The 72,089-nt window shown below is 41.7% G+C and overlaps 1 protein-coding gene across 4 annotated transcripts; it reads right to left on the reverse strand.

Annotated features, from left to right (window-relative positions):
- Nucleotides 1-368: 368 nt before the first annotated feature.
- GREB1L (GREB1 like retinoic acid receptor coactivator) lies at nt 369-54,371 on the reverse strand. 4 transcript variants are annotated; one of them, XM_072152097.1, is made up of 34 exons: nt 54,198-54,371; nt 29,937-30,009; nt 24,400-24,559; nt 24,045-24,248; nt 23,232-23,408; nt 22,875-23,051; nt 22,386-22,496; nt 22,164-22,298; nt 21,942-22,061; nt 21,724-21,843; nt 21,183-21,305; nt 20,849-21,034; nt 20,144-20,470; nt 19,444-19,572; nt 18,306-18,440; nt 17,674-17,871; nt 17,384-17,564; nt 15,921-16,113; nt 15,544-15,677; nt 15,103-15,442; nt 14,884-14,999; nt 13,209-13,453; nt 11,769-12,328; nt 11,555-11,657; nt 10,688-10,846; nt 8,477-8,613; nt 7,585-7,746; nt 7,159-7,366; nt 6,909-7,077; nt 6,367-6,597; nt 6,124-6,265; nt 5,662-5,862; nt 3,656-3,794; nt 369-3,257 (listed from the first exon to the last, which is right to left on the reverse strand). In XM_072152097.1, exons 3-34 carry the CDS (start codon nt 24,554-24,556, stop codon nt 3,094-3,096), a joined length of 5,883 nt encoding a protein of 1,960 aa, XP_072008198.1. In that variant the 5' UTR covers nt 24,557-24,559; nt 29,937-30,009; nt 54,198-54,371; the 3' UTR covers nt 369-3,093. The 4 variants fall into 4 exon arrangements, with proteins under 4 accessions (XP_072008198.1, XP_072008197.1, XP_072008195.1 ...); XM_072152096.1 differs by having other exon boundaries at nt 6,367-6,594; nt 21,942-22,079; XM_072152094.1 differs by having other exon boundaries at nt 21,942-22,079; nt 54,198-54,370.
- Between the last annotated feature and the right edge of the window lie 17,718 nt (nt 54,372-72,089).

Below are 72,089 nucleotides of genomic sequence, written 5' to 3' on the forward strand. Positions count from 1 at the left end.
TGCACTGTATTTTTGGAATGGAAGAACATCTACCACCAGAATGAAAGACTGTTTGCAAATGAGCCTGAGGTGCTCCAAGTTCCATTAACACGTATGAAGCCTGGAGCCCCTCAGGCTCATTTTCATACAGACCTTCATCCTAGTGGAAGATGCCCTTTAAGTTTTGTTTGGGGAATCAATGCTCCCTGCATGATTTTGTGACCGTTTCTGCTTCCACAGAAAGCCAAAATACCAAAATGACTACTTTGCAGACCAAGCATGAGAACGTAGAGCTTTAGTGGCTTCTAGGATTGAGGTTGTTCAGAGCAGTAAAATTAAAGAACCACCTTACATTATACAATTCTAAGAAATCACATGCAGATGACCCGTGTCCTGTAAACAACTTTAATGCCATCAAAAACAGTTTAATTAAATGTTAAAATTAAAAATCTGAACACGTTAAAAAAGCATGAGGTAGACCGACTAGTGAAGCCAAATTCACCAAGTTTTTGGTTGAAAAACTATGCAGCTTTTTAAGCAGCAAATTATAAAACTAACTGTATAAGCTAAAGCAAATGACACATGATCATGACACAACAGATCGCAAACTTACATTCATTACGGATATTTTTTTAGGCAATTTTGGCGTAATCTCTGACACAATTACACAGAAACATTCATTAAAATATGTTCATGTTCTTTGGTGGCAGCAAAACAGCATTTTGGGGTGAAGGCCATGAACACAATGCAATGTAATCTGCAGAACACATGACTTTCCAAACCCGAAAATTAAATTTAGTGCAAATCAAAAATTACAGTAGGTTTAAAAGGAAATCATATGACTCTGCAGCAATGGCCGGCAATAAAGATGGCATCATACAGAATATCTGTAGGTGGTGTGCCAGCTACATTTATTTAAAGTGGTTGGATGTAAAATGGTTTAACTTTTTAGCTTTGTATCCAATCCCAGTTATGGCATAAAAAATATAGGTGGCAAATCCAATGTATAAACCCAACGTCAGAACATTAAAATAATAAAGCCACCACAGTCTGTCACAATACAAATATATAGAGTAAAAAGTCTATTCAAAATGTCATCTATCTAGTGCTAAATCTTGAAAAATCTCAGCACTTAATTCTTTTATCAAACTAAATCACTCAGTGACCTCCCTTTGTTCTTGAACAGTCCAGGAAAACAAGAATAAAAAGGTGTAAAACATCCAAAGGTTGGATCACTGTGCAGAGTAAAACAAAAGTACGGTAACTTGTAAAATAGACATTTATAAAATGTGCAGAAAAAAAAAAAAAAAAAAAAGAATTTTAGTGTATGATACAAGATTGCAAACTTTTTTTTCTAATATATTAAATATTTTTGTTCTAATTTGTAAACAATTCCTTTTATATGTTAACACTATTTTTTCATACACTAAATGGCTATAGGTTTCACAAAGATTGGTAAGGGCAAAACATATTCAATCAATACAGATTCAAGAATCCATATGTGAACATAGTTCTGCCTGTGCTGATAATTAAAGATGAACATCAAATAGACGAAGCAGAGTTGAATAATAGATAATATAAAACCTACTTTGAGTCCGATTGAACCAAATTGAGTTTGTTCTCGCAAACCCGCTGTATTAACCAGCCTGAAACCCAGGCAACAAAACTTAATTCGCCAGGTCAGTTCAGCTCAGCTGCACAGCATTCAGGCCGGTCATTCCAACAAAAACACGTGTGCATGTCATGTGCATTAGAGGAAATCTACCATTTGTTTTTATGCATTGTGAACCAAACATACCTTCAGAATGCTGTAGCTACACTGATGCAGAAACATATCTTGTTTAATCCCCAAACTGAGTGTTTTTGCTCACAAAACTACTGTAAAATTCAGAATCTTGGGAAAGCTGCATGCGGACTGTCTGGCGTACATAAACACATTTAACGGAGCTTCCTGAACTGTCCAGACAGGACTAATCAACCTGAGCTGGATGACTCATACACAGCAGCCGGGTGACGGTGCAGCGATTTATTACTTCTGCCTGTCAGATACAACACAGTGATGACATATACCCTGCTTATGCTGCACAAGACAAAGCTGAAGCAGTGCATAATTAGGGAAAAAAAGAGGAATGTGGCGGGGCAGCAAGAGGAGAGACAGCGCCTCATTATCATAAGTTCAGAATAGTTTTTTCAGCAAAACCACTCAGTCAAGGCATTGAACAAGATATGTTTCTGCATCAGTGTAGCTACAGCATTCTCAAGGTATGTTTGGGTCATAATGCATAAAAGCAAATGGTAGCTTTCCTTTAACAATTCATATAAATGCACCCAATATGCCAACCTGATGTGCCAGCCTACACGCATCTCTAGCAGTTTAATATAGTAGAACAGGATTTTATGATGTCTATTATATAGTGTTTGTTTTTGATAGTGATGCATATTTATGGCACTTTGTAGATATCAAACCATGAAGTGGCAGATGATGGGGAAGCAGGACAGGTAGTCTAGAAGACAAATAAAATGTCATGCTTATTATCAAGGACAATCCATGACTGGAAGGCCTTTGCAGTTTTTAACGGGCCAATTCACTTATGGATAAGGAGATACGTATTAAACAAAGCTTTGCTATATGTAATGTGATGCCTTGATATTATGGAGAAAAAATTACCATGTAGAGCGCAATATAAAAGAGGCTTCATACTGGGTTCTTCGTAAAAGGCAACCAAATTCAAAAGGTAAACTGCGGACTATGAGTAGCGATAACCTGACAAACATTGTTCTCATAATAAAAATATCAACACTGACACGGGAAGAGATTGTGCCGCTATCCACCTTTTGGTAATAATGAACCCCTGAGAAGTCTGCAAGAGATCCATTGATCCAGCACATTCAAGAGAGTCCACAATATAATATTAAAGAAGATCTTCAAAGCCAGTTGGGGAAACAGCTCTGTAGACTTCATTGGTCCATAAATATTGGTAACAAGAGAACAGCCTCATCTTGACAAGACAGGTCCAAGTACCGTATTTCTACACAATCCCCAAATTATTTGCACATATTCCATTTCAATTGAGTTCATCTCTGCACATGATAAAAAGCTCTTTATCTTGAAGCTCAAATGTGACGCCCAGTCAGGAAATAAAGTGGTTTATCATCAATACTGTTAGCAGTCTGAAACTCATCCCGCAGTCTGAACTGCCATTCATCTTCAAGCTCCAGTCGTACAATTGTCTGCCTGAGGGAGCTCCTGTCTTGGCAAATGACGCAAAGAGTGGCACCTTCAAAAGTAATGTAGAAACAATAAATTCTTATTATGCTGGAAATATTCAGGGCAAAGCACTAGAACAGGGGCGTAACTACAGGGGTAGCAGCTTCTATGGGGCCCACAGTGTCCAGGGTATTGGGTGTGGATATGCGGTATGTGTGTGTGGTGTGTATAAGTTGTAAGTCTGTATATGGTATTGTTTGTATGTGTCATGTGTGTATGCTGTATGTATGTATTTATGTATATGGTGTGTACATACTGTGTCATAACTCACATGTGTAAGTATATAAATATGCATATTTTAAGTGGGAACCCATTCAGATGTCTGCGTTGGGGCCCTGCCTCTCCTAGTTACGCTTCTGCACTAGAATAAATATCCAATATATAGCCTAATAAAATGTGATCACATACCTTTGAGAAACTTGAACTTCCTAAGCATTGCTGCACACACAAAGGAGTCACACAAATAGAGGAGGAGACCACTGAACTCTACTCCCTCAGTATTCACGTTCACAGAGTGTGGTCTGGAGCTCACATAACACAGTGATACCTGCAATGTAATTCAGAAAAATATTACACACTAAGGCCTCACGCACACCATTTGATCGGTGTGGGTCTGACTGCTGGGACCCCCACCGATCTGAAGATTGGTGGTCCTGTTCTCACTATTTGATGGAGCAGCAGGTCATGAATGCATCCTGATGCTCCCTTCAAGTATGGTGGTGTCAAAAATGGCTGAAGATAGCACTCGGCTATCTCCGACACTCCCAGTCAAAGTCTATATGCGAGTTCTGGAAATAGAGTGCTGTGATCTGCAATTTCCGACACTAATGAATGGAGAGGCAAGGCACATGCTAGACCAGATTACCCCTTTCTCCATATTGCTGGGGGTTTATTATGATTGGTATGAGTATTATGATTGGTATGAGATTGGTATGAGTCCCATGATCCTATAATTCCTTTCCTGCGAATAGTGGATAACATGCTGGCTTGGTATAACCTCTTTAACCGGTTAAGGACCGGGGCCCTTTCCTGTTTTTTCATGTCCATTTTTCACTCCCCACCTTCAAAAATCTATAACTTTTTTATTTTTACACGTAAAGAGCTGTGTGACGGCTTGTTTTCTGCGTAACAAATTGCACTTCATAATGATGGTATTAAATATTCCATGCCATGTACTCGGAAGCGGGAAAAAAAATTCCAAATGCAATGAAAATGGTGAAAAAACGCATTTGCGCCATTTTCTTGTGGGCTTGGATATTACGTCTTTCACTGAGCGCCCCAAATGACATGTCTACTTTATTCTTTGGGTCGGTACGATTAAGGGGATACCAAATTTGTATAGGTTTTATAATGTTTTCATACATTTACAAAAATTAAAACCTCCTGTACAAAAATAATTTTTTTGATTTTGCCAACTTCTGGAGCTAATAACTTTTTTATACTATGGTGTACGGAGCTGTGGGTGGTGTCATTTTTTGCAAAATTTTATAATATGTTCAATGATATCATTTTTAGGACTGTACGACCTTTTGATCACTTTTTATAGATTTTTTTTAGATTTTTCAAAATGGCAAAAAAGTGCCATTTTCGACTTTGGGCGCTATTTTCCGTTACGGGGTTAAACGCATTGAAAAACCGTTATCATATTTTGATAGATCGGGCATTTTCGGACGCGACGATAGCTGATGTGTTTATGATTTTTACTGTTTATTTATATTTATGTCAGTTCTAGGGAAAGGGGGGTGATTTGAAATTTTAGGTTTTTTATTATAATTTTTTTTTTTTAAACTTTTTTTTATACTATTTTTCAGACACCCTAGGGTACTTTAACCCTAGGTTGTCTGATCGATCCTATCATATACTGCCATACTACAGTATGGCAGTATATGGGGATTTTCTTCCTCATTCATTACAATGTGCTATTAAAACGAAATAGCCTCGGGTCTTCGGAAGACCCGAGGCTACCATGGAGACGGATCGCCACCCCCCGATGACGTCACGGGGAGCGGCGATCCCAGGTATCCCAGGTATCCCGCTATCTGTTTGATGCTGCCGGCAGCCCATGCTGTGAAAACACCCGCGATCGGTGCTAGCACCAATCGCAGATGTTACCGGTAAGCCTTTGCTGCAATATGCAGCAAAGACTTACCGGCTATGGAGAGGGCTCAGCCCGGGAGCCCTCTCCATGCAGTGGGCGCGAACCGGTTAAAGGCAAGAAATTCAATTGAAAAAGTTGGTGAAACTAAACCACATCCCATTTCCAGATTAGTCTATCCCTTTCTTCAAAGCCTCACCCTTTCAGAGGAATTAGGGAAAAATCTGGCCAAAAAATACATGCACCAAAAAGCATCAAACTTCCCCAAGTTGTAACCACAGTTGTGTGCCACCTAGGTTGCCACCACTGCTTTTCTTACCTCAGGTCCTAGATTTAGGTAGCAGTCTACGGCCAGTAATGGGTTCCTTGGATTATTAAGGGCCTTTGGGAACAGCTTGTGAGAACTGTGCTGAAGAAACTTCTCAAGAAGAAACTGAGCAGGAGCAGCCAAGAGCATCTGCTCGCTATCTGGGGCACACACATACTGCATAGGAGAGATGGGCGCTGCGCTTTCCGTGATCTAGACACAACAGGAATACCAGCAATAAATAACAAGAACAAACAGCACAAGAAAAATGTTCAAAGAACTCCACTTTAATGTGCTGTAATAAATATAGCAATGTAATAATGCTGTATGAGGAAAAGCGGAGTATATACTACTGCTGACAGCTCTACTAAGAGTTTATGAAAACAATCATCCATCGATACGACCAATGATCATGCAACAATATCACAGAAGCAGATGATATCTCTTACAGATTATCTCTAGAACCGTTCATACCATAATTTTAGGCTTTACAATGAAGTCCTTGTGCCCTCCCACTTGAATGTGCTTTTTCATGAGGCTGAAGTTGTTGAAGCGACAGATCAGCAGTCCTCCGCTATTGGCACGAAGGTTAAAGTCTATATCCTCACAAAAGTATCTAAAACAAATAGGCAAATATTGTGAGAAATGGTGAAAAGTATACGACCACTAGTTCCATTCGTTCCATCAACACCAACTTGCACCATGTTTTCTACTAACCTGTTGAGGTCATATTGCACGTTCTGGGTAAGGTCTACGTTGAGGAATATAAAATCATGAATATGGCACCTGGCGAAGTGACATTTGGGAGCTGTGGAATTTAACTTGCTGTTCCACTTCTGAATCCCAAGCACTGCATAGCTGGTTATTTTGGGTGTCGCTTCCATGTGCTGTATAACATATTTCAGGGACACATTCCTTGTACTATAGTTTGCCTCTACGGGTTGACTGCTGGTTACAAAAACAGAGAAAAATTCAAAAATATTACAAATCACATGCATTGAATATCAACGTGCCGAAATTGTGTTTTCTATGTGTGTTTACATCCCCAATATACAATAGAAGTAAATTAGGATGAAAAATTATAGTAAGAAACTGCAGTATTACACATACATTAAAAGCAAACTCATCACTTCCACATCCATGTGCAGTAGACTTTGCAAATACAAAAAGAAAGCCTTAATAAATAAAATAAAAGTGTGTTCTCTAATACAAATGTCTATGGACTAGTACAATGTATCTGCAAGCTTATAGCCACTTACCTTGACTGCTCTGGAACTTTGCTATGGACGTTCCATAAAACGCAGGAGTCATCCATTATCACAATGAAAGGCCACACGCACTGACGTTTTACCCCCAGTTCTTCCATACGATTTCTCTCCAGCTCCAGGTTATGGTAAGACAGTTCTTTGATAAGGAATCTGGAAGCTCCTACATTATAAGAGAGTTTGATATTAAAAATGCATGCCTGGAGTCAATACATAAATGTGATAACTGACCACAAGTACTTACCGGCTCCTGCGTTGTTAAACATGCTGGGAAGAACTAGCATGATGTGGTTGGACCAGTACTTTCTGTACAAAGGCATTTCATATTCCTTTACTACCATAATATGTAAATGATCGATGCCTTCCATTGCATGATAAAGGTTTAATAGACCATGCTCATGACGTCCACTGGAGGGGGTGAAAATCGGACTCTTTACCCCATTCAGGCTTTGCTAGTGAAATGAATAGACAGAGTATTCTTATTTGGAATTCATTTACCTTTATCCGACTAAACATACATAAATAACAATAATAATCTTTACTTATACAGCGCCATTAAATTCCGTAGTGCTTTACAAACCATAGGGGACATATACAAATAAAACACTACATTACAGAGTACAAACCGTCATATGGAACAATAGGATTCACACAAAGATAACGCACTTACTGCATCAGACACCAGGGGGAGCTTCATGCTCTCCAGATGCTTGCCCTGTTTGCTGAATACAAAATGATGCTCTTTAGATTTCGGAATAATAAAGTGAAGCTGAACCTCCTCCCCAAGCATTGAAGATGAGAAAGTGAAGGCATGTATGGTAGATTCAGGAGTCTACAATGGAAGAAGATACAGAGGATTAATTATATCACAACTAAATTAAAAAATGAAGAACCATTTGACTTGAACTAACTGCTCCAAAAGCCCCCCAAAAGGCGGAGCCCAAATATAAAAAATATTAATATATAATATTAATATACACTAATAAATATTTTATAAAATATTAGCCAAGATCAACTTTTTCAGATTGGTGGATTTATGAGGAAATTCTCATTACCAACTGATGATGCTCAGAGCATAAAGACAGGAATGTTACCATTTCAGATTTTTCTACGGGAGGCTTCCCAAATAATCACGATGAGAATATGTGGTAATATGTATGTCTCTTACTTTCTAGATAAGATCCATACAGATTTATCAATAGGTAATGACGAAAACCGGGCTCTTATCTGTCTGCCATAAGGAAGAGGGAGGGGGATGGGGATGCTTTTGCCGTTTTGGTCTTTGCGTAACTGAGTAGGTTTGTACAAAGTGTTAAAAAACCACAAAAAAAAAATGTTCTGATCCAAAAAAAAACTTTGAAAGGCAGATTTTACCATACCTTTATGAACGTTAGTAGCAGCAGAACTGTGAAAAATGCACATATGGATGCTGCTGGAACGTGCTTGAAAACTACAGTAGCAACAGAAATATTAAAACTGCTTAACTTGCATAGTTCAATCTTTAAAAGCCATTAGTGGAAGGGTTTGCAGAAGAACATCATGACATTTAGGCTTCTCTGTACCTGAGAGGTGGAGCTGATATCCATGTACTGATGACATTGCTCGCAGTGATGGAAAGTGTTGTACGATGCATATTTAGTGAGCATCATAGAAACAGTTTCACGCTTTCTGGGATCATCAGGACGCATTCCCAAAGAGTCTGTGCAGATAGACATACATAGTAATAAGCTACGTAACACAGATCTATACAATAGTGCTAAGAGATTTAAACAAAAAAAAAAAGACAATTAATGATTTTAATCAAAATTTTGATATAGCCTTGTCTCTCAAGGCTTGTTCCCTCATATCTTTGTAGAACACCTCTGCCGGGTTCTGTATGTACCATTCATTAATAATAAGAATAATTCATTATTTATATAGCGCACACAGATTACACTGTGCTACACAGAGCTTGCCAAATCAGTTCTGTCTCCAATGGGGCTCACAATCTAATCAACCTACCAGGATTTTTTGGAGTGTGGGAGGAAACCCATGCAAACACTGAGAGAACATACAAACTCTTTGCAGATTAATTTTTGTTGCCTTCTCTTTTTATATACCGTATTTTCCTGGTGATAAGGCGCACCGGACTATAAGGCGCATTACAAATAAAGGAATAATTCCATATATAAGGGGCACCGGACTATAAGCCGCAGGGTTAGGAGGAGGTCCGGGGGCGTGGTTTGACCAGCGACCAGAGACTCTCGAGCGGTCTCCTCAGGGAGATGGGGAAGGGGGTCCGTTCAGGTGGAGGAGGGCAGCGGACCCTACTTACATAGGTCCCCGCTACCGGAGACAGCAGATCTCCAGCGGGAACTGCAGACCAGAAGTTGGTTCGCGCTATGGCGCCTGTTGTTCGTGCCGCGTGGTCTGCAGTTCCCGCTGGAGATGTGCTGTCTCCGGTAGCGGGGACCTATGTAAGTAGGGTCCGCTGCCCTCCTTTAGTCACTGCCCTCCTCCATACAGAAGGCGCACCGGACTATAAGGCGCACTTTGGATTTCTAAGGAAATTTTAGGTTTTTATGTGCGCCTTATAGTCCGGAAAATATGGTACATGTATTACCGGTCACTCCCGGTGGATTCATGTGGTGCCAGAATAGGATAGCACTCAGCTGTCCATGCAATCCAAGTCTGAGAAAGGATACATTTTACTTTGGATGGAATCTTATTCACATCTGTAAATAAAATTATTAGTCACTGACTCTAACCTCAGTTGGATGCTTGCTGCATCAAATATATTTTTATGCCCCCTTCCATATACACCCATCTATCCCATTTTCCTTTATGGTGCCTTTCACTTGTTTGTCCCCTACTTATTTCTCTATGCCCCTCAACGAATCTATTTAGCCCTCTATCTCTAAACAAAAACAGGAGCTAAAGGGATGAGATCCTAGCTGGATATTAGCTGTGTCTATCACCCGCCGACAGCTGGGGGAATTTTGGTATTCCAATATTCCCCCAGCAATATATAGTTTTTAGAGTGATGACCTCATAGGAGCCAATTTCCACATTCTCATGTTACTGGAGGGAAATGAGCTAAAGGGTGGGCTACCAGCTCCATGGTTAGCTTTGCTCCCGTTCGGTTGTTGACCGCACCCCCTCCCACCATCAATTTAGCAATCCCAATTAAGAAATCTGAAAAACTGTTTAATTAATCAAATTACTTTGATTAACTGCCTGCAAAATCTGTACAAACATTAAAAGCTTGAAAGTTATTTACAACAAAAAGAAGACAACACTAGAACATTGTGAACAGTGTACAATGGAGATTGCTTATCTATTTTATTCAACCTGCAAAATCAAAGTTTTCAGAATGAGCAAGCTATATTCTGCACAAGAGTCCTCAGCCCGTGTCACCATGCTCTGCATTTAAAAGGCTTACTAAACGCAGTCACCATATAACAGAGCAGTGATTTATAGCAGAGCTGAAAATAGGAGCAGACCTGTTTATTAAAAGATAAAAATCTAATTCAATTCTGAAGGCCAGCCAGAAGGAATCCATTGCTGAGCTCACCGCTCCTTACATGGCCTTCACAAAAATGGCCTGAAATTTTAGGGGTTTTCATAAAAATGTGCATAGCTTTGTCCTATGATAAGAAGAAGCTACAACTGAAGAGAATTATTACATTACAAAATTGTTCTATGTGGTGCCATATTTTTCCTTATGTTTACCCAATTATTGAAATGAATTGATCAAAATCTGGAGATTTTCCTGTAATATTTGTATTACGCACCTTGTTTAGCTGGCAAATTCCGCTCAGTGTAAAGGGGGCTGATATGCCGATATTTTGGATCGTGCACATTGATGTCAAAGGGCACTTTACTGAAGACTTCAATGTCAGGCCAAAGCTCCTTTTCTGTTCTGAGTTCCTGGTGTTCCTCCTTTTCAACATCTGTAAAATAAAAATTTTTTTTTACATTTTCTATTTTTCGAATCGTGATAATGCAAAATGTGGGCACACTCTATATCCTATGGATAAAAAAAAAAAAAAAAAAAACAGCACTCCTCCCAAAAAAAAAAAATGCAATGCGCAATAATAGCTTTAGTTAAGCTTTATTGGTGCTTCCATTGGTGCCATTTTACAACCATGACACCAAAAAAGTTGTGGTACTTAGTTGGCATTAGATATCTAAGGTGTCTCATGTTATTTTTAGTTCATTGTGGTACCAATTGGACAGTCTAGGAAAATATGAGATTTCTCTTGTGTCTAGTTTCCACACAAATGAGGTCTTTGTAGCTTGTGATTGTAATGGTAAACCTGGATCCATGGATTACCATTGAGATTTTAATCCACTTTATATTAGAAATTTTAATTTAATTTATTTTATTACCATACCCCTGTGCTACATTTCTGTAGCCTGCTTGTTTAGGGAATCACAGCCTGGCAATTCTTATGGATTTACCACTGCTGGGATGCCAATTATACAAACACCCTAGGGGCCCAGCATTTCCTAGTTACACATCTTGAGGCATCGGTTAAGGGGACAGAACAGCAGAAAGCGAGTATTAGACACCAACACGGATTTTTCATTTATTTAAAAGAAAATCAATTCAAGCTCAAATAGGAAAACAAACACCTTTTTATGATGTTTCCCCCTACCTGTATTAATTTCCTCTTCATCATAAACATCTACCTCCAGAAGTCGAATCAACATGCGGTACAGAATCCTAAGGAACTGTAAGTAGGCACCAGTCTTGCCAATCTATTAACAAAAAACATTAACTTAATGGCATCTTAACAAACTGGTATACAAGCCTGTTAGCTCATTTTGGATGTTACCATAGGTATCTTAAAGCAACAGAAAAGTAGTCACCTGTGGGGGTCCAGTCAAGAGAAGACGACGTGGATGAACAGTCCCCGTTCCTGTAGGCTCGTCTGAGTTCACATAATCAGCATGGTGCTGCCTAGCTATTGTCCACTGCCTGTAATAAAGGGACTGTTCTTCACTGCTCAAATCTTTGGAAATGATAGGTCTTAATGACCTTGACCAGCTTACATCTGCATGGGGCAACAGGGAGATTGTAGAGGGAGACTGTCCACTTTTATACGAAACAAAAAGGTTATATGAAGCCCTTGAAAGAACCACAATTCGGGGCAAAGCCATGTTCAATGTCCTATTTTTGTGTCCAGAATGGTGACTCCATTGGTAAGCTTGTGAGGACGTGGAGGAGGAGGAGAGTTTTGAAGTTGTGCTACTGGCCATTTGTGTCCCATGAGAATCACATTCTGGCTTGAAATCACTGGCTGTGGAATTAGGGTAAGTGCCTTCGTCTACTGAGCTGTTCGATATATTGTGGAAGTCAAGGTTTCCCGGTTGTCGATGAATTTCTTCAGCTGCACTAGAGGAGCTGACTCCATTCTCTGCGATTGAACCTACATCAAATAAATTTAAAAAAACTATGATGTAATAGACATGTCATTAAGTATTGACAATGGGATTAAAGAACACCCCAGTTGTAATTTTTTTTTTTTTTAATTCTTTTAGGAAGAATAACCATAATTAGGGCTCATTCAAATGGGCGTTTTTGCAGATCGCATACTGACCCATTGATTTCTATGGGTCTGTTCACATTCACTAATGCAACATGCACTAATTTTCTCTCACATGCAGACCAGAGACCTCCATTTAAGACAAATGGACCCGCAAAAAAAAAAAAAAAAATTTTCTCAAATGTCTCAAGGCAACAAGCTTTGCTGGGCAAAAAAAAAACATTAGAAATCCATCTGTGTTTTTAGTGGATGTGAAAAAAAAAAAAAAAAAAATGATGACATACGGAAGCGGACATCACACGTCCACTTTTTTGTGGACACGCAACTGATATGACCGTTGGAATAAGCTCTTGCTTGTGGAGGATATAGAGCACATTAAAGTACCAGCAAAGATGTTTTCCTGTATTCAAGAGTAATATTCTACAATGAAAATCTATTTTAGAATTGTACATTCTGTAGAAAATGGGCAGCATGTCAATTTCTAATAACAAGATTTTACCCTTTAATATACAAAAAAAAAAAAAAAAGGAGACCTGCACAAAATCTTCAGCCTTTGCATAAAATTTGAAACAGCCATTTTGGGTGATTCATCTGCAGCAGATTTTCTAAACATTTGTCATCCATCTTATCAGCAGGCAAAGCATGTCCAAAAATGTATTTTACCATAGTTTAATAGAAAGAAGATGGACATTTAAAACAAAAAATAGTTTGATAATAGAATAAAAACACACTACAATGGCCATTTATTAAAAAAATATCTAACCTGAAGTTCCGGTGACTTCACTGCCATTACTCTGAGGTCTGTCTAGATCTATAAACAGCTCATCGGAGTCATTCTCAATGGAGCTGATTTTATCAGCATCTTTATCGCTTAAATCTAGTACAGTTGTAGGCTCTCGGATAACGTCTCTTGATACATAGCAACAGGCCAGGCCAACTTCCTGCTCCAATGCCGTTCGGGTCAAAAAACTGGAGTCAATCAGCCGGAGATCAAGGTATTTCAGGGATCTGAAGCACATAATAAAGAGCACCATTATTACATATAATAAATAAATAAACAATAATAACATTGCTGAGTAATAACAGTCAAGAGCTTACAGTCTACAAGGATGAAGGGGTACAATGAACCAGCCATTCTATAAAGGCAGTGATGGCGAACCTATGGCACGGGTGTCACAGGCCATCACCCAGCACAAAGTTCACCATTCAGGACTCAAGAGCTCCTCCTGCAGTCACAGGCAGCCCACGTTCGGCGTTATTTTAAAGTGACTTAAAGTGCAGGAGGAGCAAGGAGGTGTGGACAGAGCTGGATTATGATAGTAGACCCTTCTTCGGATCTGTGATTCATCCTGTTAAGGAGACCTTCGAGGGAAACTACAATAATAATCCAAATTTCTCCTTTCTCAGGACGCCAATACATTTGAAACCTGAGAGTTACTTTAGTTACTGTAAATTGGCATTTGGCACTTTGTGAAAATTATGTGGCTTTTGGTTGTAGTTTCGGCACTCAGTCTCTAAAACTAAATGAACCAGTCAACAGAGATTTCCAAGGTTACGAAACAACAGATTCTTAAAATGTTTTTGGAGGACTGCAAATTATTGTATATAAGGCGTAAAGGAGAGTTTGGAGTCCAGCACAACCCCAAGACAGTGGTCCTTCTGCCTCAGAGTTATGGCAATACCACGTCAGTGTTTGGTTGATTAGTAGATGGTGGCTCTGGCCTCTTCGTAGATGCAGGCCCAACCTCTGCCAGGTCTGACCTGCTTAGATTAGGTCTGACTGCTAAACCAGTTTTCATGTTCATGTTCTCGCCCCCACCCGCCCAAAGTGACGCGCAGGGCAGAAAACTCTGTGGAGGAGAAGGAAAAATTTGCATGGCAAAGAGGCCATAGTCAATCTTCCCCAAGAAATTCAGTTTTAGATTAAAGAAAGGAAATCTACCATGAAAATCGAGCATGATAAACCAAGGTAGATTTCCTTCAAGTTTCAGGTAGCGAGAGGATATGATTTTAGAGAAAATAACTGCTGCTCTGCAAAGAGTGACGTTACATGTAGAAGTATATCGTTGGGTATCATCAGCGCAGAGATGGTACAGAAAACCAAATCGGCTAATAGTTTTTGGAAAGGGGCAGTATAGAAGGAAAAGAGAGCAATGCAGAGAAAGGGACAAAGCGCGTTCAGAAAGATAGGAAGAAAACCGAGAGCACAGTGTTCTTCAATGCAACAGAGTAAAGAATCCTGATGAGGAGTTCATGGTACATAGTATCAAACCCTGCCAAGAGCTTCAGAAGAACGAGGAGAGAATAGTCACTCTGGGATTTAGCAGTAAGGAGATCATTGGAGACTTAAGAAAAAGAGGTTTCAGTGGAAAGCATAATGTGAAAGCCAGCATTGGATGGGTCTTTCTCTTTAACTGATAACTTCAGAAATCACCTACCTTGGGAAAGTTTCTCCAAGGGGATCCTTGCCAGTGAGAAATAAAATACAAGGTAGACCTTCCAGATCCTTATACGTTCTAGGAACCCAGTCGTCTTGATCACACCCCCTCCATACCTTACAACAAAACATTGATAATGTCAGCAAGTGCAGAATGAGTATGTGTTGATGCCAGACCCCCAGTAAAGACAGAACTAAGGGAAGTGAAAAGTGTTCTCACCTTTAATCTAGTGATAAAGTGCTTAGCAACACAGAGTTCAGAAGTAGGGTTACCAAGCAGTACTTCAAAACGATACTGTAGGCCTAGCTTATCTCTCACTTCCTGTAGTCTTTCCTTTGCTAACATGGCCAGCTGTACTGAAGGAACTCGGATAAGGAGCATATTCCCTCGCCCACTTTTGTCCTTCCCGGAAGAGCTGAGGAGGTCATCCACGATGCTCAACGTCTCGGGTGTAGTGTGATCTCTGAGGGAGGCCATGGTAGTCAGAGCCATGAGAGCTTCAGAATACTGCTGGATGAGGAGGTAGCATCGGATCACCATGCTGTGTAACCTTGGATACCTACGATAAGCAATTATTTAGTTGGTTGTCTTAGGAATTCAGATAATGAACCAGTATATTTCCTATGTAGAGGACACATTTATATCAAACTACTGCATCACCTTTCCAAAAGGGTGTTCACCATTTTCTCGAAAGTCTCATCACATCTCAGAAGTGGACTTGTTATGCCCCACTGAAGAGATTTACTGTATTCATTGATGCCAAAGTAAATTTTTTCTTCGTTGGCTGCATCCTCCTAGAATACACAATGCATATGACCATTAGACTAAACTGCGCCGATCAGGGATTTGGTAGTTTAATTTCTTTTATTAGTTACAAGTTTGCAAGAAAGTATTCAAAGTACCCCACATGAGCAAGGCGGTAACTTGTTCATAGGGGTCAAGTATGGGTTCGGATATTAAAATGGTCTTATGTAAATATATTGAGTATTACAAATATATTAAAGCTCGAAAAGAATAGAATACAACAAATTCCTTACCTCCAAGTCTGGCTGAATCCAGTGCACCTCATTGCTGGAGCCAATTTTAGACTGCTGTGTCTGTAAGGCGTAAGGGAAGGCACTAACTTGCAGCACAATGAGATTCAGAGCTTCCTGCACTTCACAACTATTAATAATTCGGTCAGAAAGCCCTTGGCTTGGATCTCCATGAGGCAAAGTCCCTGACAACGCACTGGAGAGAAATGCATTATATTAAATAATTGAAACTACATCTGCAAAAGTACCCCACATCTTTTATATTACAGCTCTGCCTTTACAGGGAACATGATCTACACAGTATTTACTCTGGGGATGTGATAAAGCCCTGACAAATAATACACTTTTCTATTTGGTCAAGAATAAAAAAAACATTTTATATCAAGAAAGACTTAAAGAGAACCAGTCATGCAAAATAACCCCCTAAACTAAATATATTTTCATAAACTGCAATTAGAGAGCATTGCCTCTATCCCTTCATTGTCCCTCTACATGCCTGTAAACCTAAGCAATGAGGTCCTAAAGCTGTATGCAAATGACCTGTGAAATGTCCAATGAAGCATTAGCATATTCAAGCTGTCCACCTTATTCATGAGTGGGAGGCACAGCCACACCCCCAGTGCTTGACTGACAGCCTGTATAATGATGTGAGGCTGTATAATGATGTGCTTCCTGGTGCTGGTGTCCTGGTGCTGGTGTCCACGCCCCCTGCAGCCTGTGTGTGCATGTGTGTGTGTTTAGGAGAGATACAGCAGCTCCAGACAGCCATGTTACAGCAGAACATGTCAGAGTCATGTGTAGCTGATGTCTGTGTCTCTCACCTGTATATTAGGAGGATGCAGCATGTCAGGAGATGCAGCACACACACTAGCAATGCTTTACTATACATTACACACAGACATGAGCAGGGGGAGGAGAGGGGAGGGGTAACATCACTGCCTCTGACCATGTGACCAGCCTCATTTACATGATAAAAAAATAGATGATTTTACAATGAATAATGTATGAAATAACTAGATAAAGGCTGGGATGGGATCCTTGTGAGCTGCTCCAACAGGTAGTAGTGACAGGACAAGTGACACAGACCTGATGACAGGTGTCCTTTAAGTATTAGGGAGTAATCTCAATAAGGCAACCTTGTTGTGGAGGGAGCACTCTCTATTTTTAAGTGTGCTCAAAGAGCCCAACATTTAAGTAGTAAATATAGAAGTATTGTAATTTGAAAGAAATCAAATATTCATATGCTAATTTTTTCATCCCCATCTTATTGTCTTTATTGGTGGTGACAATTCTAAACTGGGTTTAGCAAATAATCTTGCTGACAAAATGTATTGATGGCTAAACAGTTTTCACCAAACAAAATGATTGGCTATTATAAAAAGGGTCTCCAATCTGTTCCGATTTAGTTGAACTGCTAAATATTTAATATTTATTTATACACCACATTTTGGACCCAGTAAAATTACCTTGTTAGATCTACATGGCTATTGTCATGTATAAGAACGAACAATGTGTAAGGATTTTGTTTCACTTTTCTCATAAAAGCATCAAATTTGGATTGGACATCACCATCCAGTCGAAGGACATATCTGTCAGCGCGCTGATTTGCACATGCAGACTCTTCTAGGCCTAAATCGGTTAAAACTCCTGTAAAATGGCAAATAAGAAATATAGATAAAATATGTGTATGGATATGTTCACAAGTCACAAAACGTTCCCATAACTTAATCCATTATGTTTAAAAACAAAAAGTTACCTGAAAGTTTGATTCTGTGCAAGGTTTGATGTACTAGAACTTCAGAACGTGGGACAATAATCAGGAAATCCACTTTGCTGAAACGGCCCAGATCAAGACATTGACTTCCACTGTCTGCAATGGCACACACCTGGGACAGAAGCTTCCGGGCAACCATCAGCTGAGACTGGCATATCTGGAAGCTGTCTGTACTGCAGCCTGTAACATTAAGACATATGCAGTTTTACCTGCTATTGGAAGACATCACTATGAATAATGTATTGTTTATTGGACTTTATGGAGCAGAAGTACCAAGGGGGGCGTACTGACACAAAAAGACATAGAAAATGACTTGCAGACATTTCACATACAAAAATAAGGCTAATAATTAGTGTATTAGTCCAACTGAAGGATCTTCAATAACTTACAGAATGGAATCAAGTTCATGTATGATTATATTATATTATGCCAGCAAATAACATCAGACCAAGTTTTATAGGTCATCAATTTTAGAACAATTATAGACAGCCCTTTTAGAGATTTACAGAGACTCCTCTGGTCCTCTAGTACACATAAGTAATATGCTTAGTCTGACTTAAATTTACCAAGACAAACAAAAAGGAGTGTTTTTTTTTTAAAATTTAAAAGACTACCTCTGCCATGTGTGGGAATCATGCTGGTTGCTTCCAGGGATGAGACACATTCTTTGACATCTCCATTAAAAGGAATAACAACATTATCTCCCCTCTTCCTCTGAATATTCTCCAGTAGTTTGTCCAAATCATCACCTAGTATTTTATAAAAATAAATAAATAAAAAAAGCTATTTAAGGGGACAAGATGTATACGAAACCATAAACTAATTACAAACCTTGACATACCATTGTAGTATTAGAAGTGTATAGTATACCGTATATACTCGAGTATAAGCCGAGGCCCCTAATTTTACCACAAAAAAACTGGTAAAGTATAAGCCGAGGGCGGGTATATAGCCGGCCAGCACCTGCCACCCGCCCAGTTATAGAGCCGCCCCCCCCCCCCCACTGTCCCCCGTTATGGAGCCGCCCCCCCCCCCCCCACTGTCCCCCGTTATGGAGCCGGCCCCCCCCCCACTGTCCCCCGTTATGGAGCCGGCCCCCTCCCTGTCCCCCGTTATGGAGCCGGCCCCCTCCCTGTCCCCCGTTATGGAGCCGGCCCCCTCCCTGTCCCCCGTTATGGAGCCGGCCCCCTCCCTGTCCGCCGTTATGGAGCCGGCCCCCTCCCTGTCCCCCGTTATGGAGCCGGCCCCCTCCCTGTCCCCCGTTATGGAGCCGGCCCCCCGCACAGTTAATTAAAAAAAATTAAAATCGAAACTCAACTTTTCCGCGCCACTGCAGGTCTTCTTTGTGATCCGTCAGTCAGTGGCTGCTCAGTGCAGTGCACAGCTCTGACATCACAGTGTGTGAAGTCAGTGCCTGTGACATCGCACAGACCTACCGCTGACCAACGGATCAGAAGACCTGCAAGGCGCCGGAAAGGTGGGTTTTGATTTTTTTTTTACTCTAGTATACTCTGCTTATACTCGAGTATATACGGTAAGAATATACGGTAAGTGAATAATTATACACAAGCTGACATAACACATTACAAGTCATGAAGATAATGATCAGAATATGAGCTCCTGTCCTAGGTGACACATGTGATACAGTATTTTTTTAAAGAACGCTTTGTAAAGAAATATCATTTCTTGGACTATCATCTTGATACGGAGCTTCAGCTACAGAAAAAAAAAATCTACAAAAATAGTACTTACCCATAGATGTGTTTTTAAAGTGTGAGGCCAAAAAGCTGACCTTGCCCGTTATTAGCTCATAGCTTATCTCCTTCAAGAATTCGCTTGTCGTCAGCATACTCTCAGCAAGAACCCGGGACTGGTACTTTCCTGTAAAAGTACATTTAAAGTAAATTATAAAGCACTATAAATAATCCTCCACATTCTGCAAACTGGATCAGAGCCAGCTGACCTGGCGACTGTCAATGATATTACAACGTGGACAAACATAAGAGAACACTGAACCAGTACAATCATTTCTATTGTAAGTCATGGTGCCATGACATGTAAACACAAAAGATAGGTCATGTACTAAACAAACCTCTGGCTGCAAAGATCTTCTGCTACATCACATGTGACAATCTGATGATTATACCATAGTAACAGAAAAGACCTTCAAAACTAAAAAAAAACTGCAGTGATTCAATACTGTGCATGATAGTATTGAGTAAAACATAATAAAAATGAATACAAAGAATACCAAAATTACAACTTATGTTAGCAAACTCAGTTGCCCATCGTTTTATTGATCGTTGTAGGACAACGATCAGGATTGTCATACAGACGAATGATCAGCCATGTTATGCATCAGCAAGGGGGGGGGGATGGTGTTGCATAGAATGTGCTAATCTGTTTAAAAAAAAATAGTTGAAGTACTTTTTAAGATCAAGCGACAACTTACCAAGAGCAATGACACAAAATTCATTTCCTCGCACCTTTGAGCAACAGATCACTACTACATAGTCAGGGAGTTTCTGGTGAGGTTTCATATCACTTAGAGATCGGAGGGTCTCGGAGATTCCTTCTGCCAGTGAATTCTGTGTAACAAGAACGTGAACTAAATCTTGTGAAACGCTAGCGGACAAGCGAGCCAGCCATGGAAGCTGAGCCTGTGACACAGCCATTCCAGGAGCATTCATCTGCATGGAGCGATCTTTATAGGTAAATTCCTGCAATGCTTTCAGCACAATTTGTTCAAAAACTTCACGAATCGGTATCTGATCTGGACCTAAGAAGGATAAGAGAAAAAAACTATTCAAACAGAGGCCAGATTTACAGAGCTAAGGAAAATCAACACTTAAATCAGCTCTGTACAAGAAAACAAACAGCATACGTGTGCTCAGATGGAGAAGACTATGATAAAATTATCTGATCTTCAAGGTTACTACACAATGAGGATCCTTTCCCAAGAGAAAGGTAAGTTTTCAAACGGTATTACACAAGTTTACTGCATTTACTGAATGCTGTATAGAGCAAGTAATCAGCATTTTTTTTTTTACCAAACGTTATAAGCTTTGACATTTCATAAATGTGGAAGCATCATACAGCCTGCGATAATAAATCCCGCTCACATACAAAAGGAAACAAGAGAAGCAATGAATCTTACCAAGTCTCACAAGGTACTGGATAGTCAGAAGAATCATATTTTCCACACTGAGGAACTGACTGCTGGACACTCCCATCTGATCCAACTCTTTCTTCTCCAATTCCTGTAACTTGTAGCAATTCACCAACAATGGACTTACAACAATGTCTCCAACATTTCCATAGAAGTATGGCAATGCACCATAACCTGTTACAGAAATAGCAGTGCATGTAATAAAGATTATGCTTAACATAACAGAAAATATGATTATATCAAAAGACTTCACTAAATCTGATATATTTCAGACATTCTATGTGTCATAATATTGGCTCAGCTGCTATTTTTGGAGACCCACCTATAAGAATCACAGGCCGAACACCCGAGTTATGCAACAGGTTTTCAGGTACAATTACGGTTTCTCCAGCCGGAATTGGTTGCGGCTGGAAAACTCCACCCAAAATAGGCTGTGGTAAAGAGGCTGAGGAGGAAAAAGAGGAATTCAATTCACAATGCAACCATTGCATCACTTTACATGTTAGGGTCTCAAAGATTGGTTTCAGTAGAATGGAAATGTAGAATAAGATTTCTGCCCAGTTCACGATCACTGTGTCTAATGGATCACTATCACAATAAGAGAAACTCCTTACATCTTTAATATGATTATGTATTATAGGGTATTACTTGTGTGATCTGACAGTATGGAAAACACAACCAAAATTAAAAAAGTATGAAGACAAGCTTAATGCGGTGCCCAGTCAATCATTCAGGGCTATCGGATAAGCCAGACCACCACAGTCAAAGTATTTGTGACTCATATGCACATGGAACCGCTTAACGTAGGATTTCCATCGAGAAGGGAAAGGATGCTGCAAACAAAATAAAATGAGTCTTCTAACCTGGTCTTGAGATTGGTCGAATAGGAGGTGAAGGAAAAGACAAGACTGGTGTTTGAACTGGGGAGCTCGGTGGCCATCCTCTGTGCCTTTTCTTTGGTGGACCAGAAAAAGTCATCATTCCTGGCCAAGAAGAATAAAAAAATTGCAACGTTATTTAACTTAATATCAAAATATTTTATAGAAATAGAAAATAAACATTTTGGTGTGAAGATCCATACCGCTATTGCCCGGAATGGACCCAGGACTTGGAGATGTCGAATGAGCAAGAGGTTGAGACGATGGTGGATTCAGTACTGTGACTCTAGCTCCGTTCATGGTACCAGTAGTGATCTCTGGTGCTTGGATTGAAATAGATGCTAGCATAAACAAATGAATAATAAACTATGATAAATAAAGCGATAGTGCATCCACTGAAAGCTTCTACTTTAATACAAACTCACTTGAAGGAAAGCTTTTTCCTAATGCATGGACAGGTAGTGGTAATGGCTTCACAATACCCTTATTTCGGGAAAGATCCTGAGGAGTACTTGAATTAAGAGCAGTAGGTGCTTTGGTAGAGGCATAAGATTGTATCTCTGTTAAAAATGTCAAATCAAAGGTTAATAAATTACTATTCATTGTAATCACATGGGGAAACAAAAAGATGAATCAATAATGATTACCTGAATGCAAAAATCCAGATTTGTACCCATTGGTATTTATACTCTCAGAGGCCAGCGAGATGGAAGTGATTGGCTTGGTAGCTGCTGTAGCGATTGGTCGACTTCGAGGCTCTTAAAAACGAATAATAATAATAATTATATACCCAATGTATGGGTAAGCATAAGTTTGTATGATTTTAGTCCTTTTCCTAACACCTAAGCAAGTTTAGTTGGACCAATAGGATTCATGACAATTGGGACCCAATGTACCCTCCACCACCCATCTCCTGCAGTCCCAGAGAAGTGAACAGAGAGCTGGCTGAGCATGCCACACCATTTCTATTAACACACAGCATTTCAGGACTACACATCTTGTAATTACTGCCACTCCCAGTGGTTGGACCACCAGTGATCAAACATTTATTCATTATCACATGGAAAAACATTTTCAATTGATCAATCAAAGGTCTCTATACTTGAACATTACAATTGATAAATTTAACCACTCACCTTTCCAGCAGATAAGTGGCCCCTTGCAGAGTGCTCCTTGGGAGTTTCTTACAAGATAATACCTTAAGTGCTTTTGCTTCTTTGGTTGAGTTGTAAGTTTTAGGTTAATATGATTGGAAAACTCAGTGAAATACCGAAAACCACGCTCTCCACAGCCAATGCAATTTCCAGAAAAACCTAAAAAAGATATGAATATGTACACATGAGATTCACAGCGCTATTAAAGTTCTACAAACAAATGATATATCCGGAGCCAAGCTGAAGTAACAAATGTGAGAATATGTATGTTTTCCACAGAAAAAATCCACCAGTCCATAAAACACCAGTCCAGCAGTAAAGTTTACAAAGGTCACTTACCTAAAAGTGCATTTTTACCATCGTCATCAGGCAGAAACCTTTTATCAACGGCACAGACAAGGATATGTTCAGGGAGACTCTGAGTCTTCACTCCAACCAGAAGAAAGCCTGGAGGAACCTCAATTTGCTCTTTGCTGAGTGTAGCTAACCGCAAATCCTTCCCTGCTTGGCAGAATCCTAAGGTAGATCAAATGACTATATTACAACCATGTCCATTGTGCACTAGGAAGAATGGAAGGAATGGTATGAAGTATCTATTCTTCGATTATATAAAGTGAATCATTTTAGGTCTATCACACAGGTACCAAAAGGTACTTTACTTATAATTTCTGATTATTACGGTACTTATAGATCTTTATTCCCATCCTTAATGTGAAGCCAGGACGTCTCTCCAACTAGGATCTAGGTTTTATTTTACACAGTCATTTAACTATGTTGATATCTGTAGGGAAACCAAAATTAAAGGCATTCTCCACAAGCAGAAAAATTTATATTTTACCCATAGTATAGACCATCAATATCAGATTGGTCCGACTCTTGGGACTCCATTCAATAATTTAATAAGGGGCCAATGCATTACAGCGAGGGACTCGCGCTCTTCAACCTCAGCTCTGTCCTTTCGGTAGTGATATTGCCCAAAGCATCTAAATCACGAAATAGGACAAGTCTGGCCAAAAACAAGACACTTGAAGGTGGCCTGTTCTAAATATAAGTTTTTGCTATATTACATGTATTACTGAAAATTACCTTGTTCAAAGCTGAAGGAACAATTTATGAAAAATGCTACATGAAACAGTAGAATCAGCATCTTACCATCTATAATACAGGATCCTTCTGGTGCTGGTTTCTGTGCATATGGCAAGGAAGGACTATTTGGATCAGACAAGTCATCATCGTCATCTTCATCATCCATTTCACACACAGACTGACTGTTTGAGAAGTCAAGGCTGCCATTCTGGGTATACCTCTGAGCAAAATCCTTTTCAAGTTCTTCAACTTTTGGCTTTACATCAACACCTTAACAGTTACCAGAGGTAATGAGAAAATTAAGTATATGTTGCAATCTGTATATTGTCTTTAAATCTTGAAGACCATGTATGATCTAACAAAAAGTGCACTAAGATCGTTATATATTATAATATATAAAAACACATATATGAAGACTTACCATCTGCTGGAAAATTGGAGTTTTCTGCATTTAGATAGAGTTGGGAGAATACTGGACGTGGTACCACACTGCTGCATCTTAGGGAGGCTTCTATGGAATTGTGAAGAGCCTCTTCAAAGCGGGCAGATTTCAGCTGCCCTGCATACGAGTTACCCATGTCCTGTAAGATAATTTAAAAAAAAAAACTAAACCAATTTAAAAACTCAATGCAATATAAAAAAAGAGAACAGAACAGATTTTTATATTGTGGTATCCAAAGTATAATATGCATTAATGGCATCCTGGTTATCAAGAATAAGAAAAAAAAAAAAAAAAAAAAAAGGTTTTGCTAGTAATAGTCAGCAGTTTACAATAATTTCCTTAGTTCTAGATGGAGACCCATCTGTCAAATGTAGGTGGGGGAGGGGATTTTGCGCTCCTTAATACAGGGCAGGTGGTCAGCAAAAAGAAGCCAGGGGACATGTCAAAATAATGAGCAACACAAGGCAAGACAATGAATTCAAGCTAAACCGGACAAACAGAGATTTGGAAGGTGCGGGGGTGGCACGTGTGATCTGGTCAAGAACATCACGGGGGACATAGAAGCCTAGTCTTCAAATCTATTTGTTGCACAGCTGTTCCCTCATTTCCATAAACTGCATGACTCCTTAATGACTTTCTAACAGCTCCAGCAGTCACCGCCTCATACAAAAGACTATTCCTTTTCAGTTACACATGTTTCATTGTTAAAGCTTTCAGAAATCCCGAACCCCATAAACATGTACAGCGCTACTGAATTTGATGGCGCTATATAAAGATTATTATTATTATTATTATTATTATTAGTCCTAATAATGTGCGAAAAGATCTTAAATTAGATTTTTATAAACCAAGGCGACTTTAAAAAAAAAAAGTATAATCTCATTCAAAAATCATAACTTAAGGCCAAATTACAATAAAAAGGGACTTTTCTATTCCATGCAAAGCACAGTTTAATTCAGATTTTTAATTACATAATGCATAAAAGCAAAACTGATGCCCTTTAAAAAACGATTCTATGAACTTGCCATCAAACTTGAGTATCTCTTCATGCCCTATCAAAGAGTAATATGTCAAATGTCAGGTATCTAAATAAGAAGCTCCTATTGTCAAGGATTCCAGAAATTCTTCTTCAAGATAAACAAGCAGTCAAGAACCTCCAAAGATAATGACTGAGGGCAACGTGCACACATCAAACCATAAAGGCCAATGTGAACAGGAACAATCTATAGCGGTGAAGAAAGGGCCAAAGCATTAACCTCTACAAGCAAAACATGACCTAAACAGACACTGGAGAGATGGGTTTTACGGGGTGGGAATTTGACAGCATTACACTAACCAACACAAATATTTAGTCAATCATTTTCAATTTATAATATTTGGTATGGCGGCTGATCATTATTATAAACCATTGCACATATACATCTATTTCCAGTAAAATCTGAAGTGAAATCTGCCCTGGTTTTACAAGTTCATAGAGATGCATTTGGATGATCAGGTCCTAAAGTTGAGCTGGTTTTGAAGGCGTACATTGAGTTGCTACCACAAAAAGAATAAGTTGCTATTTTGTTACTCAATCTCTACTTGATATTTGACCAAATGTGCCAATGATTGCCCAGATTAGAACATGGGTCACAGTGGCAGAGACTTTAGAGTGAAATGTTGATAAGAGTGATAAGCCAACATTCTCTCAAACCATGGCCAGGACATTTGGTCTTGAAATCTGTTAAATTCAATCCCAAGCAATACGAGAAAAATTAAAACAGGTTATTATGTAATAGAAATAAAGCTAAATACAAAAATCCATGTGTGAAGTACACCCCATATTGTAGATTTGCTCGGTTATTTGGAATCCTCCTGTTGCGTGACCCAGTATTCAGCTCAAGCTGTCCAGGTGCTGTATCCAAATACTCCCCCTCCACTGCCAGGCTTGATAGCTGGGAACAGGTTTTTGCATTTATTTGCCGTGTTTAGAATTCACAAATCACATCCACATCCCTATTTATCTCTGTACCTCCAATAGAAATAATATGATCCATATGGGCATGTTTAAGGTGGCATTGGGTTAGATGGGTGTCAGCTAAACATTTCCAGTGTCTTTCCCGATAGTCAGACGAGTCATTTGTTCTGCAGTGGAAAGACAACATTCATTTGATTTAACCTCGTTTGATTACCTTACCCCTAACTGTATTAACCAAATGTCTTTGTTAACAAATATGTGCTTCTTCCACGTTTACACATGACACTGAACACATTGGGGCTCATTTACTAAGGGTCCTGCAGCTGCACTTTCGTCGGATATTCCGATGATTTCCGTTTTGCGGCGCATTTATAAGAGGATTGTGTCGCATGCAATCGGATTTTGGCGCAATTGCACCGGTTTTCATGCGACAGAAAAGGGGGGGGGAGTGGGCCGGACCAAACGACTGATTCGGATTTGAGCGCAGGATTTAACTTTTAAATTGTCGCAAGCCATGTACTTACATGCACCGGAAAGAAGAAGGTGAACTCCAGCGGACCTGAGCGGGAAAGCGACACATGCAGGATAACGGGCACACGATCGTACGGAATTGCCAGTTCATCCTCGTAAGACATTCCGGATCGGGGATTGCGCAGGGACCAGTTAAGTAAATGTGCCCCATGCAATTAACCATTTCCTAACCTGGGGATTTTGGGACTTTTGGGTATTCTGCATTTTAGGGTAAACTTTTATTTTGTCTATTCAAAAATGTGTTGAAAAAAAGAAAAATTAAATTGGATTATTCTGTGATACGTAGATGAGGATCATTCCAGCACAGACCTTTTTGGGGATAGGGTCACGGTAGACTAAACTTAATTTGGTGGGTTGGCCAATTATTTTAAGTTGAGTGCAATATGAATTCTGCTGGACATAAACTAAGTGTGATGAGCTAATGGCAATGTGAAACACATTTGAGTAATGAAGGATGCCTAAAACAATGTCAGCGAGTTTGGAGGGTGTGCACTTTTTTGGGAGATACTTTTTTATTTTCAAAATGAACATTTTATTAACTATACATTTTTAATTTTAGATTATATTTATTACTGTAATATCAGGTCACTCTTACCAGTGATCTGTATGCACAACTAGGCAGAGAATACTCAGATCTGGTCTTTCGCTTAATTTTTTCCAGGGCTTATCTGCAGAGGGAACCCCTGCAATATCATTATTGGAGCTACAGGATTTCCCCACTGTTCTGATAGCAGAGGCAGTGCCTTGATCATGGGCTTTTTATGACCAGGAACTGATCTTAGTCCCCTTTCACAGTACAGAATCTGAACCCATCAATGGCCCTTAGCCCAGAACACAGTGCCATCAAAAACACCATGTCAAATCACAGGCTGCAGGAACAAGGACCATTTACAATGGGTGGTTGTCACAGAAATAAAAACACAGACTCCCCAAACCTTTCAAGGTTTAGTGTGTTCATCTGAGATCCTTTATTTCTGAACGAAAAATACCCTTGCGTCAAGTAATACATCAGGAGGCGGGATGTTTTGTCTAACTTACAAAATGATGACTAAATTATGTCTCTTTAACCTTGGGAACCAGATTTGTTAATTTACCTATGTAACATGTATAGTCCCAGCCTGTCTGAGAACCAAGTACAGAGGGTAGTCAAGTACAGAATAGACATTCTCAGCCATGTAACCACACGCAGCTTTGTTTCTAGAAATGTCTGTGTCTTACAGACCTCACACACAGAACAAAACATCATTATTGCCATTTGGAAAAGTGTAGTTCATGGATAAGCGAAACCCAAGGGCAAAATGATTATGTTCACAAGATTTTACTTAGCTGCAAACAGAACAGAAAATCCTTACAACTAAGCTATGGTTATGAGATCTCTATTTACACTTGTTTAAAGTTGGAAGCATTTCTTAACATGTGCTAATATTTTTACAAAATTAATTAAAAAAAAAAAGAACTTTTAAACAACATATAGCACCCTCAGTGGTAGAAAATGAACAAGTCCCCCAATATTTCTGTTCCTTATTACACAACTATCATGTAATATCTTTTCTTACCATACCTTTAATACAAATGTGTATATATTTTAATATATCTATATAATACAGATACATTCACACCTTGTTTTATGCAAATCCCCAGCATATATGTCTGGAAAGCTCCTGGTGTAACCATAGATAAACACCGGTTGACAGAGACAACCTTTTTGCCTACATCTGCACATTATAGTTTGTATACTGTGCAAAACACAGGATAGAGGCGCAGGCTACGTTTTTTAAAATCTGGCTCACCACTGCTTGTACGCTCAGCAGGGGCCATTGAAGCCTACTGGGGACGGATGCAACATATTGCATCTCTCCCCTGCCTCTGCTGAGTATGCTTAGGGAGGTCTCCAGTGATTTAAGTGTCCATATCAAGACAGTGACATCACTAGGGAAATGCCATGCAGATCGGCAGTAGTCAATCACCGAATGCTGCCGATATTCTCTTCTCCTGCTTTGGGAAGCAGGGGGGGGGGGGGGGGTAGAAACAGTGTGATACGTCCTTGCCCTCCATTTCAAGAGTACATTGGGAATTCACCCAATGTATCCTTCCAACAGAGAAACTAAATGAGGTGTGAACACACCCTAACTCTGCGTCTTGCAGTTTCTCCATTTTTTATACCTGAAATAAACATATAAATATATTAACCAGTGGATGTTACTAGTTGGTTTATGTCCCACACATTTTGACATTCTGAGGCAAATCACAGCATTGGATTAACAGACTGTATAACCCATTTGTCAACTTTTTTATAAAACCTCAGAATGAATATAAATACATCACACAGATGCCCGAGAATTGTCAGCATATGAGGGTGTTAAAGGGTCCTCTTACAGTAGTAAATAATGCTGGAACACTTCCTACATAATCATTTGGTCTCTCTTCCTCTTTGATATACTTTGGCATATATGTTAACACCTGCATTATTCTGTATGTATAGCCTCCACTTTCTGCTTACGGTAAAAAAAAAAAAAAAAAAAAAAAAAAATACATTTTAAGAAATCTGAAAACCTTCAATGGTTAGGAAATTTTTGCCGCCCTACCAGAGAGCAGGATTCTTAGGAGTGTTGATTACTCAGAAGACACAAGGTGCTGTACACTTGATGATACAAGGAAAGCTACTACTGTGGAAATGTTAATGCATATCTTCTGTATTCATCTGTACAATTACATCATACAATCCAAGCACATTTCAGAGCACATATTCACCAGTTTGTGCAGTTTCACCATATAATAAAGGCAATCAGCTCTTGGGTGTAGATGGCTGAAGAAAACAGAATCAGCTGTAGCAGCACATTCCTTGTACGACACTCCGGTGACGTAGCCGGGGAGCCTTAGGCCAATTACCATTATTTTTTTATAACTATAATGACGCGGACACATGATAAAATTAATGGTAGATGTCCTTTGAAAAGTATCAAAACTGAAAATATGAATCCAATGCAAATAAATGAAAAGACTGAATCTGCACTCAATTTTTACTTACCTCTGTGAATCTCAGTGGGACTAGATGAAAGGCATGGCTAGCAGTTCACATATGCAAAATTGCACTTCACAGCCTAAAACATAAAATAAAAATCAATTAAAGTGAGCTCAATTCTTATTGCCAAAATAAAATGTGTATATAAACAAGATGTAGCATGTAAAAAAAAAAAAGGTGTACAGAACATTTTATTAATAGGACTAACCACACAAGTAGAAAGTAGATTTCAGCTGCAACCATTTGATCATTTCCGCAAATAAAAGAAAACCCATTTTCACAATTCTCTTTAGATTTGGTATTGGGGGCCCTGCCTCCCCACCAGCATGAAGAAAGTCACAGATGGTCACCAAGGTCAAAGAAAAGTAGGCTTAATGAGTCCAAAATCTGCGACCACTGTAATCCAATCTTTCCATTCATGGACCTAAATGAGCATTTCCCCCCTCGACACGTGCTGCACACTTCACCTGCTGGCAGAGTTATTAGTATTTAGACAAAATCGGAGGAAAACACAAAAGACCTTTAGCCCTCAGCCACAGCCCTCCATATATTGATCACATCTTGGTAAATAGCCGGACTTCCTAACACTTCCATCCATTATTTATGCCATTGAAGCCTCAGTGGCTGCGGATCATTTCTGTTTGATTTGTTTTAAGATCCTCTTAACACTCTCCACAGTCAGGCCTAGCGCTAATCTCTGCCACAGGCCTGGTGTTCAGGATTGTGATACATTGCTCACTCCTGCTAAAAGACAGATGGGTCATTACAACAATTACAGAATTATAAAAACTGGCTTTTCAGTAGAGAGTTTTTTTTAATATTCATTTCATAGCATTAAATACATGTCAAATTACTAAAACATTCCATCTTCTAGCATCAGAACATCTAGTTCAGCGGTGGCGAACCATTTACAGACCAAGTGCCCAAACTACAACAAAAGCCAACTTATTTATTGCGAAGTGCCAACATGGCAATACCCTGCTTTGTTGCTTTCAACAATAGCGGACACCAATAGAAATAAAGAAGATAAATTCTGATTATTGTAGTTCAGGGACCCATGAAGAGTTCGAATTGTGGGGCCCAGTGGAGAAGCTTCAATGATGATCTAGCTCCGTCCACACCTTTCCTGCTCCTCTTGTCATCCCCAGAAGCTATAGATCTGTCCCTTTAAAATAGCCCTGATCATGGCACATCGTGGGTGGCCTGGTCTTGTCTGTACAGACGGTCCCCTACTTAAGAACTCCTGACTTACATACTTACAATGATAAAATATACAGTTCTGACTTACATACAAATTCAACTTAAGAACAAACTTACAGACCCTATCTTGTACGTAACCCGGGGACAGCCTGTATTGGGTTGACAGCCCGGGTGCCCACAGAACCACAGGTTTGCCACCACTAATAGAAAGGGATACTTTATTACATAATATATGGAAGGGAATCAAACACCCACAGCTTCATAAAATGTTCCTACAGTACCTAGAGATAAAAGGTTTGGATTATTAAAAATGAACATTTTTCTAAGCACTTCCCCTCTCACCATCATGTAAGTAATCTCACCGTAACAGAGGAAGTCTAGCACCTAATGGGAAGGAGGTGGGGGGGTGCTCCTACACATTGTAACAGCTTATGAATCTGCAGCACTAGTAACACCACAGGAGCCCTTCAGGCTCATTTGCAGAATTATAAAAGTTGATTTTAGCTGGAAGGAGCTTCACATTGTAAACCACCAACACCTCTTTCTTAAACCATACAATAGAAAAACAATACTTTATTTGTTCGCTTTAGAAAAAAGTAAGTGATTTTTACTTTACTTCAGTCTTTATGAAGAATATGTTACATGCTTTTGGCGTTCCACGCTGCAGCAGGGCATAAGTTTAGCTGGAAGGCGGCCATGGATAACATATATAAGAAGATTACTCCAGTTACGGTGTCTGGATCTATGAGGAAAATGTCCCTGGTTTATCATGAGGATTTTGAAGGTAGATTTCCTCTAAAGCAAACCAGTCACCAGGATTGTGATTTCTCAGCTAGTGACAGGTTCCAATAGCCTATGCTATGTGGATTTTGAGGCCTTTGTCAGCATTCTGAATCATTTCAGTAGTTTATAATAGTTAGATATATATTACCTGGCTCCCTGCCAGCAGCTTGTGAGAATCTAGGGCAGTGATGGCTAACCTATGGCACTGGTGCCAGAGGCGGCACTTAGAACCCTTTCTGTGGGCACTCAGGCCATTACCAGAGATGCATCCAGGTACCTTCCTGCAGTCCCTGACAGCCCAGGACTTGCTGTGCACAGAGCTATTTTAAAGTGACAGCTCTACCTGGGACTATTTTCTGCTTTATTGGTGTCCTCAGGGTGCTGGTATCAATGAAATCTGTGACAGAGAAGGGAGTATAAATCACAAATTAAAATTAAATTTCTGTGTTGGCACTTTGCGATAAATAAGTGGGTCTTTGTTGAAGTTTGGGCACTCGGTCTCTAAAAGGTTTGCCATCACTGATCTAGGGGAAGGGGGGGGGGGGTATAAACTGTAGCCTGTGTGTGAGCATGTGTCTCCTTATGTATTCTTCCTCTTCTCCACACAATCCCACTCCCTCCCCTGCCTGCTAAATGCAAATGACAGGAAGTGGGAAGGGGTGAGGGACACAGGCTGCAGCTGCCCCCACCCTCGGTACTCACCACATGCTGCTGGCAGGGAGCCAGGTAATGTGAACAAAATTTATATAAAATTCTGAAATGAGAATACTGACAAAGGCAGTTTTAAAACCAACACAACATAGGTCAAAGGAACCCAACACCAGCTAAAACCAAGATTCTGGTGACAGGTTCCCTTTGAACATTAACAGGTCAGTGGTATCAAACATTTTTAACATATTGAGTATACTTTGCAAATATAATTACAATATATACCTATAAGAGTAATAAGTATACCGAGTTTAACCTCTCCCCTTTTATTCTCTTATTTCGTTTTCTTCCCATTTCTTTCTCTACGAATCGAACCACAAGATTCAGACATTTTTATTTCTGGTATATTCTGTTTGTTTTGTCATTAATGTATTTTTTATGTTTGAAACTTATAAAAAGGCACTATCCTGCTGCATGAAAACTAAGCAAACCACTAAAACCAAGATAAATGTGTCACATAGAGCTAAAACAGATATGAATAGGAAAGGACCACCGGGATTGAGGAACCACATGACGGTCTCACTTTCCAGCAGCTTTATAACAAGACATGTGATCCATCTTTGTTCTTTTCCAACATAAACTCTTAATTTCTAAGGCAATGGCCTTCCCAGTCACCAAAACTTTTCTGGCCGTACCATTTGCTGGGAGCAGTTGATTAGTGAATTGTCCATCATACAATGCCTGGAGTGACAGATGATCTTAGTACCAAGCAAACTGTGGTGAGTGAGATGCAGATAACATCTCCAGGAGCTGCAACCTGTGGTTGTCCTCACTGACATGGACACCATAAACCTTTCAAAGACATTAAACAATGCTAAATAATCCAATTACAAATTAAGGCCAAAATATGGAGACCAAGTTCACTTTTCCACTGAATGGTCAATATAGAAATCTTAAAACTGAACGGTTCCCCGAAAACCACACAACATGAGGGTTCATAGTATACTTTGCTAATGTTAGCAGACATGCAAAGGCTAAATCCTTATTTTTATGTACCAAAAAGGTCACATTCTAAAACTGCAGAAAAAAAGCAATGTTGAAACACTCCACAGGTACATGTTCTACATTTCCTCCACACTATACCTGTCATGAAAATTAACCCACCCAAAATAAAAGGCTTCTTTAAAAAACTGATTAAAAAGCATTGCCCTTATCCATGAATGGTTCCTTTCCGTGGCTGCAATGTTACACACAATGGGGGACATTTACTATGGCGTTTCCGCCAGTTTTGTGGCGCTCTCACCATATGTTCTGCTCTCCGACCTATTTATTAGCTGTCGGGGACAGAAAAAATGCCTTTTTCCGTCTGCTCCGACTCTTCTCCGAAAAGGGGCGTGGCTTTGGCGGAGTGGAAACTCAGACACAATTACTATGTGTCGCAGCCCTTTTTGGGCGGTGTAAACTGACGGAAAGTAGACCAAAAGAAAACTGGTCTAGCAGGGACTGTGGGACACATTTCTGGTGCTCGGGACAGATTTTGTCCCAGGGACAGAAAATAGTCTCGGCGCCAGAAATGTCTCTGCACAGCTACACAATATTAAATGTGTGTCTTCTTACCGAGAGCAGGTCGGTAACAAAGCCAATGCAGACACCGACACTGTAAGTAAATGTCCCCCATTAAGTTTGCAAACTTATATGCAACTCACCTGTTGGCAATCCAATCACACTAAAGGAGTCCTGTATTTTAAAATGTATTTGCACTGCCCTGCCTCCTAGTTCCCAATTGACAGGCTATGATATTCTGGGCACGTGACCAGAATAACATCTAAGGTCCTGTAACATCTGCAACATCCACCTAATTTATTTATCTAATCACATGCAATCACAGCAGTCTCCATGGAGGATGGAGAGAAGTAGAAATCCATGGAGGCTGCTGTTATTTAATGTCATCAGATGTATGCATGATGTATAGTTTGCCAATGTAAGGAGGTGTAAGTGCTTGAGATTATGTCACCTTGGGCACATGACATGCTGAAAAGAGACATGGGGAGGAGTAGATGGGAGTGACCAGACAGGACTCAAGGCCTCTTACAGTCCCAGGCAGCTCAGGACCCTAAAAGGAAGCTACAATAATAATCCAAACTTCTTCTCCTTCTTTCTACTGTATTGGTGTCCTCAGGTGCCTATACAATTTAAACCTGTGAAAGAGCAGGGAGTAATAAGTTACTGCTTAAATTGTCGCATTGGCACTTTGCGAAAAATATGTTGGTTTTGGTTGTAGTTTGGGCACTCAGCGTCTAAAAGGTTTGCCATCACTGTCTTAGAGCAATCTTATTTAGAGGAGATGCTCCGAATTTGCACAGAAAATATTACAGTATTGCATTCAAGTACAGCTTGACAATTGCCAGAATACATGCCACATGACAATGCAGATTTTAGCCCATGAGGTTCATGTTTAAGTAAAGGGCCTGATTGACTAGAATTTTGGCAAGTCCAAACATTAAACAAATTTAGATTGCACTTACACCAAAACTTAAAAATGTCAGGTATGGACCACAAACTCGGTCATTTTGACACATGGGAAATAAATGTGCCTGCTTGATGACAAGAAAACTCCAAAACGGTGTAAAAAGCAATTACAGCTATGTAATCTTCATTAGTCCAATAAAAATACTCAAAATCACATACAGGATAGAAGATCTTTATAAAACAAGATCAGTTAAGTCTAGGGAGTAAATAGGAGTCTGAAAAGAAAAGCCTTTCTGTGTCTGAAAATCCCATTAAATGGGCAGGGTGTTATGTACAGCCATCGCAAAGTCAGTATGACCTGACACAGAACCAAGTACAATATATTCAGCCCAAAACATCTACCAGGTTTCCAGTGTTCGCTCTTACAATACCAACATCCACCACACAAATAGCTTTCAGATGTCGGCTTTTGCTAACCAGTTTAGCTTATAGGAGATGCACATATAGTAGAATAAAATTAACTCCAATTCAACACAGTGCAGATTCACTCCAACTGAGAGACAAATCCACCCACACCAAGTTCCTTATTGCCTGGATGAACAAAAACAAAAGACTGCACCAAGTCCAGATCACAGGAGGAGAGATCTAGACAGGAAAACACATCCATCATTACCACACAATGGAAGAATTCTTACTCTTCCCCACTACTAGGAGGGGTTCAATGCCATTTATATTCTCACAAATGGCCTACACCCTGACATTACAGGGGTATCCCATGTGTTACCAAGTTTATTAAATGGAATAACCTTTGTATAATTTCAGGGCACCCGTGGGACAGAAAACCATGCGCCGAGCTCACCTAAAATATTCTGTTGCAGTAGCTAATCATTAAGCAAAATGCATGAGATTTTTCAACGCCATATATTAGAGAAATCTACATTTATGTAAAATGTGTCCTCCTTGGTTGGTCTGCAATGTGTATTATTGTAGCCACAATAACAAATCACTCATCACTTTCAGTTATGATCTATGTTCTGGTAGGGTTCTCCATTGAGATCAATTCAGATCCAACCCCTACAGCAATTGACAAAGACCAAAATAATTCATGTTAAATGTTTGATAGCTTTTTCCTACAGCCGGTTGTTGCAAAAAATAAATAAATAAATAAATAAATAACAGTCTACATCAGCCCTACAGGACATCCAAAATCCCTTGCATATGGCTGGCAACCTCTTTTTCACATAGGATCATAAGCTCAATTGAAAAAAATGCTACATAAAGTCTCATCTGCAAGCTGCATCACAGCCCTTATATATAGAAGTGGGTCCTAAAGAAAACCAAACAATCACATTCAACAAGTACCTCGCCACTATGGCTACTATACACCACATAAAATGCCATATAAACAGGATGCAAATAATAATTCAAAAGCAAACTAATGGTTTTATGGGTGGAATCCAACAAATATTCTGCTTTGAATTAAATGAGGAAAAATTCTAAATTACTTACTACACATAAATGAATCAAAATGAATTAAATGATCTTTGAAAGTGGACAGTGTTTTTGGTAAAAAAAAACAAAAACAAAACATACCATACATCTTTGAAAATGTAATAATAATAATAATAATAATAATAATAATAATAATAATAATAATAATAATGTGTAGTATTAGTAAACAAGACAGATAATTTGTGAAAATTCTCCCGCGTAGGAAAAAAAAAATCATACATTTCCGTTTTCCCAAACATTCACTTTTCTTCCAAATATAACTCAGAGTTAATTAGGCTCCAGGGTATGAGGTCATGGCCTAAATCCCTTACCATCTTGACTACCTGCAGAGTCCTCCTGTATGGGAAGATTCAGAGTTCATTCCCAGTAGACAAAAGACTGGGACATTCCATCTGAATGCCATTGCTAGAAGGAGCCCATAAAATTCTCCAAGCTTAGGAGCCTAAATAACTGATCGGCCCTAGGCTGAAAGGAGGGGGGGAAGGAAAAAAAAAAAAAAACACTTATTCTGTCATATGAAAAAGCCATAATCATTAAGTTACGGGCCTACTATAAAACTGCACTAAATTAGTGGCACTCAAAGCATTGATGGGTCTGTGACCAACCTAATCTAAATAGCCTATTCTTCACCGAAAGTCATTTAGTAATGAAAGTGAGGTCTTAAAATGGGGCAATTGCACATTATAGGAGTACACACCTACAAGAAGGTCAAGCAGCGGCCAGGGGTGTCAAATATTCAAAGAATTAACAGCTATTGCGGAATATTTATACACTTTAAATCAAAAAAGGTAAAAAAGATGGATAGCTATAGGTCACCTAAAGACAAAAATTTTACATAGTTTTTTATTTATAGCTGCTGCTACTTCTTGCCATTATCAAAACACGAACCCTAATAGTCACAACTATAAACCAATGGTCTTCAATGAAATCAATGGAACGCTGATCTGGGACATTCCTATGAATGAAAACCATGACAAACCGAGACCTTCCTTACTTACCAAAGAAGAAACAATAAGGAGTGTATCTTTTTTTTTTTTATTTTACTCCATCCTGCCAACTTGTCTTCTTCTGCTTAAAACTACAGCCATTAATGATCTAATGATCTGTCACTGTAAATTATCAATAGTTTTTCAGATGAAAGCATAATTGAAGGGGGGGGAAAAAAAAAAAAACCTTTGAATAGAGAAGCCATTTCTACTCAAATCAGTGGTAATGATTTCAAGTGCTTCCAGCGTCACAAATGGTGTCCAGCCTTCAAAGATTTTTTTTACCTTGCAAAGCCATCCTGGCTATCTCATCCATCACTGTAGGTCAAGTCATTCATCACAATAGTAAAACTGCGGGGTTTTGTTCTTACAGATAGGCAATCCGCATATCAAAAGGAGGATGGTATGCATTCTTAATGCAATTAGAGCAAATGCTGGAGCTTTTAAGGTTGGTAAACAAAAATTTACATTTAGAAATAGTCCCAGCTCCACAACAAAGTAAGGTCAGCGAGCTTAGTAAGGTAATTAAAGCAAAAGGCTATAATTACAATGAACCGGTTAACAAGCAAAAGCCTGGGAAATAATGGAATGTAGGTATCTAAACCAGCTTTCAGAAAATCTCCCAATGCTGTAAGCAAGGGCGGGTTACCAAGTTCAGATACATGAGCTGACCAATTCTCGCAAGAGAATCCAATATACAATGAAGCTGGTTTTTACAAGGTAGAGAGCAAATCAAGACATTTTACCATATAAAACAAGTCCCCCGACCGTGGTTCATTCTCCTATTATTAGATAGTGGAAGAAAAAATGTAATTTCTTTCCTCAAGATTAAAATATCTGCTGAATGTTATATGTTGGCTGATCAGAGGGGAAAAAAAAAGTCTATAAAAGGTCATGCACTGCCTGTTTAACCACCAGTAAAAACATATTGAAATGTAAGCGTATACGCCCAGGTCATCTCCATTTAAATTATCGCTATTGAAGTGCAAACGGTTAACATCTAAATACTACTTAGATCCAAAATAATTAAAAAAAAAAAAGTGTCATTTACATCAATGAGAAAATGTATATAGCAAGTGTGGTTTTTTTCCCAGCATGCATGTTTTTTATTTTTATCTACAGCATGATCAGAATCCATTTTCAATAGGTCAATGACAGATCCCGAAAATTGTCCGTCAAACATTCAAGCACCCAGACCCTTCTGAGCAATTTACTGCAGTTTGCGTGGAGGCTGCTCAGGTCACCTTTTTAGGTTTTCTATAATCACAAAATACTAGAATGGTATAACACATTGCAAGAGTAACTTTGACAATGGTCACTTGAAATCATGTCTCCCAATACTAATGCTCGGTGCTACTTGCCAGCCGGCAATCCACTAGCACTAGCCCTTTTAAGTTGGCTATAAAAGTTTTAAGAAGATTTTTGGTGCTTCTATATTGAGTAAACCTTTCAAACTATAACTAGCTGGGAACACACCGCAATCTTTACATGAGTTTTAGAGGACAGGTTGGCAGATGATCATGCCTAGGCACATAAATACATGGTAGCTCCATTCCCCCCTTTAATTCCACACAGGGGGGTTTTGGAGGCCAGCAATGCATTCCTAATGAGGAAATTCACGGGCACATGGATAGCACCCAAAGTAGTCTGCCATGTGGTAATACTTTTGTAACATACTGATAGTGGACCCTGTAGTTCATTGGAAGTTTTTAAGTCTATAGTAAAATAAGATTGAAAATTAAACCTTCTTTAACCATGTCCCTTTAAGGGAAACACATTTTGTGCTGCTTTTCACCGTTTGCCAGTAAGTGCCATTTAATCCTAGCCATCGGGACTCTGTGACCTAGTGTATTTTATCAGTACTGCCCTGACCCTGACCAGTTACTGTCACACTCCCACACAAAAAATATTTGCTCAGCATTTTGTTTCTAAACTCTTAGCTGGAAATGTTCATACATCGGAAGTGAGCACGCTCAAAATGGCAAATATACCCAAATGCTGTGAGCAAACCATTATAGTCTCCATAAATAATAAAATAATCAACAAGTGACAAATACATGACAAGAGAATTACCATGCAGAATGTAGTGCAGAGCAGAATATGGTATGTTTTTATTTTATACTGTAGGCGCGGGATTGCTGCATTTGTGTTTTCTACATTCCAGTTAGTATGGATTTGGCCTGGAATTGATCCAACCAAGTTGCCATGATGTGTGAAACCAGTCATCCTCCGTTGCAGAAAGATGATGCTTATATGAGCTCAAAATGCATCAACTGTAGAATTTATTAAGAACCACAATCTAATAAATGAAATAGAAAAATCGGTGTTAACATTGTGAGGAAAGCTGGGATCCTGCACATTTTATGAGAATCACTTTTTACATATCAGGTTCACTTTAATATATATATATATATATAAAAGATAAAGTTTTTTTTCCCATTTCATCTAAAAATCACTAAATTGGAAAATGCATATGAAGTGAAGAAGTGATGCAGCTGGCCACACACATTAGAAGAGAATTGGCTGAACCCATTGATTTTGATGGGTTAGGTTGATAATGTAATGTGTATATTGGAGGCCTCCATGCTCTCCCCAGCTGACAGATGTCAAATCAGGGGAACTACCATGGGGTGGTTGGATTTTAGTGCATCAATTCCTTTGCCCTTGGAAAAAAAGCTGCTACCAGGAGTCTGGAGATAGTTTTATTCCTCTTGTATCCCATTCACTGCTCAACATATAGAAGATAAAACTACACTTGGGGGGGCTTGATAAGCATGGATGTTGGCCACATGGTTTGATACCTAAACCAGGTCAGATCAAATGGGAAACAAACAGAAAAAAAATATATATTTTATATTCGGCTCCACTCTTGTTCACAGTCCATGTCTGGTATTGCAGTTAATTTACATTCAATTGATTCCCTTTGATGCCATATCAAGTCCTCATCCCACCTCCTGATATCGCAGCCAGTTTTCAGGCTAATTTTCTAGATGGATAGAGTAGATCTTCTAGATGGAGCGCGGTATTAAATATAAGGGTTAACAATTCATTGTGACCATCAAAAAATACTAGTTTAGACATCCCATACCAAACCTTCCATATCAAGGAGCTATTTGTGTTTACTCTAAGGGGGATGAAAATAGTCTCCATCCGCAGCTGAGTGATGCTAGAAATGATTCATTTGTACTTCAGCTCACGCTGTTCTCCTACAATACAAGCTGAGAAAGAAAACTCAACCCTTATCTGCAGAGAGCGGTACATTTTGTACAATGTGCTTCATATTTTCACTGTCTGCTGTAAATTACCAGAAACAAATTGCCAGGATGAGTTATGCTCTCCGACAAGCAAGCCAAAAAAAATACTCGTACATGACCTTTTTACCTCTTGCAACATTGGAACAGCCCGTACCTGTGATGCCGGTGTACTTTACCAGGTTGGAAACTCTCTACTTTTTAACATGCAAGCTTTTAGCTGTTTGATGAAATGTAAAGTCTATCTAACCTCCTGCATAACTTTTCTGCACATATCGCAATGTGTGAACATATGAGAACATAAGTACTGGCCATTATATGAGCGATGTGGGCCATATTAAGGAACGGGGGGAATATACAGCCACAATATGGTCAGTGTAAGACAAACAACAGATCTGCAATCCCTTAAAGGACATCCATCCCCCAGATCATAGTATTATAGTATCATAGTATATAAGGCTGGAAGGAGACGCAAGTCCATCAAGTCCAACCTTCAAGAATTAAATAAAAGTTTTATTCCCATAACCCGTGATATTTTTTCTCTCCAGAAAGTCATCCAGGCCTCTCTTGAACATGTACATAGAGTCGGCCATAACAACCTCCTGCGGCAGAGAGTTCCATAGTCTCACTGCTCTTACAGTAAAGAACCTTTGTCTATGGTGATGGTAGAATCGCCTCTCCTCTAGGCTAGAGGATGCCCCCTTGTCCTGGTCACAGGCCTAGGTATAAAAAGATCTTTGGAGAGATCCTTGTACTGTCCGTTCAGGTATTTGTACATTGTAATGAGGTCTCCCCTCAGTCGTCTTTTTTCTAAACTGAATAATCCCAAATTTTGTAATCTGTCATTGTATTCTAGTCCCCCCATTCCCCTAATAATCCTGGTTGCTCTCCTCTGCACCCGTTCCAGCTCTATTATATCCTTTTTATACACTGGTGCCCAAAACTGTACACAATATTCCATGTGTGGTCTAACCAGGGATTTGTATAAGGGCAGAACTATGTCTTTATCATGAGAATCTATTCCTCTCTTGATACATCCCATTATTTTATTTGCTTTAGCAGCAGCCGCCTGGCTCTGGTCACTAAAATTAAGTTTACCATCCACCAATACGCCCAAGTCCTTTTCAGCTTCAGTTTTACTAAGTAATTGACCGTTTAGAACATAATTATACTTTTTGTTTCCATGGCCCAAGTGCATAACTTTACATTTATCTACATTAAACCTCATCAACCATTTCTCTGCCCATCCCTCAAGCTTCCACAAATCCCTCTGTAATGCTAAACTATCGACCTCAGTATTTATTACTTTACACAGCTTAGTATCATCTGCAAATATTGAAACTTGACTGTGTAAACCCACTACAAGGTCATTAATAAAAATATTAAAAAGAAGTGGCCCCAATACTGACCCCTGTGGCACTCCACTGGTAACATCAACCCAATCTGAGAATGTGCCATTAATGACCACCCTCTGTTTTCTATCACTAAGCCAATTACTAACCCAGATACACAGATTTTCTCCTATTCCCAGCAGTCTCATTTTATATACCAACCTTTTATGTGGCACGGTGTCAAATGCCTTTGAGAAGTCCAGATATACAACATCCACAGCGTCCCCCAGATCCAGTCTTGAACTTACCTTCCTCGTAGAAACCAATCAGATTAGTCTGACAGGACCGATCTCTCATAAACCCATGCTGACGCTGGGTTATAAGGTTATGCACAGTGAGATACTCCAGGATAGCATCTCTAATAAACCCCTCAAATATTTTCCCCACCACAGCAGTTAGACTCACGGGTCTGTAGTTTCCAGGATCGCTATTTGATCCTTTTTTGTATATTGGTACCACATTTGCTATGTGCCATTCCTGTGGAACATAACCAGTCCTCAGTGAATCTTCAAATATTAAAAATAACGGTCTGTCTATCACCGTACATAATTCATGCAGACCCCGGGGGTGTATGCCATCTGGCCCCGGTGATTTATCTATCTTAGTGGTTGCGAGGCGGCGCCGTACCTCTTCCTGGGTTAAACTGTTGACATTATAAAAAGAATTTACATTATTCCTCATTGTGTCTTCCACCAGGGGATTTTCCTGGGTAAAGACAGTTGCGAAGGAGACATTCAGTAGATTGGCCCTTTCCTCATCTCCTTCCACCATGACCCCCATGTTATTTCTAAGGGGACCCACGCTCTCTGTTTTTAGTTTCTTATCATTTATATACTTGAAAAATAATTTGGGATTATTTTTGCTCTCCCTGGCAATATTTCTCTCAGTCTCTATTTTTGCGGCCTTTATCTGCTTTTTACAGGATTTATTTTTCTCTCTATAATCCTGTAATGCCTCATCGCTACCTTCACGTTTTAGCACCTTAAACGCTTTATCTTTCTCGCTTATTGCTTTCCTTACAAGACTAGTTAGCCACATAGGGTTTTTCTTGTTCCTCTTATGCTTTTTCCCATAAGGTATGTGTTTCTCACGGGACTTTTTCAGAATATATGAGAAAAAGTCCCATTTTGGGGGGGGGCTTTTGTCCTTGAGAGCATTATCCCAGTCTATGCCTTTAAGGTCTTCCCTGAAGTTTAGAGTGTTGGTTGCCCCTTCACTAACATGCTTAGTAAAGCGTAATACAAAATCAATGATATTATGATCACTATTCCCCAGGTTCCCCCCAACCTGTAGTTTTGATACCCTATCAGGTCTGTTGGTAAGGATAAGGTCCAGCAGTGCCCCCCCTCTTGTTGGCTCCAGGACTAGTTGCGACAGGTAATTGTCTTTTGTTGTTGACAAGAACCTGCTACCTTTGAAGGACCTGCAGGTTTCTGCCCCCCAGTCAATATCTGGGTAATTGAAGTCCCCCATGATAAGTACTTCACCATGCTTTGAAGCCGCATCCATTTCACTTATCAGCATTTCCTCTGTTGCCTCCATTATATTTGGAGCCTTATAACAAACCCCTAGTAATATTTTATTATTCTTTTTCCCTCCTCTTATATCCACCCATAGGGACTCCACATTTGCGTTACTGATGTCATCTCGCAGGACGGGCTTGAGGCAAGAATTCACATATAAACAAACCCCTCCCCCTTTTTTATTTATACGATCCTTTCTAAAAAGACTATAACCATCTATAGTAACAGCCCAGTCATAGCTACTGTCCAGCCATGTCTCGCTGATACCCACTATATCTTATTTCCGTTCCAACATCAAGAGTTCCAGTTCCTCCATTTTGTTTGTGAGGCTTCTGGCATTTGTGTACATACACTTTAGATGGTTTTCCCTGTCCGTATTCCTTTTGTCCTTATTCCCCAATCTCATTCCAGCCCCCCTTCCTCCCCCATGGACTATGACTCTTCCCAGCTCTCTATGTACACCGTCTATTTGCCCTGCACAAGTGTAATTGCCCTCCCCCCAGGTCTCTAGTTTAAACACTCCTCCAACCTTCTAGCCATTTTTTTCCCTAAAACAGCGGCCCCCTCCCCATTGAGGTGCAGCCCATCCCTACTGTAGAGCCTGTAGCCCACAGAAAAGTCAGCCCAGTTCTCCATGAACCCAAACCCCTCCTTCCTACACCAACTTTTGAGACACTTATTTACCTCCTTGATCTCCCGCTGCCTTTCTGGTGTGGCACGTGGTACAGGCAGTATTTCGGAGAAAATTACCTTTGAGGTCCTTGCCCTGAGCTCAAGGATTGTAAACCAAATAATCAGACATACTGGTGCATACCCCCTCTGGCAGGATCTGCTGTTCTTTTAGCTTCTTAGGCCCTTGTTTTTAAGAAAATGATGCTTTAAAAATTATGAAAATGAGCCCGAGGTGCTCAAGGCTCCATGAAGTACTATAAAACCAGGAGCCGCTCAGGCTCATTTGCATAATTTTAAAAGCCTTTTTTTGTAAAGACCAGGGCATAAGAAGTTAAATGAAGAGCAGATCCTGCCAGAGGGGGCACACACCAGTATGTCAGTGTGCTTGGTTTACAATCCTTGATCTAGTGATAGATGTCCTTTAATTTTAACACATTACCAAACTCATATATAATATGGTTTTGGATTGCACACCAAAACACATGTGCTACCCTGAGTATATTGATCTCTGCTCCAAATCAGAGAATTATAAAGCATGTGCACAAAGAAAGGATCACACAGAAACCCCCACACACAGTCTTTAAGACTCTCTAATTGATTATTGAACTACAGAGTAAGTATTTAGATTAAGAGGGAGTAACCCTCCTAGGTACTATGCCTGGTTGTGATTGGCTTACCTTAATTCGGTCATACTTCCGAATATATAAACAATAAATAACACGTTACATGAGATACACACATCTACTTTACATGGTAGACAAAGTACAGGAAGGGCCTCTTCAGGGTCATTGAAAACTTGGTGTCTCTCCAAGGTCATTAAGAAGTTAACTCTTTGAATAACTTCACCACAAAATTAAGTCATATCCATAACAATTATTTGAAATAAAGAAGCTGCCTGATCTGTGCAGAGTGGACTTTCCCATACAACGTAAATAATACTTCATTTTAGGCAAAGCAAAAGAAAAAAAAAATCTGTCAAGAACCCCCCTTGAAGACTGAGCATGTACACCCGTTCTAATTCAGCACCACGCACAGAAAGAGATAAATGGCTTGTATAGGTCTATGTAGTACTGAGGACATGAGCCAGAAAGAACAGATCTATGCAGAGTGTTCCTCCACGTCTGCCAGGTGAGCCCTGAATGATCGCAGCTGCAGCACCCTGGCCCACACTTCAAAGAGCACCAACGTCTCCCAACAACTACGATTTCCAACTACACTTTGTACTTGCCATAACGCCGAGTCCTCAGGCATCACTCTATTAGTCTTAATCTCTTTCTGCTCTCTGGCTGACACCTCCACAGCCCAGGGTTACTGTACTAACAGTAAGCTAAGAATGCAAACACATTTCATTTTAACAATGTGATGATTTATAAGGAAACAAAGACCTGCAAAACACAAACCCACGGGTTGCAGACAAATGTAAAAGGGCAACCAACAACTGCAACTCACATGTCCCAGGAACATCATGACCCGCAGACATAGAAACTTGACATCATATGTAATCCATATGTGCTTTAGCTGTTGAAGATGTAATGGAGTGAGCCTAAACCTAGCAATGTCCTACAGCTTACTCCACTAGTTTGCTTGCGGAATACATTGCTCCCTTGCCAGATGCATACATCTCTGTCCATTGTATAGGGATTCATAGTTGGCTGCATACTACCATCTTAGGGTATATTCACACGCGGTATGCCCGCTGTGCGAGAATTCCGCCGTGTGCTGGAGTGGAGGAGGAGGTGACCCCTCCTCCCTCAATAGAGAATAGCGGCGCACGGCCGCACACACGCCGAAAGATAGAGCATGCTCTATCTTTTTGCGGTGTGCGGCCCGGATTGGTGGCACACATGTGTGGCACCAGATCCCCGCCGTGCCGCTATAGCCGTCGATGGGGACGTACATGCGGCCGCATGTACGTCCCCGCAGACGGCCGTGTGAATAAGCCTTTAAGCCGCACAGGGGTGTAAATACAGGGGTAGCAGACATATGGGGCCCGCAGTGTGAGGAGGGCCCTGGCATCTGACCTAACACGCTAAAGAATTAAGGATATGCACCACCATATACATATTATCCTGCACATTGTACAGCATGATATGTATACAACACTGCATGTCTTCCACAGTACACCGCATGAATCGGCAGCTGGAAATTGCCGAACGCAGCGCTCACCGATCCCCATCAGCTCTATAGAGATGTATGGAGCAGAACGGTCATGCACGGCTGTCTGCTCCATTACTCTCTTGGAGTGACGAGGGGGCCGACTGAGATATGTTGTGGAGATCTGTGGAGATCTCATCAACGAGGCCCCCGCTGATCAGCAAGTTAAGTCCTATCTTGTGGATAGGGCCTAACTTATGTTCGTGGGAAAACACCTTTAATGCATTAAAATGTTAGTGTTCGAGCCAGACAACCCCTTTATATTAAAAGGAAATCTACCATCAAAATCAATCATGGATAAACCAGGGACATTTACTTATAGATCCAGGCACAGACTGTGATAATCTTCTTATATTTGTATTTTCTCATTCCTTCTAAAGTTGATTTTAAAAATTATGCTAATGAGCAGGAAGGACTCATGGGGCTGTTAACAGAGGCCCTCCATGCTGCAGATTCACGGGATGTAACACTGTGCAGGAGCTCTTCCCCCTACCACTGTGTGCTAAAAAAAAATTTCTGCTGTAGTGAGCTTACATCTATTGTAAACTACATCATCACATTTCTACTGATTTAATAAGTTGATACATGATTTTCGCCACTGCCTTTTAACTTCTGATAAATCTACAGCAATGTACCCATGATAACCATTACATTAATGATTGAAAAAAGAAAAAGCTTCAGACCAATACTGGTCTGCAGTAACATAACTAGAATGAGTCAGCCATCTATATTACCATTAATAGGAGAGAGTCCTTCATCCATCGTCATTGATATTATAATCTTTTGCAGGATGACCAAGGCCAGACTTGCTTCTTTTTCACATTTTAGCAAGTTGATAACATTAAACAGGGCGTTCATGAAGCAGAGAAGAATACGAAATGTACAGCCAAAGCATTTGCAATGAAAATATCAGGTTCTTAAGACTCTGTTGCTTAGAAACCAAGACGACAAGCCGGGGAGGGGGGATGTTACCATAGTTCTCCAGTCTAGAACACAGCCCATTGAAGATTGTGTTTATCTCAGCAGGCTAAAAAACAAAAACTCAAATGACAACTAAACCATCCAAAAGTAATCCTTAAAAGTCCTGCACACCCACCAGACCAGGCTGAACTAGGACTAACCAGGAATGGGACAGTGCAAGATACTTACCTCATAGATATCCAAAAATGTTATACTGAACATAGAGACATAAAAGAAGGAATGATCAGAAAATTTCCAATGAAAGTAAGTAGTACACAGCAGCACTAGTTTACTCATACCATCAAGAATAAGCATTGGGTAGCATCCTGTTCTCTAGTTAAAATTTTACAAAAATAGTTAAAAACTTGTATACTGTATGCGCAACAAAATAGATCTCAAGAGTGGAGGTTGGCAAAGTACCATTAAGACCCCAGTATAAAACATGGCACAGAATAGATGCTATACTTTCATCCACCATTTGTATAGGTTTGCTCCGAGTACATCAAAACACAACGCAAATGATGAAAAATAACATATACAGAAAAACAATGTAACGCAAATAAGCTTCTGCGTGTAAATCAGTCAAGGATTTATTCGAGGGTCCCCAGAGGCAGACCAATCCATAAATGCTTTTCCATTTAAAAGAAGAAAGTCAATGGTAATTACTAAATGCTAAATTGTTAAAAAGGAGAAATGGTAACCTCGCAATGTTTTGACAAAAAATGTGCACGGAAGACAAAAGAAATTAGTAAATTACATTAGGAGTGTTATTACATGGCAGATTTGCTGTGGAGATTTCAGAAAAAGAAAATGTGCACCGTAGAAAAGCTGACCACAAATCCACTTCCAGTGTGGCATGGCCCGGCACAACTACCACGTAAGGGCTCTTTCACATTGGAGATGTTTTTCTCAAGGAAGACAATAGAAGTCTATGGATCCACAAAAAAAATTTAAAAAAAAATAAAAGTCAGCGTTTTTTTTCACTGAGGAGGCTGAGAAACCAGGCGTTAAGTTTTAAAAGCAATGGTTTTTTGTCTGCAAAGCAGGGGTTTTTTTTGCACATGCGGAGACAAGAAACGGAAGCAAAAGACAAGGGATGCACTGCACACACACCAATGTGAAACCACCCTAAATCGTCAACCCAGGAAGCTGCATGTGCACAAAAACATTCAAAACCTGCCAAAGAAACCCTCCAGAATTTTGGTGCACATATTTAGATAATATTCCAGTATTGTCACAAATTTTCTGGTTACAACTTTCTGATATATATAAGTATATATAAATTAATAGAGGATTAGCCCGCATTGATGGTAAATCTATGGTAATTACCAAATTTAAAGGGGATTATCAGATACGACTTTGGACAGGTCTACGTTTACAACTAGTTCATATAAAGCCAAACTTTAACCATTAGTTGGCAGAAAACATCAGCTTTTTTTTCTACTGTATTTTCCTACAATATACTGGAAGATTGAACCTTTGACCTTTCATTGCCCAACACCCCACCTTCTTCCCTGCAGATCACATCTTAATCTGTAATTCCCAAAGGCAAACAGACCGTCACCTATTTCAGAGGAGTGTAATGCGATCAGCCAAGAAAGACAGCTGCTACTTCCTAATACATGAAGTTTGCTATAATCCAGTTTATGAAAAATGGCTTCTTTTAAAACAGGGACCTAAAAACTACATTGGCAGCTTCTTTACTGGTACTTACCAGTATATAAATTTCCCCCCAAATCCATTATAAGCAAAAGAAAATGAAGCCAATTATACACATGAGCCACTCACTTTTCTTAAATACCTCATCCATCTGCTGTCCATGCAAAGCAGCTGCCCGACACCTCTGTCAGAGACTTACCCCAAAAACTACAGAAACCAAACTACACTGCCCTCATCTACTATGGGGGTTGTAGGGTTAGGAGGACCCCTTACACCTTTGATGCACGGTTTAGGTGATAAAACAAAGAGCAAAGTCGGCTAAACCTATGTATTTCCATGAGTCAACTAAATATCCTATCTGTAAAAAAAAAGAAGGATCTGACCTGCTTGCCCCTAAGGGGGCTTTGGGGAGAGGTAATGTCTGTACTTGGGGTTGTTTTTGTTTTGCTCTTAAATGCAAAATTTCAATACAATATGTTGAGTGCATCAGGAAAGACAACCTACTGACAGCAGATGATCAGGCGCTGAAATGGACTATAGCTGACAAGTTTTTTCTCTGGGCCGTTGGTGCGGGGGATGTGGGGACAAATACACAAGGTGGTACACGTCCAACCTAAATCCCAATTGGCCCCATGTTAATCCAATTGTGAGTATACACACACTTAATATTAAATATCTATTAGTAATGGTCCGTACATTCTCTACACATACAACAAGACATTCTCCAACACTTTTATATAAGCCAGGGTGAACCCTGATGTTTGCGATGGAGAATGAGTAACAATCAGCTGTGATCTGAGGGTGTTCATGCGGGGGCTGTCGAATAGCCAGGAAATACATTTGGCAATGCAGGAAATACCCCTTGGATAATACATACATCCTGTACATGTAATGTGGTAGTAGGCGTAGAGAGGGATAGAACCTCATACATAAGTAGATTAGGGTTTGCCAAAACAAGAAAACAGTAACAATTCTAAATTATAAATACAAACATTAAAAAACACATGAAATGTCTGGGTTGCAAACCTGTGTTATGTATGTGCGTGGAAAGGACTGTACTGTGCGAGGTAAACCTAACAGTGACTATCCTTTTCCATTGTGCGATTTCCCGAGCACATGTATAAATGTAACAGATGTCTAGTAAGGTCATTCTGCCCCAGAAATATTCAAAATTTATTGCCTTCTTCAGCTATTCTGTTCATGTCAACACAATCCATTTGTCACTCATATGAGGACAAACGAAATCCAAACACCGAAATTGTCCGACAAATTCTCAAAGCACTTTTATGTGAAGGTTACACATTACAGAGGAGCACAAAAACCAATCCCATGTTCACACCCCAGTGGATGCTACAGTGACTACATCAGGTACACCTTCTAAAGGTCTGGGCTATGATCTGAAAGCTCCTGCTCCTAACCCCTCCTAATCACATACAGAGCGCAATCGTATCACCTTCACCATCCTTGGCTAAAGGACAATAAAGTTTGCATGGTTGCAACTGCAACATTTACAGTCTCACCTGAGCCAACTATCCTCTCACATGGTCCCAGGGATTTCTGGTAAAATGCAGATGACTTTAAGAGGAGAATACGACTGTTCTCTTGGCTCTTCACCCTCCTCTGCCCTACACCCCCCCAACTTAACCATTGCTAACAATAGCACATGTCCTTGACCTGATAAGGGAAACTTTTGAGCATTATTATCCATTATTAGGTTATCTCTCCTAAGATATTTCTAATTTGCACAGATTTATCCTTGTTTTTTCACTGAACATAGCCGCTTCATCATTTCTCCCTTCGACTTATTTTTATCTCGTCTCTGCAGCTTTTGTTTGCTTTGCGTTAATGGAAAACACATTTTCACAGCGAGTTCCAAGTTTTAAGAGCTTGTGAAATACAGCTGGAGACTAATATGAAAAGGATCATTGTACTTATTAGAAGTAAGCTTTGGTCAGACACAGCCTGACAGGTTCTCTATAACAAAAGTGACATTTTCGGGTATGATTTTTTACACTGGGGACACTTGACCTCTTAGACTTGTGGGTGTTTTAATCACCCTCTGTTCCCACCATTTATACTTACCTTGGTCTACAGCTTTGGGTGCCTTTACAGCCGCTATACTAGACCCCAGCTCCACTGCGCATGAGCGATAGGAACGGTAACTGGGCAATGAAGTGATGCGTAATGCTATTGCTTTTTGGAATCATTACGCATGTGCTAATACAAGCTTCAAAAACCTGTAAAATTGACTGGACTGTGTGATCATGTAAAACAATCACATTGGGAGGCTGGGAGCCCAACTAAGACATGAACTGAAACAAGTAATGACCGTATGGACAGTGATTCAAAATATGTTAAGTACAGAAAATATACCATTTTTTTTTCTTATGCCATAGACACGAGGCAGACAGGGCATTCAAAGCTGTCAAACCAGGGCCGAAGTTTAGCCATGCCTGTATAAAAATGATAAAGAGGCTAAGATAGAGTAACCACAGTTTTAAGCCCTCTGCCCTCCTTTTGTGTGTTCAGGATTGACTGAACCGAACCTAGAACTGAACAGAGCACATTTTCCCGAAGGATCTGAAGAACTGCCAGTACAGCTTAAATAGATGAAATTTCACTTCCATTTATACCTGTCACATATTAGTGGCAATAATAATAATAATAAAAAAAATCATAACAGACAATTACTGGGAACCATTTAAGGTATTTAGCCAACAATGTGGCGGCAAACACGCTTGTCCGCTGCCCATCACAATGTATAAATAGGGTAAGCGCTGCTGACCAATCTAAGCCGGATCAGGGCAAATCAAGTGCAAACAATTATGAAAAACTAAAAATACAAGGAACGGACGTTGCAGATTGTTGCCACACTGTTACGACCATTGATCTTATCTGAAATATGAATACCTATGAATAATTGTACCTGTCTGTAGCAATGCATTGTGTAGGTCTCACATTATCTTGAAAATGACATCTCAAAACTTCAATAGTTGCAACTCAAAACCTATTTACAATATTTCATAGGCTGACAACACAAATATCAGAACGCAAGGGATTCCCTCGATGATACATACGTTACAAAGCAAGGAAAACACAGTAGCTCAACTGTTGCACATTGGGATAAAACATTTTTTAATAATATGAATATAAAAGTTGCAAATATTTAAAAGGGCAAAGTTAAGAAATCTATCAGGTTGTTTTCCAGCCATCATAGTGTTATCCAGGTGTATGCAAGTTTGAAGGTAGGGAGCAGATTAATTCCATCATTGCTGCCCCCTGCCCCTATAACTTGCTTACATTTGTATATGCCTGGATAAGGTCATAATATGATTTTTTTCAGCTTAATGATGAACCCCATAAAAAGCTCATTACTTGATGCTGCACATGACGGGGTCTGCAGATTCCAACAAAAATCACAGAAGCGTTTTAAGCGTTTTGAAACACATCAGGCACATTAAAAGTTACTGCTCCAAGTTAACCCTAACTGCATTAGATAACTGGCAACACTTGTTTTGTCTTGTTAACTGGCAAAACACGTGTTACTACTTACCATATGCGAGTATTTAGCTTAAAACGCCATTCAAGGACATTGTGTGAACACAGCCTGAATACCAAGAGCCAGGTCAAAAATGTTCAGTGCACAGCTCAGCCAAAACCAGGTGTGGAGACTTTATTAATAATAATAATAATAATAATAATATCATGGAGAAATTATCACTTGCCGGTATCTGGTTTTAGCTCAGAATAACTGTTGCAAAAAACTTAAAGGGGCTGTCAAGCCACAAAAAGCTATAGGGGATAACTTGCTGATAGGTGAGGGGACCCAGTGTTGGGACACCCACAAATTGTGAGAATGCGGGTCTGCTGTACCCCATTTGTACAGCAAAAGAATGGAGTAACAGGTCAGACATGCACAATGCCACATCCTTCGCTGTCTATGGACCTGATGGAGATGGCCAAGTACAGTGCCCGGCTATCTCCATTAGCACCTTAGAGATGAATAGAGCAGCAGGGAGTATTTGGCTGCTCTGTTCATTTGGGTTAGAACAGACCCCCCACCTCTGGGACCCCCACCAATCAGTAAGTTTTACCCTATCGTGTGGATAGGAGAAATCTAGATTTTTCTTGTGAGGGGCCGGACAGTCACTTTAAGAAATAACCCAAGATGTGAACTGTTCCTGTAAAATAAACATTTCTGTCTGTACAACAGCACAGGATCCTCGGACGTGTCCTCTCCTGACCCAAGACCCGATCAACTTCATTCCACTATGAACTAAACTAAGTTCTGATAAATCGGGAACGGATTATGTTTGACAGAAGGCACTTAACCCTTTTTTGCTTGGGTCACAAAATGACGAAACAACAAATATTGCTTCACTATTCTGATTTATCTCCTGAAATACACATCATACTAAATACTCATGCGTTTTTTGACGGACTGCTTAAAAACGGGCCAAAAACGCGTTCAAAACGTCATGTGTGCCAACACCCTCAGGAGCAGATTTGTCACAATTCCTCATGTCAGTAGAGTCCTATACCAGACGTATAGAATATATTGTAGACATCCCAATGCCGGAGAATCATCGGACAAAACACATATTCACAAAACAACCTGAACGCTCAGTCTTCCGGGTGCCCGGCACGGGTGTCTCTGGGGGGCTATCAGGAGCTGTATAAGGTAGTTCATATGATACAGTTGTGTTGGCACAACACCATCGCCAGCCGCTGCCATAGCCATGTGGCCAAAATCACCAGGAGCAAAACTTATGGCTAATTTTAAGGATTTCTATTACACAGAATATATGTATACAGTAATAATACTACACTGTGGTAACACTATACAATGATATATACTCGCCCCATAAACCCCAGTAACACCCATGCTGCTTTGTTACATAGCACACAATAATATAAAACACCACATACAAGTATCACCCATACACAGCAGCAGCACCCCCTGCACCATGGTAATACACATCACACTACAAGCCATGTGTGCACCCCCTGCACCATGGTATACACATCACACTACCAGCCGGGTGTGCACCCCGTGTACCTGAGCAGGTGTCGCCGAGGAGCCGTATAATCCGTGCGCTCTCCGGTACCGCCGCGGCTTTCTCTCCGCCCTGTGGGTGAGTGATGCGCTCCCCGCACGCACAGCAGCGCCCGTCCAGGTGGGGGCGGGACACTGGGGAGGAGGCAACTTCTTAAAGCATCTGTCCCATAGTGTACGGACTGTCACATCCACTGTAATCAATCAACATAAACATGGCGGCTTTCCTGTGCAGGGGCTGCTGTGAAATGTAACACAATTACCCTGAAAGGCTCATTACAGGGAGAGATCAGCCATATTGCCATAGGGCCGGTCGCTACTACCCCATCTGTAGTAAGGGTCTGACCTGGAAATGAATGTTGCTATACATGACATTCAGCCATTGTGATGCCAGTAGTGTTATAGCACTACCATCAAAATCCAGGGACACCAGGACTGTGTAATATTCTTAGATTTGTTATCCATGGCCTTCTTACTTCTAAAATCAACTTTTAAATGAAGCTAACGAGCCCTACCTATGCTCTAGGTTCACAGGCTGTTACACTGTATTGTGCAAGGAGCACTTCCCCCCTCCTACTGTGTGATGAAACTTTCTCTGGTGCTATCATATTATAAAAGTTTATTGATCTCCTGGTTTGGAGAAATTGATTATACAAGTGAGACAATATACAAAATACAGTTATAGGCGATGAAGGGAAAGTGAGACAGGGTAACAGCCTGTGAAGCTACAGCATGTAGGGGCTGTGGTAACAACTCCCATAGCCCTTCTGTCTCATTAGCATAATTTAAAAACTTGATTTTAGAAAGAAGAAGGTCAAGGATAACAAATATTAGAAGGTTACCACAGTCACAGTGCCCAGATAAGTCTGATGGCAGATTTCCTCACCTCAGCAGGTGAGACAGTACACATCACATGATTTAGACTATAGTCAGGGCAGCCATCAGGAAATTCGGGGCCCCATACAGCAAAAGTGTCTGGGCCCCAACACACCCCAAAACCGAACAAGCCTCCTGCCCCCCGCAGTGACCTTTCACAAACAGGGTTTGAGGCCTGTTGCTACGACAAGGCACACTCTTCTGGTAGATTGCCAATAGGAGTCATACTTTTGGTCAAGTATATTTATTATAGTGCAAATATGGCATCAAAAACTAAAGCATGGTGAACAGTAAACATATAAAAGTGTTTAACAGACAACATATAACAAATATAACATTATAAAGTGCAATTGCTAGGGCCGCCACTATCTTTTAATGTTTTAATAAAGAATTGTGTTAATTACCAGTGGGGGTGCTCCAGTGCACCTAAGGGCTCTTTACGTCACCCTGCCACCAGTCCTGAGGTAATCTGAAGTCCTGGTACCTGTGCCTGCTCAGCAACCTCTGTGAATCACTGCATAAGGGTCAGGACTTCATATTTCCTCAGAACCAATGGGAAGGAAAAGAAGGAGCGTTCATTGCATGCCCCAAGGAAACCTAAAGTCTCCTTCCATCAGTCACATTAAATTACAAAGCACATGTTACTACTTGCAGAGCAATGCATTTGATGCATTTTGCCCAAATAATTTCAATGGCAAACATATCATCAGAAAGCGGCCTCTGACTGCGTTCACACTCTGCACTTGAATTACATTTAGGAAGGCAATTCCAGTGCAGTGCGGTGTTCCTAAATGCAATGTGTGAACACAAACATCAGGAACCTAAATGTGGCCACTAACCCTAAGCCAACTATACCCAGCCTGACTAATTGTGCCCCCCATTACCAGCGGGTTGTATGTATACAGAGGCGCAGCAGTGACATCACAACCAGCAGCCGCGGCAGGTCCTGGCTGTGGTCAGTGTAACACTTACAGGCTGCAGGCAGAGGCTGCACAGGGGGCGCTATGGTGGTGATGTCACTGCTGTATCTTTGCATACATACAGACCGGGGCGGTTGGGGGGTACAATCAGATGGGGAGACACTGTGTAACACCAGCAATTACTGTAAATCCAACAACTCACACACTCACATGACGTCTATAGTTGAAGGAATTCTCTTTAATTTCTCTATCCTTCTATCTGGAGGATACATCGGCTTCTAGCAGCCAGATCTCTGCTCTAAAGGTTAAGAAACACAAAAAGTTAAGTTCCTCCTTTTGTCATCATCTCACCCACCTTCTTATGACAAATGTAATAATGTTATGTTCTTCCCCTAGAGATCACAATTATTCTCCTATAGTGGATATACTCTTGACCCCACATACCCACAATTCTTGCAGAGCAATGCCCCCCCCCCAAGTAGTGAAGGTGCATGTCACCCTGCACCCCCACATTACAACCATGTCACCCTGCACCCCCACATTACACCCATGTCACCCTGAACCCCACATTACATCCATGTCACCCTGCACCCCCACATTACACCCATGTCACCCTGCACCCCCACATTACATCCATGTCACCCTGCACCCCCACATTACATCCATGTCACCCTGCACCCCAACATTACACCCATGTCACTCTGCACCCCCACATTACACCCATGTCACCCTGCACCCCCACATTACATCCATGTCACCCTGCACCCCTCATTACATCCATGTCACCCTGCACCCCTCATTACATCCATGTCACCCTGAACCCCTCATTACATCCATGTCACTCTGAACCCCACATTACATCCATCTCACCCTGCACCCCCACATTACATCCATATTACCCTGCACCCCACATTACACCCATGTCACTCTGCACCCCACATTACATCCATGTCACCCTGCACCCCACATTACATCCATGTCACCCTGCACCCCACATTACATCCATGTCACCCTGCATCCCCACATTACATCCATGTCACCCTGCACCCCCACATTACATCCATGTCACCCTGCACCCCCACATTACATCCATGTCACCCTGCACCCCACATTACATCCATGTCACCCTGCATCTCCCATTACATCCATGTCACTCTGAACCCCACATTACATTCATGTCACCCTGCAACCCCACATACATGTCACACTGCACCCCTCATTACATCCATGTCACCCTGCAACCCCACATTACATCCATGTCACCCTGCACCCCCACATTACATCCATGTCACCCTGCAACCCCACATACATGTCACTCTTAACCCCACATTACATCCATGTCACCCTGCACCCCACATTACATCCATGTCACCCTGCACCCTCACATTACATCCATGTCACCCTGCACCCCCACATTACATCCATGTCACTCTGCGCCCCCACATTACATCCATGTCAGCCTGCACCCCACATTTCATCCATGTCACCCTGCACCCCACATTACATCCATGTCACCCTGCACCCCCACATTACATCCATGTCACCCTGAACCCCACATTACATCCATGTCACCCTGAACCCCCACAATACATCCATGTCACCCTGCACCCCCACATTACATGCATGTCACCCTGCACCCCCACATTACATGCATGTCACCCTGCACCCCCACATTACATCCATGTCACCCTGCACCCCCACATTACACCCATGTCACCCTGCACCCCACATTACATGCATGTCACCCTGCACCCCCACATTACATGCATGTCACCCTGCACCCCCACATTACATGCATGTCACCCTGCACCCCCACATTACATCCATGTCACCCTGCACCTCACATTACATCCATGTCACCCTGCACCCCACATTACATCCATGTCACCCTGCACCCCCACATTACATCCATGTCACCCTGCACCCCACATTACATCCATGTCACCCTGCACCCCCACATTACATCCATGTCACTCTGAACCCCACATTACATCCATGTCACCCTGCACCCCCACATTACATCCATGTCACTCTGAACCCCACATTACATCCATGTCACCCTGCACCCCCACATTACATCCATGTCACTCTGCGCCCCCACATTACATCCATGTCAGCCTGCACCCCACATTTCATCCATGTCACCCTGCACCCCACATTACATCCATGTCACCCTGCACCCCCACATTACATCCATGTCACCCTGAACCCCACATTACATCCATGTCACCCTGAACCCCACATTACATCCATGTCACCCTGAACCCCCACAATACATCCATGTCACCCTGCACCCCCACATTACATGCATGTCACCCTGCACCCCCACATTACATGCATGTCACCCTGCACCCCCACATTACATCCATGTCACCCTGAACCCCCACATTACACCCATGTCACCCTGCACCCCCACATTACATCCATGTCACCCTGCACCCCACATTACATCCATGTCACCCTGCACCCCACATTACATCCATGTCACCCTGCACCCCCACATTACATCCATGTCACCCTGCACCCCCACATTACATCCATGTCACCCTGCACCCCCACATTACATCCATGTCACCCTGCACCCTCACATTACATCCATGTCACCCTGCACCCCACATTACATCCATATCACCCTGCACCCCCACATTACATCCATGTCACCCTGCACCTCACATAACATCCATGTCACCCTGCACCCCACATTACATCCATGTCACCCTGCACCCCCACATAACATCCATGTCACCCTGCACCCCCACATTACACCCATGTCACCCTGCACCCTCACATTACATCCATGTCACCCTGCACCTCACATAACATCCATATCACCCTGCACCCCACATTACATCCATGTCACCCTGCACCCCCACATAACATCCATGTCACCCTGCACCCCACATTACATCCATGTCACCCTGCACCCCACATTACATCCATGTCACCCTGCACCCCCACATAACATCCATGTCACCCTGCACCTCACATTACATCCATGTCACCCTGCACCCCCACATTACATCCATGTCACCCTGCACCCCACATTACATCCATGTCACCCTGCACCCCCACATTACATCCATGTCACCCTGCACCCCACATTACATCCATGTCACCCTGCACCCCCACATAACATCCATGTCACCCTGCACCTCACATAACATCCATGTCACCCTGCACCCCACATTACATCCATATCACCCTGCACCCTCACATTACATCCATGTCACCCTGCACCCCCACATAACATCCATGTCACCCTGCACCTCACATTACATCCATGTCACCCTGCACCCCACATTACATCCATGTCACCCTGCACCCCCACATTACATCCATGTCACCCTGCACCCCACATTACATCCATGTCACCCTGCACCCCCACATTACATCCATGTCACCCTGCACCCTCACATTACATCCATGTCACCCTGCACCCCACATTACATCCATGTCACCCTGCAACCCCACATTACATCCATGTCACCCTGCACCCCACATTACATCCATGTCACCCTGCACCCCACATTACATCCATGTCACCCTGCACCCCCACATTACATCCATGTCACCCTGCAACCCCACATACATGTCACACTGTACCCCCACATTACATCCATGTCACAATGTACTCCTACATTACATACATCCACATTTCCCCCTTGCACCCCCACATTACATGCAGATTACACTGCACCCCCACATCCCCCTTGCACCCCTTCATTACATGTATATTACACTGCACCCCCACATCCCCCCTTGCACCCCTACATTGCATGCATATTACACTGCACCCCCACATCCCACCTTGCATGTAATGTAGGGGGGCAAGGGCGGATGTGGGGGTGCAGTGTAATATGCATGTAATGTAGGGGGGCAAGGGGGGATGTGGGGGTGCAGTGTAATATGCATGTAATTTAGGGGTGCAAGGGGAAATGTGGGGGTGCAGTGTAATATGCATGTAATGAAGGGGTGCAAGGGGGAATGTGGGGGTGCAGTGTAAAATGCATGTAATGTAGGGGTGCATTACACTGCCCCCTTTCACCCCTACATTACATGCAGGTTACACTGCACCCCCACATCCCCCCTTGCACCCCTATATTACATACAGGTGCAGTATAACTTCACATACCCCAGGGCAGCTCTATCCGAGGACATGCTGAGTGGCTCCTCCCCGTCACATGGTAATGACCTCATCAAAGGTCCTTTACCATTGTACATTGTACAGTGTGCAGGAGCCTGTGGGGAAAGTGAAGATGCGCCCTGTGCCTGGTCCCCGCAGACCACCCCAACCACCCCCCCGGAACCCCGCCCCCCCATCCCGCGGGGGGGGGGGGGGGGGGGGGGGCTTCGGTGCCGATTTTTTTTTTTTTTTTTTTTTTTATCTTTTAATGAAAAAAAAGTCCGACACTGCCCGGGCCCCCCCCTAGTGTCTTAGAGTCCGGGCCCCATAGGGCAGTACCAGTTGTACTGCCCTATCGGCGGCCCTGACTATAGTACTATGATATTAGCAGGGGTGTACATAATAAATAATGCTTCTTTTAGCCTTTAGTTGTCTAAAAGATTGATGTAGATTTTCTATTAGCAGATGTTTTGATATTTGTTCACCAATCTTCCTTTATAACCTACTTTATGTTTAGATATCAAAGAAAGAGCGCCACCTAGTGGTGGGATGATGACACATTCTGCTTGAAATGTTCCTTATCCTCTCTCTCATCTCTTGTTTTTGCCTCTTGGTATTGCATGTGGTTTATCCTATATACATGCCCTCTATATACTTACATCTTCATCACATATAAGTATGGATTAAAATGGACCTTTGAGATGAAGAATAGGGAATCTACCTCAGAAAGTCTTGGTTTTGAGACACATCATAAGAAAATATGTCTACATTTGTAACTTTGTTAGTTTTTTGTTATAGAAAGATCTTGATCAAAATTCCAAGCTATCTACATCTTTAACAAAGTAGCATGCTTCTACATGTTGCAATTTTGCCAACATGACAAGTCCATGACAGAATGGCTTTTAGACTTAACTTTCTAGCATAGGCAATAACGATGCACTGCCCATTACTGGAGTATAACATCTGCTTATATCTGAAACATTGCCCCAATGTGTATATGTGGGTGTGTCATGTGCAACGCCAAAAATGGAAATCTTTACCATAAATCTAAAATGCTTTTACCAGGGTTAAAATATGTGACATATTACTGCTGTGTCACCATAATGTACCTCTTTATACCTGTATTCTATCCTATAAGATGCCATACTATGGAGGAAAATGTAAATGGAGTCTCACATATAATTCCTTGCTGGTAAGCATAGCGCAGTATTACAGAGAGTGCGGAAAATAAGCCTAAAAACATGCTAAAGATTTCTCAAATGTGTCAGAAATAAACAAACCAGTCATATTAAGGGTAAAATAAACTATATTTTTGTCAGGTCAGTGGAAAGTGTTTAGAGAACACAACTGTTCACTGGTAAAACTCTATTATACAGGGCTGAATTGTGGGAACCAAACTAAAGCAGGAGAAGAAAAAAAAATGCCTATGCTGTAAAATGTAAAGTCCGGGTGAGCCGAGTGTATGACCCCTAATCCTAGGAACAGTTACAATACAACTTTCACCCTTGAACTCTTTGCTCGTATATACCAGGACAAAGGGGTCATCCAGGGCAGCCATCAGGAAATTCGGGGCCCCATACAGCAAAAGTGTCTGGGCCCCAACACACCCCAAAACCGAACAAGCCTCCTGCCCCCCGCAGTGACCTTTCACAAACAGGGTTTGAGGCCTGTTGCTACGACAAGGCACACTCTTCTGGTAGATTGCCAATAGGAGTCATACTTTTGGTCAAGTATATTTATTATAGTGCAAATATGGCATCAAAAACTAAAGCATGGTGAACAGTAAACATATAAAAGTGTTTAACAGACAACATATAACAAATATAACATTATAAAGTGCAATTGCTAGGGCCGCCACTATCTTTTAATGTTTTAATAAAGAATTGTGTTAATTACCAGTGGGGGTGCTCCAGTGCACCTAAGGGCTCTTTACGTCACCCTGCCACCAGTCCTGAGGTAATCTGAAGTCCTGGTACCTGTGCCTGCTCAGCAACCTCTGTGAATCACTGCATAAGGGTCAGGACTTCATATTTCCTCAGAACCAATGGGAAGGAAAAGAAGGAGCGTTCATTGCATGCCCCAAGGAAACCTAAAGTCTCCTTCCATCAGTCACATTAAATTACAAAGCACATGTTACTACTTGCAGAGCAATGCATTTGATGCATTTTGCCCAAATAATTTCAATGGCAAACATATCATCAGAAAGCGGCCTCTGACTGCGTTCACACTCTGCACTTGAATTACATTTAGGAAGGCAATTCCAGTGCAGTGCGGTGTTCCTAAATGCAATGTGTGAACACAAACATCAGGAACCTAAATGTGGCCACTAACCCTAAGCCAACTATACCCAGCCTGACTAATTGTGCCCCCCATTACCAGCGGGTTGTATGTATACAGAGGCGCAGCAGTGACATCACAACCAGCAGCCGCGGCAGGTCCTGGCTGTGGTCAGTGTAACACTTACAGGCTGCAGGCAGAGGCTGCACAGGGGGCGCTATGGTGGTGATGTCACTGCTGTATCTTTGCATACATACAGACCGGGGCGGTTGGGGGGTACAATCAGATGGGGAGACACTGTGTAACACCAGCAATTACTGTAAATCCAACAACTCACACACTCACATGACGTCTATAGTTGAAGGAATTCTCTTTAATTTCTCTATCCTTCTATCTGGAGGATACATCGGCTTCTAGCAGCCAGATCTCTGCTCTAAAGGTTAAGAAACACAAAAAGTTAAGTTCCTCCTTTTGTCATCATCTCACCCACCTTCTTATGACAAATGTAATAATGTTATGTTCTTCCCCTAGAGATCACAATTATTCTCCTATAGTGGATATACTCTTGACCCCACATACCCACAATTCTTGCAGAGCAATGCCCCCCCCCCAAGTAGTGAAGGTGCATGTCACCCTGCACCCCCACATTACAACCATGTCACCCTGCACCCCCACATTACACCCATGTCACCCTGAACCCCACATTACATCCATGTCACCCTGCACCCCCACATTACACCCATGTCACCCTGCACCCCCACATTACATCCATGTCACCCTGCACCCCCACATTACATCCATGTCACCCTGCACCCCAACATTACACCCATGTCACTCTGCACCCCCACATTACACCCATGTCACCCTGCACCCCCACATTACATCCATGTCACCCTGCACCCCTCATTACATCCATGTCACCCTGCACCCCTCATTACATCCATGTCACCCTGAACCCCTCATTACATCCATGTCACTCTGAACCCCACATTACATCCATCTCACCCTGCACCCCCACATTACATCCATATTACCCTGCACCCCACATTACACCCATGTCACTCTGCACCCCACATTACATCCATGTCACCCTGCACCCCACATTACATCCATGTCACCCTGCACCCCACATTACATCCATGTCACCCTGCATCCCCACATTACATCCATGTCACCCTGCACCCCCACATTACATCCATGTCACCCTGCACCCCCACATTACATCCATGTCACCCTGCACCCCACATTACATCCATGTCACCCTGCATCTCCCATTACATCCATGTCACTCTGAACCCCACATTACATTCATGTCACCCTGCAACCCCACATACATGTCACACTGCACCCCTCATTACATCCATGTCACCCTGCAACCCCACATTACATCCATGTCACCCTGCACCCCCACATTACATCCATGTCACCCTGCAACCCCACATACATGTCACTCTTAACCCCACATTACATCCATGTCACCCTGCACCCCACATTACATCCATGTCACCCTGCACCCTCACATTACATCCATGTCACCCTGCACCCCCACATTACATCCATGTCACTCTGCGCCCCCACATTACATCCATGTCAGCCTGCACCCCACATTTCATCCATGTCACCCTGCACCCCACATTACATCCATGTCACCCTGCACCCCCACATTACATCCATGTCACCCTGAACCCCACATTACATCCATGTCACCCTGAACCCCCACAATACATCCATGTCACCCTGCACCCCCACATTACATGCATGTCACCCTGCACCCCCACATTACATGCATGTCACCCTGCACCCCCACATTACATCCATGTCACCCTGCACCCCCACATTACACCCATGTCACCCTGCACCCCACATTACATGCATGTCACCCTGCACCCCCACATTACATGCATGTCACCCTGCACCCCCACATTACATGCATGTCACCCTGCACCCCCACATTACATCCATGTCACCCTGCACCTCACATTACATCCATGTCACCCTGCACCCCACATTACATCCATGTCACCCTGCACCCCCACATTACATCCATGTCACCCTGCACCCCACATTACATCCATGTCACCCTGCACCCCCACATTACATCCATGTCACTCTGAACCCCACATTACATCCATGTCACCCTGCACCCCCACATTACATCCATGTCACTCTGAACCCCACATTACATCCATGTCACCCTGCACCCCCACATTACATCCATGTCACTCTGCGCCCCCACATTACATCCATGTCAGCCTGCACCCCACATTTCATCCATGTCACCCTGCACCCCACATTACATCCATGTCACCCTGCACCCCCACATTACATCCATGTCACCCTGAACCCCACATTACATCCATGTCACCCTGAACCCCACATTACATCCATGTCACCCTGAACCCCCACAATACATCCATGTCACCCTGCACCCCCACATTACATGCATGTCACCCTGCACCCCCACATTACATGCATGTCACCCTGCACCCCCACATTACATCCATGTCACCCTGAACCCCCACATTACACCCATGTCACCCTGCACCCCCACATTACATCCATGTCACCCTGCACCCCACATTACATCCATGTCACCCTGCACCCCACATTACATCCATGTCACCCTGCACCCCCACATTACATCCATGTCACCCTGCACCCCCACATTACATCCATGTCACCCTGCACCCCCACATTACATCCATGTCACCCTGCACCCTCACATTACATCCATGTCACCCTGCACCCCACATTACATCCATATCACCCTGCACCCCCACATTACATCCATGTCACCCTGCACCTCACATAACATCCATGTCACCCTGCACCCCACATTACATCCATGTCACCCTGCACCCCCACATAACATCCATGTCACCCTGCACCCCCACATTACACCCATGTCACCCTGCACCCTCACATTACATCCATGTCACCCTGCACCTCACATAACATCCATATCACCCTGCACCCCACATTACATCCATGTCACCCTGCACCCCCACATAACATCCATGTCACCCTGCACCCCACATTACATCCATGTCACCCTGCACCCCACATTACATCCATGTCACCCTGCACCCCCACATAACATCCATGTCACCCTGCACCCCCACATTACATCCATGTCACCCTGCACCCCCACATTACATCCATGTCACCCTGCACCCCACATTACATCCATGTCACCCTGCACCCCCACATTACATCCATGTCACTCTGAACCCCACATTACATCCATGTCACCCTGCACCCCCACATTACATCCATGTCACTCTGCGCCCCCACATTACATCCATGTCAGCCTGCACCCCACATTTCATCCATGTCACCCTGCACCCCACATTACATCCATGTCACCCTGCACCCCCACATTACATCCATGTCACCCTGAACCCCACATTACATCCATGTCACCCTGAACCCCACATTACATCCATGTCACCCTGAACCCCCACAATACATCCATGTCACCCTGCACCCCCACATTACATGCATGTCACCCTGCACCCCCACATTACATGCATGTCACCCTGCACCCCCACATTACATCCATGTCACCCTGAACCCCCACATTACACCCATGTCACCCTGCACCCCCACATTACATCCATGTCACCCTGCACCCCACATTACATCCATGTCACCCTGCACCCCACATTACATCCATGTCACCCTGCACCCCCACATTACATCCATGTCACCCTGCACCCCCACATTACATCCATGTCACCCTGCACCCCCACATTACATCCATGTCACCCTGCACCCTCACATTACATCCATGTCACCCTGCACCCCACATTACATCCATATCACCCTGCACCCCCACATTACATCCATGTCACCCTGCACCTCACATAACATCCATGTCACCCTGCACCCCACATTACATCCATGTCACCCTGCACCCCCACATAACATCCATGTCACCCTGCACCCCCACATTACACCCATGTCACCCTGCACCCTCACATTACATCCATGTCACCCTGCACCTCACATAACATCCATATCACCCTGCACCCCACATTACATCCATGTCACCCTGCACCCCCACATAACATCCATGTCACCCTGCACCCCACATTACATCCATGTCACCCTGCACCCCACATTACATCCATGTCACCCTGCACCCCCACATAACATCCATGTCACCCTGCACCTCACATTACATCCATGTCACCCTGCACCCCCACATTACATCCATGTCACCCTGCACCCCACATTACATCCATGTCACCCTGCACCCCCACATTACATCCATGTCACCCTGCACCCCACATTACATCCATGTCACCCTGCACCCCCACATAACATCCATGTCACCCTGCACCTCACATAACATCCATGTCACCCTGCACCCCACATTACATCCATATCACCCTGCACCCTCACATTACATCCATGTCACCCTGCACCCCCACATAACATCCATGTCACCCTGCACCTCACATTACATCCATGTCACCCTGCACCCCACATTACATCCATGTCACCCTGCACCCCCACATTACATCCATGTCACCCTGCACCCCACATTACATCCATGTCACCCTGCACCCCCACATTACATCCATGTCACCCTGCACCCTCACATTACATCCATGTCACCCTGCACCCCACATTACATCCATGTCACCCTGCAACCCCACATTACATCCATGTCACCCTGCACCCCACATTACATCCATGTCACCCTGCACCCCACATTACATCCATGTCACCCTGCACCCCCACATTACATCCATGTCACCCTGCAACCCCACATACATGTCACACTGTACCCCCACATTACATCCATGTCACAATGTACTCCTACATTACATACATCCACATTTCCCCCTTGCACCCCCACATTACATGCAGATTACACTGCACCCCCACATCCCCCTTGCACCCCTTCATTACATGTATATTACACTGCACCCCCACATCCCCCCTTGCACCCCTACATTGCATGCATATTACACTGCACCCCCACATCCCACCTTGCATGTAATGTAGGGGGGCAAGGGCGGATGTGGGGGTGCAGTGTAATATGCATGTAATGTAGGGGGGCAAGGGGGGATGTGGGGGTGCAGTGTAATATGCATGTAATTTAGGGGTGCAAGGGGAAATGTGGGGGTGCAGTGTAATATGCATGTAATGAAGGGGTGCAAGGGGGAATGTGGGGGTGCAGTGTAAAATGCATGTAATGTAGGGGTGCATTACACTGCCCCCTTTCACCCCTACATTACATGCAGGTTACACTGCACCCCCACATCCCCCCTTGCACCCCTATATTACATACAGGTGCAGTATAACTTCACATACCCCAGGGCAGCTCTATCCGAGGACATGCTGAGTGGCTCCTCCCCGTCACATGGTAATGACCTCATCAAAGGTCCTTTACCATTGTACATTGTACAGTGTGCAGGAGCCTGTGGGGAAAGTGAAGATGCGCCCTGTGCCTGGTCCCCGCAGACCACCCCAACCACCCCCCCGGAACCCCGCCCCCCCATCCCGCGGGGGGGGGGGGGGGGGGGGGCTTCGGTGCCGATTTTTTTTTTTTTTTTTTTTTTATCTTTTAATGAAAAAAAAGTCCGACACTGCCCGGGCCCCCCCCTAGTGTCTTAGAGTCCGGGCCCCATAGGGCAGTACCAGTTGTACTGCCCTATCGGCGGCCCTGGGGTCATCTATGGCAATGTTTTCATCAAAACTTTTGTCATCCCTGGAATGCGTTTTTCTTATCTCCAGCAATCCACACCTGACAAGAGAAACCAGAAGCTCTGTTTTCGCAGAACTCACAAAAATGTGAAGGCTTTATTTACATGGATAAACAGATAACACATCAAATCATGGGCACAATGAACAACTCTTGTACTGTTGCTTGGTGCTACAGGCAGCTTTTATATGCATTATGTCCTTAGAAATTTGCTGTCTAAAGTTAGCATCGCGAAGGCAGCAAAGCGCAAAAGTTATGTTAAAGGTAATAGGGGCAATGCCATTTACTTGATCTGGCCCTTATATGGATGGGTGCAGGGTGGATTTAGACTGCCTTGGGCCTCGGTTGTACAAATAGTATAGCCCCTACAAGTCCCGAATTCACTTCTTACATATGGTACTAGAATCAAGCTTCTTGAATAATGGAGGATGCGTCCCTTCTGCCTGCTTTTAACCCCTTAAGGACGCAGGGTATTTCCGCTCATTTCTCACTCTCCATCTTCAAAAATCCATAACTTTTTCATTTTTCCGTGTAGCTGTGAGCTGTGTGCGGGCTTATTTTGTGCATAACAAATTTTACTTTCCCGTGATATTATTTATTACTCCCTGCCCTGTAGTGGGAAGCCAGAAAAAAAATCCAAATGTGGAAAAAAAAAATTTAAAACGTGTGTGCGTCACATTGTTGTGGGCTCAGTTTTTATGACTTTCATTCTGCGTTCCAAATAACACCTCTACTATTCTTTGGTTCGGTACAATCGTGATGATGCCAAATTTATATAGGTTTTATTGCGTTTTAATACATTTTCTAAAATTAAATGAATGTGTACAAAAAAGAAGATAAAAATTTTGCCATCTTCTGACGCTAATAACTTTTTCATACTTTGGGGTACGGAGTTGTGTGAGGTTTCATTGCTACCATTTTGAGGACTGTGCAACATTTTGATCATTTTTTTTATTACATTTTTTATGTCATGTAAAAAGGTGTAAAAGTCGCGTTTCGGACATTTGGGCGCCATTTCCCGTCTCGGAGGTCACTAACCCAAGATGGTCAGATCGTTCCTACCATATACTGCAATAAGACTGTATCGCAGTATATGGCATTTCTGTTGTGGACCCACTGTACTCTTTAATAAGTTTAGCTTTGGGACACTCCCAGGTCCCAGGGGCTTTCTCCGAGTGTCCCAGATGGTTTTCTGGGGATTTTGAATCAGATACAGTCCAAGTTCAGGGCATGAGGCAGGCAGATGAAATGTGAGCTGAAGATGATAGTTAACAGAAGACAAACAGGATTCAAGATATAGCCCAAAGAGTAGGGCAGGCAGAAGCGGATCAGAGTTGTGTCAAGTTGGGGTGGTCAACAGAGCAGAACACATAATAAAATTCTAGTCCTAGAACGGAGAAAGGAAGTAAGAAAACTCTGAACCTTGCTAGGTTTTAACCTTTTTTTGCACCCATATTAGCAAAACATGCCTTTTAATATTAAAGGTGATGACCATTTTGCAGGAGACCCTTTGGTTGTGGGTCTACTGGTCCTTTAAATTGCAGGAACTGGCGCATGTGCCAAAAGTCCCACAAGTGAAAGGCAGGCAGAAGAGAAATGCAGTCATGGAGCAGGATTCAGCCAGAGTATGAACCCCTCAACACAAAGAGGTGTGTCAATCTACAACTTATTCTTTATATGGAACCCCCTGAGGACATGCATCGGGTTCCTCCTGACTTCTCCTATCTGTCCAACAATGATGGGCAAGGTCTCTCTGCTAACTGAATACATACTGTTGTATCTCGCTTATGTCCTCCCACCTGGGTCAATTCATTATCTTTGTACCTAAAGGGTATACATTGTAAATCACATTCACTTCACCTTACATTCCATGTTTATCATCTTTTGTCACTTTATATTTATATATGGTGGTTCAGTGAGATTTTCATGGCATCCCCTTAAACTATTGTGCAATGCACTTTTGTTTACTGTTATTCATTTTCTGAATTTTTGTTTCATGTATGTCCTGTAGATTAAATCGATACATTTAGAAGTCTATATGAAAATTATTACTTATAGACAGGGAAAAAGTTGCTTCCTGTTGGGGCACCATGTTCCCTTGTCTAGATGTTTCTTTCTATAGACTGGGGTACAAGGGGCCACCATACTTTTGATTATAGGGAGCCGTAAAAATAATAATAAAAAACCTTTTAGAAAAGAAAAATTAATTAAACATTTCTTCCAAAGACATATATAAATAAACCACACAGTTCTAGTTGCTATCAAGCACAGGACAAGCACAGGCAATGCTAGAACGAATATTTCATATCCTATATGGGGGTGCTGTTAAAAATGCTGGTTCCTTTCAATTTTAGCAATTTTCTATCATGATTATTCTAAATAAAAAGTAAACTCCTTACAAAATGAGAAATGTTTACAGCTGCTGCACATACGAATAGCTGACCTAGGCCAAAGGGTATGGGATGTAAAGTTAGGTCAAGGGCAATTAACACAATAGCAAAGACTGCATACAAAGAGGGCAGTATAACTCAAAGTAAAAAGACCTAATAAAAACATAAAATAAAGACCTTCCCTTTCTATGAAGGACCCCTTTGTGGCCCTTTTACCTTTTCACTCTGTAATGCACACATCTAATTGTGTGCACTTTACTACCATGCCAGTGCTCTGCTCTGGTAGATTTGATAAATCATTCCATTATTCTACAGCTATGTGTGCACTTTCACTTTAGTAAACAGCTAAGGGGTAAACTGTAAAAAACTGTTTTTGGGTCTAAAAACATTCCTACGGATAGACATCCAACATTCAATGCCCCCATCGATGAGCCATTCAGAGCAGCTGTAGAACAGAGAAGTAGAACGGAATTAAGATGGTGGCTGATGGTTGTTTCAAGCAGCAGAATTTTTATTAACTTATTTTTTAAATTATTTTACAATGTTCCCTTATAAAGAATGGCCATTCTACAACCTCTTGTGTCACCCCCTCATCCTCATAGTCTGTAAGCTCTTGTGAGCAGGGCCCTCACTCCTAATGTTCCATATGACTGTTCGTTCTGTGTAATTCAGACTGTGTAATTCAGACATATTTGCATATGTCCCCTATGATTTGTAAAGCACTACAGAATTTGATGGCGCTATATAAATAAAGATTATTATTATTCTCTGTGTAATGACTTGGCCAAGTCACTGCAGGTAAGGAGCTATCGTTGGCCAATTGACTGCAAGGTTCTTTGGTTGCAAAACAAGCTCAAATCATCATCTTTTTATCACCAGGCTTGACTGTTAGAGTTTAAATCCCGGGTTACGTACAAGATAGGTTCTGTTGTTCTTAAGTTGAATTTGTATGTAGGTCGAGACCGTATACTTTATAATTGTAGCTCCAGACTAATTTCTTTTGGTTGCTGTGACAATTGGATTTTAAAAATGTTGGATTGTCACAAGAACCAGGATCAACAAATCTTAATTTCAGACACCTTAAATAACTGTTATAAGTGTTTATTGTAGCCTAGGGCTAAAGTACAGTAAATTACCAATATCCAGTGGTCCGTTTGTAACTAGGGGTCATCTGTAAGTCAGGTGTTCTTAAGTAGGGGACGCCTGTAGTTGATTTTTGGTAAATGGGGTGCCTGGCATCATAACATATCAAGGTCTGTTCTCTCCACATTACAGTGTTGCACAAGCCTTGTTTGTGCAGATGCAATTTTGCAATGTAAAGCCACGCTGTCATGTTGTTGTTTTTTTTTAAAGAGAAAATGGACTTTTACTTGGCAACCCTCACAAATAAGCCATTTTTTATACTTTTCAGTTGCAGCCCTGGCTACAGGTGGCAAGTATCAACTACCATCTGACTTGCAATGGTATGCCCGATGGTATGTAGACCTGCAACTCCGCCAGGTCTATCCTTGGGCTGGGCAGAAATGACAATGAATCCCTCTAGGGCTTCCAAGAACTCTGGCTCTTCTTCCAACAAAACGGTTGTTGAGATGA

The sequence above is a fragment of the Engystomops pustulosus genome, chromosome 5, assembly GCF_040894005.1.
Source record: "Engystomops pustulosus chromosome 5, aEngPut4.maternal, whole genome shotgun sequence".
In the NCBI taxonomy this organism is placed as follows: domain Eukaryota; kingdom Metazoa; phylum Chordata; class Amphibia; order Anura; family Leptodactylidae; genus Engystomops; species Engystomops pustulosus.

Excerpts from the sequence above, each read along its gene's own strand:
- GREB1L (XM_072152094.1), bottom strand. The coding sequence starts at position 24,556 with ATGGGTAACTCGTATGCAGGGCAGCTGAAATCTGCCCGCTTTGAAGAG. Across the intron at positions 12,329-13,208 it reads TGAAGTCACCGGAACTTCAG|GTTCAATCGCAGAGAATGGA; the intron begins GTTAGATATTTT and ends TATTTGATGTAG. Across the intron at positions 6,266-6,366 it reads GTGCAATATGACCTCAACAG|ATACTTTTGTGAGGATATAG; the intron begins GTTAGTAGAAAA and ends TATTTGTTTTAG.